At 65.3% G+C, this 66,696-nt stretch overlaps 3 protein-coding genes across 3 annotated transcripts; 1 reads left to right on the top strand and 2 right to left on the bottom strand.

The window, feature by feature from the left end:
* Positions 1-8,356: 8,356 nt before the first annotated feature.
* PLCH2 (phospholipase C eta 2) lies at positions 8,357-35,061 on the top strand. The gene is made up of 22 exons (XM_072975572.1): positions 8,357-8,495; positions 10,363-10,509; positions 12,653-12,896; positions 13,064-13,193; positions 16,121-16,291; positions 18,247-18,340; positions 18,511-18,714; positions 18,963-19,083; positions 20,501-20,672; positions 21,026-21,133; positions 22,158-22,316; positions 25,875-25,961; positions 26,360-26,442; positions 26,810-26,907; positions 26,995-27,177; positions 27,377-27,484; positions 28,063-28,187; positions 28,267-28,351; positions 28,711-28,857; positions 29,268-29,347; positions 31,452-31,749; positions 33,305-35,061. Exons 1-22 carry the CDS (start codon positions 8,372-8,374, stop codon positions 34,576-34,578), a joined length of 4,242 nt encoding a protein of 1,413 aa, XP_072831673.1. The 5' UTR covers positions 8,357-8,371; the 3' UTR covers positions 34,579-35,061.
* Positions 35,062-37,677: 2,616 nt separating this feature from the next.
* PANK4 (pantothenate kinase 4 (inactive)) lies at positions 37,678-53,189 on the bottom strand. The gene is made up of 19 exons (XM_006196592.4): positions 53,048-53,189; positions 49,666-49,748; positions 49,077-49,291; positions 48,305-48,488; positions 47,910-48,002; positions 47,385-47,538; positions 47,111-47,292; positions 46,524-46,605; positions 45,755-45,855; positions 43,218-43,373; positions 42,407-42,519; positions 42,024-42,111; positions 40,906-41,057; positions 40,285-40,340; positions 40,057-40,106; positions 39,515-39,619; positions 39,062-39,162; positions 38,891-38,959; positions 37,678-38,245 (listed from the first exon to the last, which is right to left on the bottom strand). Exons 1-19 carry the CDS (start codon positions 53,169-53,171, stop codon positions 38,032-38,034), a joined length of 2,322 nt encoding a protein of 773 aa, XP_006196654.1. The 5' UTR covers positions 53,172-53,189; the 3' UTR covers positions 37,678-38,031.
* Positions 53,190-55,224: 2,035 nt separating this feature from the next.
* HES5 (hes family bHLH transcription factor 5) lies at positions 55,225-56,681 on the bottom strand. Its single transcript, XM_031673409.2, has 3 exons — positions 56,469-56,681; positions 56,223-56,388; positions 55,225-56,127 (listed from the first exon to the last, which is right to left on the bottom strand). The coding sequence occupies exons 1-3, from the start codon at positions 56,520-56,522 to the stop codon at positions 55,856-55,858; spliced, it is 492 nt and encodes a 163-aa protein (XP_031529269.1). The 5' UTR covers positions 56,523-56,681; the 3' UTR covers positions 55,225-55,855.
* Between the last annotated feature and the right edge of the window lie 10,015 nt (positions 56,682-66,696).

The raw sequence follows: 66,696 nt of genomic DNA, 5'->3' as shown, positions 1-66,696 counted from the left end.
CAGGCCCCCCGCGGTGCTCAGAAGGCTCTGTAATGGCATGGGGGCTCACTGCACTGGAAGGGGCTTCTCCAGGGGGCCATGCAGGACACTGGACCCCCCTGCCTTAGAGAACCTCCTGTCCACCCATGCCCCCTGGGACAGCTGTGGACGGCTGCAACCAGCACAGGTGCTTGTGTCCCATCTCACTCTGCTGGGTGGTGGACAGGGAGGTCCGGCTGGCCCTGCCTCCAGCTGATCCTGCCAGGGGCTCCTGCCACCAGCTGGGGATGGGCCAGGCAGCTACCATCCCTGCCCAGAGCAGGAGCGGCCGGGGGCTCTTGAGAGCTGGTGGGCGGTGCCGGCCCAGCCAGCTGGCCTGTTGGTGGTGGATGGAGAGTTGGCTCCCACCTTTAGGACACTCAGTCCCTGACTCCCTGAGGTCTGGGGCACAGGCCAGGAGAAGGGGCGGCGCAGAACCTGGTCTGCTGGCCCCCAGGTCCCCCTCTGGCCCTCCTCACTGCAGAGCTGGGCAATACGGGGGGGCCAGGCCCCCTGCCCACCAAATGCTGATCTCTCCCGCTGCAGGACGAGCTGCCTGCTCCGTGGAGAGGGCTCGCGGGAGGAAAAGGGCGCATCCTGGCGAGGGGTGTCTCCCTCCCCGGCTGCTTCCTTGCCCCCACGTCGGCCTCAGCACCCCCCCAGGCTCGTCCAGGACCCGGCCACACCCCTCTCTGGCTCTGCTGCCCTGCCCTCGGCCACCCGCTCCCTGGCCCCGGGCACAGCTGCCCTGGGGTCTTGCCCAGGGGGTGGGCTTGAGGGTGCCGACTCAGACTCCCTGATGAAATAAAAATAGTTGGGGAGGAGGCGCCCAGACGTGCGGGGGGGACGAGCAGCTTCCCAGACGTTTAAATAATCTCCACCATATGTGAGTGGGCCTGCTCCTCCCTCCTGGAGGCGCCGCCAGGGCCGGGCTGAGGCCTAGGGGTGCTGGAGCTGGCGCAGGGGCTGGGGCAGGGCGTCTGTCCCCCCCCGCCCCGTTTGCCGGAGCACAGTCTGAGCGCCCACTGTGTGCCGAGCTGGTCCTGCAGCAGAGAGCCGAGATGCAGAGCAGGGAGGAGACTGAGGGGGGCTGAGGTCCCCATGAGGGGCTGTGGCCAGGACAGAGTTGGGGGACAGGGCCAGAGAGCCTCGGGCCCCAGGTGTCCCACTGTTGCTGACCCGTCTAAGTGAAGTGAACCCTGAAGGGCCCGTTTGAAGTTTCTTCGAGAAGGCAAAGAGGTATCAGAGGAGGGAGGGGCTGGAGGCAGACATGCAGGGAGAGGAGACTGCTGGCTTGGTCCATGAAGGGCGAGGGAACAAGGCGTGTGCACCTGCTGGGGAGGGGCCCGCAGCACCTAGAAAGTCCGCACACTTGTGTGTGTGCGTGCGCGCTCGCACTGGGAAGCCTGTGGGTGTAATTTGTGGGTTTTGTTGGAAGATTAAATTGATTTTCCAGCCTTCCCTGGGGGCGAGGCGGAGATGCTGACTGCCGCTGTCCCTTGCTGCCTGCTGTGTTAGGACAAGATCGATCTCTACCGTAAAAACAAAATTAAGCTGGTGCTGCCCGGCTTCCGACTGCAAGGGCTCTTCCTCCTCGGAGCAGCTGTCACCCGTGTCCTGTGGCTGCCTGTGTCCTGTGGCTACCATCCTCTGCAGAGCTTGGGGAAGGAAGGAGTGAGGGGGCTGGGGTCACCTGCCGACAGACAGGGGAACTGAGGCACGGGGCTAGAAGAGGCCAGGCTGTCCGGGTCAGTGCTTCTGCCATGGTGCGAGGGCCGATGCCATGAGGGTCCCAGGCGCCTCTTCTGTGGGTGTCCCTGTGGGGTCAGAGCACCATGGGCCTCCCTGTGCCCTCTCCCCACCTCGGGAGGTGGCCCTCCCTGTCTGCTGGGCACCTCTGTGCACCAGGCTCCCCGGGGCTGCAGCTGGAGGTGCTGGTGCTGCCTGGACGGCTGAGCCGTGGAGAACTGGCCTGCTGTGGCAGTGCTGGTGACAACCACACCAGACACTGACTTCGGGCCACCTCCAGGGGCTGGCTTGGTGACCTGGCCCTGTGCTCGCTCATAGTCAAGTGTCTGCTGTGGGGGCCGGTCCCAGCGGTGCAGGGGCAGAGCCGGATGGGACTGGGACATCCCTGCCCAGGAATGCCCCGGGGGTGACACAGCGTGCAGGCTTGCTTATGTGGTCCTGTCAAGCAGCAGTGAGCAGCCTTGAAAGAATAATTCAGGGTCACCAGACAGAGGACCAGGAAAGGGCAGTGCTGCAGAGACGCTTGCAGGTGGTGCCCCTGGTGTGTGCCGGGCGCGTGTGAGGAGGACGAGGCCTGGGGAGCTGCAGATGGGGGCCTGGGGACCCCCTACTCCTTCCTGACCAGGGCTGCTGGCCCCTGTCCTGCTCTGGGGGCCCGCGGTGGTTCCAGTGCAGGGCGAGCCTCCTGTCTGGGCCTGTCGGTCAGGGTGGGACTTGTGGGGGCCCAGAGGCCAGATGCGGCTGCTCTGTTTCCACCTGAACCCCCCTCACACCCAAGGGCCAGTGCAGTGCACCAGGTGTCTGGGCTCCAGCAGAGAGGCCCCCTACCCAAGGGTATAGACCACAGTTGGGGTCTGGGACCTTCTGAGACAGGGCAGCCTCCCCTGGGCAGTGTACTGGGACCCCAGCAGTAGGCAGCGCATTGGGTAGGGGTTGGGTGGGCTCTCCTGCCGTAGGGGTCGGGTGAGCCTGGCCCAGGTGTGAAAGGCGTCCCCAGGCCGCACCTGTGACCCCATTATGGGGCAGGGGCGGGGCTAAGCCCTTCTCCTTCCAGGCGTCAGAGGGTCTGCTTTCAGGCAGCCCCAGGGTGAGGGGTTTCTCAGGTCCTGGGACCTGGGCCCCCAGTGTGACTCTGAAGGGGTGGAGGGTGGGGCTGGCTCCTGCGACCACATGTAGCTGTGGGGGTGCCAGCTGGTATGGCTGGCCTGGTGCCTTTGGGGAGCTGGTGGGGGATGGGAGGCTGGGGTGCGCCCTGCCCCCCACCTCCCCGCGCTCCCCCCACCTCCCCACGCTCCCCTCACCTCCCCGCCCTGCCCCACCTCCCCGTGCTCCCCTCACCTCCCCGCGCTCCCTCCCACCTCCCCGCCCTGCCCCCCACCTCCCCGCCCTGCCCCCCACCTCCCCGCGCTCCCCTTACCTCCCCTTGCTCTCTCCCACCTCCCCGCGCTGCCCCCACCTCCCCCGCTCCCCTCACCTCCCCACGCTCCCCTCACCTCCCCGCCCTGCCCCCACCTCCCCGTGCTCCCCTCACCTCCCCACGCTCCCTCCCACCTCCCCGCGCTGCCGCCCACCTCCCCCGCTCCCCCCACCTCCCCCGCTCCCCTCACCTCCCCGTGCTCCCCTCACCTCCCCGCGCTCCCTCCCACCTCCCCGCGCTCCCCCCACCTCCCCTCGCTCCCCTCACCTCCCCGCGCTCCCTCCCACCTCCCCGCCCTGCCCCCACCTCCCCGCCCTGCCCCCCACCTCCCCGCGCTCCCCTTACCTCCCCTTGCTCCCTCCCACCTCCCCGCGCTGCCCCCACCTCCCCCGCTCCCCTCACCTCCCCACGCTCCCCTCACCTCCCCGCCCTGCCCCCACCTCCCCACGCTCCCCTCACCTCCCCACGCTCCCTCCCACCTCCCCGCGCTGCCGCCCACCTCCCCCGCTCCCCCCACCTCCCCCGCTCCCCTCACCTCCCTACGCTCCCCTCACCTCCCCGCCCTGCCCCACCTCCCCGTGCTCCCCTCACCTCCCCGCGCTCCCCCCACCTCCCCGCCCTGCCCCCCACCTCCCCGCCCTGCCCCACCTCCCCGTGCTCCCCTCACCTCCCCGCGCTCCCTCCCACCTCCCCGCGCTCCCTCCCACCTCCCTGCGCTCCCCCCACCTCCCCTCGCTCCCCCCACCTCCCCGCGCTCCCTCCCACCTCCCCGCCCTGCCCCCACCTCCCCGTGCTCCCCTCACCTCCCCGCGCTCCCTCCCACCTCCCCGCGCTCCCTCCCACCTCCCCGCGCTCCCCCCCACCTCCCCTCGCTCCCCCCACCTCCCCTCGCTCCCCTCACCTCCCCGCGCTCCCCCCACCTCCCCTCGCTCCCCCCACCTCCCCTCGCTCCCCTCACCTCCCCGCGCTCCCTCCCACCTCCCCGCCCTGCCCCCACCTCCCCGTGCTCCCCTCACCTCCCCTTGCTCCCTCCCACCTCCCCGCGCTGCCCCCACCTCCCCCGCTCCCCTCACCTCCCTACGCTCCCCTCACCTCCCCGCCCTGCCCCCACCTCCCCGTGCTCCCCTCACCTCCCCTTGCTCCCTCCCACCTCCCCGCCCTGCCCCCCACCTCCCCGCCCTGCCCCACCTCCCCGTGCTCCCCTCACCTCCCCTCGCTCCCTCCCACCTCCCCGCGCTCCCTCCCACCTCCCCGCGCTCCCCCCACCTCCCCGCCCTGCCCCACCTCCCCGTGCTCCCCTCACCTCCCCGCGCTCCCTCCCACCTCCCCGCGCTCCCCCCACCTCCCCGCCCTGCCCCACCTCCCCGTGCTCCCCTCACCTCCCCTCGCTCCCTCCCACCTCCCCGCGCTGCCGCCCACCTCCCCCGCTCCCCCCACCTCCCCTCGCTCCCCTCACCTCCCCGCGCTCCCCCCACCTCCCCTCGCTCCCCCCACCTCCCCTCGCTCCCCTCTCCTCCCCGCGCTCCCTCCCACCTCCCCGCCCTGCCCCCACCTCCCCGTGCTCCCCTCACCTCCCCTTGCTCCCTCCCACCTCCCCGCGCTGCCCCCACCTCCCCCGCTCCCCTCACCTCCCTACGCTCCCCTCACCTCCCCGCCCTGCCCCCCACCTCCCCGTGCTCCCCTCACCTCCCCGCGCTCCCCCCACCTCCCCGCCCTGCCCCCCACCTCCCCGCCCTGCCCCACCTCCCCGTGCTCCCCTCACCTCCCCGCGCTCCCTCCCACCTCCCCGCGCTCCCCCCACCTCCCCTCGCTCCCCCCACCTCCCCTCGCTCCCCTCACCTCCCCGCGCTCCCTCCCACCTCCCCGCCCTGCCCCCACCTCCCCGTGCTCCCCTCACCTCCCCTTGCTCCCTCCCACCTCCCCGCGCTGCCCCCACCTCCCCCGCTCCCCTCACCTCCCTACGCTCCCCTCACCTCCCCGCCCTGCCCCCACCTCCCCGTGCTCCCCTCACCTCCCCTTGCTCCCTCCCACCTCCCCGCCCTGCCCCCCACCTCCCCGCCCTGCCCCACCTCCCCGTGCTCCCCTCACCTCCCCTCGCTCCCTCCCACCTCCCCTCGCTCCCTCCCACCTCCCCGCGCTCCCTCCCACCTCCCCGCGCTCCCCCCACCTCCCCGCCCTGCCCCACCTCCCCGTGCTCCCCTCACCTCCCCGCGCTCCCTCCCACCTCCCCGCGCTCCCCCCACCTCCCCGCCCTGCCCCACCTCCCCGTGCTCCCCTCACCTCCCCTCGCTCCCTCCCACCTCCCCGCGCTGCCCCCCACCTCCCTCGCTCTGTGCTTCTGGTGCTGCTGCCCCTGCACCTGCTCCAGGCCCGGGACTGTCAGCAGCTGTCCTGGAAGAGGGGGTGGGAGCTCGGGAGGGCAGGTAGGCAGGGTGCAGTTGCCTCCTGGTCTGAGGGCTGAGCCCTGCAGGCTTGCCGCCTGTCATGGGTTGAAGCCCAGCTTGGTGATTACCTGGGGTGTGGTCTCTGACCCAGTGTGCTAAGCTGCACCAGGGGGTGGCACAGATCACCCCCCCCCATGCCAAGTGCCCCCTCCCAGTGTCCCCAGGTCCTGGGGCTGGCTTTGTACAGTGGCTACAGTTCTCTGCCCACTTGTCTCATGGGGAGCCAGAGGGGGCTGTGGGTCACCTGGGTCCCCTGGGCAGTGGAGGGGCCCCACCAGCAGAGCCCTGGGTCAGGCCGGATTAGCTGGAGCCTCATCTGCCTGGTCAGCAGAGGATTACAGCCTGGGCATCTTTGGAGCACTCGGGGAGTCTGGGGTACAGGGGCCCGGCCCCTCAATCTGTGTCCCCTCCCAGAGCCCCTGCCCTGGCAGATGGGGGCACTCGAGGCTCCCTGTCTGATGGCTGAGAGCCCAAGGGTGTGACCTGAGGAGGGGGCTTTGGGTCTGGGAGGCAAGCACACCCCCAGACTGGAGCCAGCTGTGGGGGGCGGCTGCAGGGGAGAAGAACGGTGTGACCAGCTGGGAGCTGGTTTGGAGGAGCTGCAGGCTTTGGTGCCGGAGGGAATGGCCCAGGGCTGCCTAGAGGATGGGGGCAGTGACCACAGGAGGATCAGCCGCTCGGGAGGGGTGGAGTCACACCCGGCCCAGGGCACTGAGAGTGTGCGCCTCGGGCCTCAGCCAGGCCTGTCCCTGGACCCGCCTCCTGGCTCTGGGCTGGTCCTGTTGCTCCCCTGGGGTGTCTGGCTCTCCCTCCCTCCAGAACCCCCAAGGCAAGGGGTGCCGGCAGCCCCCATCTTCCTGAGGACACCTGGGACTCCTTCCCCTTTCCCGTTCCAGAGGCGAGAAGCTCCCCAGTAGGACCGCCTCTGCGAGGGGCTGACCAGTGCCTCTTGGGCGGAGGCTCTTAACTGGGTTCTGGCACTTGGCTTTGAGTCAATCACAGTGGGCCTGGCCGCTGGGGCCTGGTCCTCGTGGTCAGCCCAGACGGCATATCGCTGTCTCTTGAGAGCCTGCTGCTACCTCCCTCCCTGACCTCGGACTTCAGCCAGTGTCCCAGGCTGCCGGCCTCTGGTGCCTCCTGTCCCTGGCTCTGTGGCCTGGGCCCCTGCCCCTCCCCTCTGTGCTGGGGAGGGCAAGGTGACTGCCCCTGTCTCAGCACAGCCCAGGAGCGGTGGGGTTCATGGCATGAGGATGGGGGCTTGCAAACGCAGCACTGCTACAGGCTGCTGGGGACACAGGGACCTGTGCTGCACCTGTGGTGCTCGGGAGGGGGCTCCGGGGGGCTGGGGGCTCGTGGGCTCAGCGGCAGGAGGACCCTGAGGCTCTGGGGACAAGGTTCCCGTCCTTGCTGCTGTCAGCTGCTGTGACTGGGGTGGGGTCCTGCCCCTCAGGCCTTGGGTCACTGTATGCCAGGCAGGCCTTCCCTGGGAGTCTGGGATACCCAGCGGCCCCTGGCCCACGAGAGGAGGGTGTTATCACCCTCTCTGTCTCCCCTGCTTGCCCCAGAGCTGCCCACAGGGCAGACGGCTCCTTCTGGGCTCTGCTGCCCTCAGCTGCCCTTGTGTGGGCCTTAGCTGGTGTGGCCTTGACTGGCCCTTGTGTCTGGTTTGCTGGAAGCAGGCACGTCCACCCTGGGTCCGGTCCGCTTCCTCCAGGCCCGGTCGGTCATGAGGAGGGCAGCGGGCCCAGGCCAGCCCAGCCCCTGGGGGCAGCATTCTGTGATGAACAGCAGAGTCTGGGGGCTGCAGCTACCCGTCCGGGTTCTGGGGCTGGGTGAGGGAGGCAGGGACGGCTACCCCCAGGCTTGGGGGACCCGCACCCTTCAGCCAGTGCTGGGAGTCACAGCCGAAAGGGGCCCAGTGCGGCCTGGGTCCTCCCTGGGTCAGACAGGCCTGGCCAGACAGCCCCACCCCAACTCAGCTCCGGGTCTCCAGCCCGCGGGGAGCGGGGGCGAGGGGAGCAGGATACTGCTGCTCTGTCTCAACTCCTGGCCCACAGGGTCTTGGGGAGCCCACTCAGAGCTCCCCGTGAGTACCGCAGAGGTGGGGTGAGAGCAGAGGCTTCTCCTGGGGCTTGGGCGGCGATGGTGCAGGGCATCAGTGTGGAGAGGATGGTGGGGAGGCCGCCCCCAATGGGCTCCCATGAGGACCGTCTCCCCAAGCCTCACAGATGTGCTCTTTGGGTCCTCAGGGAGGCCACCCATCTGTCCGGCCTGTCGTTACTCAGCCGGGGTGTGGGGGCTGGTGGCCTGGGGCCTTGGACGACACTGCCACCTGCCCAGTCCCCTCCTGGTCCCCAGCTGGGAGTTCACTTGGCCTAAATCCTCTGGCCAGCTGGGCTGGATCCAGGCTTGGATTAATGCAGGGGATTGGGCAAAGGATGAGGCACTGTGGCTCCCCCGCCTCCAGACCCTGGGATGCTGCTTCTGCTGGGACCCCCCTGTGGCCCGGCTGCGTGGGCGGGTGGACTGTCCTGGGGGCCGTTTGGGACAGCAGGTGATAGTTGGGTCAATGCCAGAGGGGCCTGGGAGCAGCCCTTTGGGGGCCTCAGAGGGCAGTGAAGGGGAGGAAGAAGCAGAGGAGAGAAGGGGACTGCCCTCCACTGGCTGATCTGCTGCTGAGGTGGGGTGGGGGGTGCTGGCCCTCTCTGGCCTCCGGGAGCACACCCTTGGCCATCATCGAGGCATGTCCGTCCTCTGGCCGTTTATCCCTAGCCGGACCAAGGGAACAGTGGCCTGTCTGGCAGAGGCCTTCCTCTGGGTCAGCGGGAGCGTGGCTGTGTCCCCGCGGTGGCAGCTTGGCCCACTAGGTAAGGGGGCCGGCCTGCCCGGTCATCTGGGACAGGGACTGGCCTGATCCTCCCTGGCCAGAGCCCCACCCAGCCCCAGGGTCACGGGACCAGGTGAGTGGGGGCTGCTCCTGGGGTGTGCAGGTCCCAGGGGCTTTCACCCCACCCCCACTCAAACCTGTAACCTCCTGACCCCTCGGGTCTTCCTCTGGGGTCATGGGGTCCCGGCAGCATCTCCTGGCCTGCGTCTCTGACCCTGACTCGGGCCTGGAGGCAGAACCCCAGGCGGGCAGTGGGGAAGGAGGGGGTGAAGGAGTCGAGGGGAAGGGGGGTGCAGGTGGGGCCCCGGTGGATGTGCTGGGGGCCGCCAGCCAGCTCCAGAGCTTTCTCTGAGGGGGGGTTTCTGGTTCTTTGGGGGCAGTGGCACCTTCAGCGCAGGTGGGGTGAGGCCAGCACATGATGGCCCTTCGCAGCAGGCAGACTGCCCTTGGCTGCTGTGAGACTCCGGCAGGTGACGGGAGGGTGGCATGTCTGTCTCGGGGGGCGGGGGCGGCCCACAGAAGGCCCGTTCGGGTCTGCCCTCCTGCCCCGCTGGGCCTCTGTTCCAGCTGGCAGATGGGGCCTGGTCCAGGCACCACCTTCCGGAACCTTGTTCCAGGCCTCTGGGGCCTGGCTCTGCCCTGTCTCCTGCCTCACCCCTCCCTCCTGCTGCCTGCGTCCCATGGTGCTGGGTCCTTACCTCCCGAAGTCTCCCGTGGAGCCCAGCCTCCCTGGGTGCCACTCCCTGCTCTGTCCCCACCCTCCGCAGTGTCTGCGGTTCAAGGTCACGGATTGGCTTCCTCCGAGAAGTCCTCACTGACTGATCCCCTGAGGCTGGCGCTGCCCATGGGCGGCAAGCGCTGCCTGAGGGTCCCTCACTGGGGACCTCGTGGGTTTTATTACTCTGTTCATTACGTGGGTCCTGCGCTTTCTGCAGCAGTTGTGAAGGGCCTGATGGGGCCAGGATGGAAATGTCCCTGGGCCCAGTCCGCTGACCCTGGCCTGGACTTCCAGACCCCGCAGCCTCTCCAGCCCCGGGTGCTGCTGTCCTGGTGGGCTCCCCCCTCCACTGGGACCTGGGAGCAAGCTGCAGGGAGGCTGGATGCACAGAAGGGTTGGGGGGAAAGGCAGGTGGGCGCGTGAAGGGGAAGGGTTTGGGCTTGGAGCTCATTTGAGGTGCCGCACCTTCCCAGACCCACGCCTTTGCACGGGGCCATGGCCTCCGGGGTGGATGTGTGTGGGGTCCCCCTGTGGCACATGGGAGGAGGGCGGCCATCCTGAGGACGCCACAGGAAGCGGGTGCGGGCTCCCAGGAGCAGCCTATGGCTGCCGCCCGCCTGCTGCCCCCCTGGAGCCCACGCTGTACCTGGCACGGAGGCCTCGTTAGGCAGTGGCTCTGAGAGCCGGCTCTGCACCCCGTCCATGTGTCCTCCCGTGTGTCATAGCCTTTGGGCAGGTCATGCTGGTGGAGGGCGGGTGGGACGGCCTCTGGAAGCAGGCAGAGCCAGGGAGGAGCAGGGGCCCGGCTGGCACCTCTCCTGGCCCTCAGGCCCCAGACTGTCGGGAGGGCGGCTGGAGCCCAACTGGGCAGAGTCAGCCTGACCCTCTGTGTGGACTCGTCCTCAAGCAGGGTCCCAGATTGACGTGTGACCTGAGCCGGCACCTGGGGGTCCGAGTTTGGTTCCCTGGTAGGGGGTGGGTGGATGGGTGGTCTCTGCACCCCCCTGAGCATGCAGGGTGTGGGCATGAGGCTGCGGTGAGTCAGGGGAGCGGCTGCAGTGCTCACGGGTGCCCCGTCTGTCTGTCCCTGTGCCGGTCTGTCCCTGTGCTGGGGTCCTCGGGCCCGCAGTGGAGCGGTGCATGAGTGCCATGCAGGCGGGGACGCAGATGGTGAAGCTCCGGGGCGGCTCCAAGGGCCTGGTCCGCTTCTATTTCCTGGACGAGCATCGCTCCTGCATCCGCTGGCGGCCCTCCCGCAAGAACGAGAAGGCCAAGAGTGAGTGGGGAGCTCGGGGGGCGGGGTGAGGCGGGGGGGCCAGGCCAGCACCAGGGGGCAGGGGTCGCTCCCAGAGCAGCCACTGGGCAGCTGAAGGGGAGTCTCCAGCTGGCTCCGGGCCTGGCACTTGGGCTCAGCTGGCTTCGGAGCTCCAGGGTGACCCTGGACAAAGGGGTGGGGGAGGGGGAGGGCCCCGGCCCTGCTGCCCACCTAGCAGGGCCCTCTGGTGCTTGGTGGAGACTGAGCAGCTCCCGCGCCCTGTGATGGGCCGAGAGGCCGAAGGACCTTCATCATGCTGGGGAGGTGAGACCACTCTTGAACAGAGAGAGGGTCCCCGCTGGGCACACTGCAGGGGGGACCTCGGGGCCCAGTGCTGGCCCAGGCCGCCTGGGGTGCGAGCAGCTGGCAGGGCTGTGGAGGCAGCAGGGCTGCCTAGAGGGGCATGGCAGGGGTGTCCTGAGCTGTGAGGATTTGTGCAAGGACCAGGCGGTGGGGCCTGCGGGTCAAGAGGAGACACAGAACAGTCCTAATAGGTGGGAGAAGGGACCCTACCTCCCTTCCTCTGGCTTTGGCGACTGAAGAGACCCAGGCGTGCCGGGCAGGGCCTCAGCCCAGTGGTTGCTAGGGGTACCGCCGCCACAGGCCCAGGAGAGAGCCACACCCTGGAGCACCCTGGGAGGGCGTCTTGGAGGAGGGGCCTGGGGCTGCCCTGGGGCCCCAGGGAGGTGGAGCTGCCGTGTGCTGTGCAGGCAGGAAGGAGGAGCCCCTGTGCCCCGGCCAGTGCCCCTGCTCCGTGCCGGGCACTGCTCCTGGCTTGGACATCCTGAGGGAACTTGGCCGACGTGAAGCTGGTCTCTGAGTGTGAGGTGGGCGACACCACCTAACGTGGGATAACTTCACATCGTGTTGAGTGATGAGGAAAACAGGATGGCGCATAGAGGGGACTGGTGGGTGGAGGTCATGGAGGCTTCTCTGGGGGTGGGGTGATAGGGCAGAAACCAGCAGGAGGGACTAGGGGAAACAGAGCTGGGAATTTAGAGCTGATTGGCCCAGGGGTCCCTGAGAGGGCGGAACACGGTGTAGGGGCAGCTGTTTCCTGATTGTCAGCTCCCCCTAATCTGGAGCCCAGAACCCCTGCCTCCCTGCCATGAACACACGGTGCACCTAGGGAGCTGGAGAAGGCAGCTCCAGGACGGGGGCTTTGTATGGCTGGGGGAGCAGGGGAGCCGGGAGCTCCCGGAGAGGGGGCATTGGGGGCAGAGGACAGAGGGGGAGGCCACCCCTCACTGCACGAGTAGGGAAGCCCCACTGTCGTTGCACTGGACACGGTAATGCCCAGAATGGTACCACGCTTGCCCCGGTGAGGCGTGGGAGACGGGCAGGGGGTGTGGGTGGGTGTCCGGGCTGTGCTGAGCCCGGGCTGCCTGCTCCCAGGGAGGATGCTGGCCACGCGTGCCCACACATCTGCGAGGGGCCCTGCCACGCGCACGAGCACAGACCCTAGAAGCACCCTTTTGAGCTCATCTACTCGTGGAAATTCAGCTTCTGAACGGAGGCTCTGCGCGCCCCAGGCGCTTTGGCCGCTAATGAAAATCTTGATGGAGCCTGAGCTGGTGCACACAAAGCTGGACTCCGCTGCACCCTGGCCCCCCACCCACTGGTGCCAGAGTTCATTACTGAGGTGGCCACTGGATCTCGGCTGCACCGGCCCGCGATTGTCTGCTCGGAATGGATAGACACGCTGGCCGAGCTTGACGGATGGAATTAGCTTGTCTGGGCTGCCTCACTCCGCAGGCCTGGCTGGATGCAGAAGCGGGACCCAGGGGGCTATCGGGGGGAGGCAGCTCCTCTCCGTCTTACATTCCCAAAGGGCGGGAAAGCAGACCTGATGGTCAGGGTGGAGCGGGGAGAGGCGGCTCACCAGCAGGTTTGCATTTCTTCCTCCTCCTGCCTGGTGGGCCCCTTGAACCGCCCCTCCCCAGCACCCCAGCCTCCCACAGGAAGGGAGACCCCGGGGGCACCAGCCTTGCTGCCCATGGGGCAGAGGGCGTTTGTGCCGAGCTGCTGCTGTGACAGCGCGGGGCTGCGGCTGGGGGACACCTGGCCCCGGGGAGGCTGTGACTGTGCCCTGCCCCGCCCGCAGTCTCCATCGACTCCATCCAGGAGGTGAGCGAGGGGCGGCAGTCAGAGATCTTCCAGCGCCACCCCGACGGCAGCTTCGACCCCAACTGCTGCTTCAGCATCTACCATGGCAGCCACCGGGAGTCGCTGGACCTGGTCTCGCCCAGCAGGGACGAGGCGCGCACCTGGGTCACCGGCCTACGCTACCTCATGGCCGGCATCCGGGACGAGGACAGCCTAGCGCGCCGCCAGCGCACCAGGGACCAATATCCTTGGGCGCAGGGCAGGCCCCAGGACGGACACCCCCGTCCAGCGTGGGTGGGGCTCCCGGCCCTGGCTGGCCCACGGATCTGGGGGAGGGGCTCTTTCCTGCCCGGGGAGAGGGGGGTGGCGGCCCTGCTGGACCCACGTTGGCCCCTAACTTGGCCCCAAAGTGGCTGAAGCAGACGTTTGACGAGGCCGACAAGAACGGGGACGGCAGTCTGAGCATCGGCGAGGTCCTACAGCTGCTGCACAAGCTGAATGTGAACCTGCCCCGGCAGAGGGTGAAGCAGATGTTCAAGGTGAGGCTGGTGGGGCTGCCCGGGGCCGAGGCCCAGGGATACTGCGCAAGCGAGGGCACCTGGGGCGCAGCTGTGTGTGTCCAGGAGCAGCCGGCCCGGTCCCAGCTGCAGCAAGGGGCGGGGGAGGCAGCTCGGCCAACCATCCTGGGCCTCGGGGGGCGGGCGGTCGGATGCCCCAGGCTGCCACCTCTTGCAGCTGTGCAGGCACCACTGTAGCGGCTCCCAGGGCCTCCCCAGGCCAGTGGCCATCTGGGCAGGCACGGGGTCAGTGAGGGAAGCCACCCACAGGAGGCTGCACCCCTTTCCCGCCCCTCCTACAGCTGCCCGGCCTTCGTGGGCTGCACCGGCCCTGCCCTGTGGGCCGCAGCTCCAGTTTCCCATCCCTGGAGCCTCTGGCCCCCAGCTACCCTGGTGTGAGCACCTAGGAAGACACATCCGTTAGCTGAGCAGCAGCCCTTACTGTCTGTGATCAGCTTGTCTCGTTCTGGAACCCTTGCTGGAACGGGGGTGGGGGATGCGCGATGCTGTGTCAGCGGATCCCCGTTCATGGGACTCGGCCAGCAGACCCTGCTCTCCGTCCTCGCTTGTCTTGCTGCTGCCTGGAAAGAGTGTTCCGTGAGCATGACCCAGGCCCCACACCCCGACACACACACACGCACGCTCGCTTGCACACACAGCCAACTGCTCCACCGGGCGTGGCCCCTGGAGGCTCCCTCCTGTGCTCTCATGATGGGCAGAAGGTCATGCTCAGCTGCTCTGAGCCTCGGGTCTGTGTGCACACGGTGGACTGTGCGGAGGAGCAGGATGCTCTCAGACTGCTGCAGCAGGACTGGGCTGGGGGCTCGCAGGGCCCCTCCTGGAGGCCCCAGGGAGCAGAGCCTGTCTGGGCAGTGAGGAGCAGGCAGACGGCTCAGGCCCACAGAGCAGCCCACCAGTTCCCTGCCTCCCCTGCCTCCAAGGGCAGCTGTGGGGTCAGCAGCCCCTTCCAGGCCTGTGAAGCTGTGCTGGGCAATAGGCTGGCTTAGGACCCGGGGCTCAGATGAGCCTCGGAGGCAGGATGAGAGATGAGGGCCCCTCACAGAGAGGGTGTGAGTGCTTGCTGCCTCCTGGGGCCTGAAGGTCCACTGTGAAGTCCTGGCTTGAACATGCCCCCTTGGGGTGGGTGTAGCTCAGCGGTAGAGTGCGTACTTAGCACACACAAGGTCCTGGGCTTAATCCCCAGCACCGCCATCTAGAAAAGAGGGGAAAGTAAATAAACCTAGTTACCTCCCTCCTGCCCCCTCCCCAAAAGTGGTGGAAGTGTTAGTGACGGAGTCTCGACTGTGCTGATGGTTTCACCAGTGCAGACGTCTATTGAAACGCATCAAGTTGTACCTCTGAATTATGTGCAGCTTACTCTGCAGGACTCATGCCACAGTAAAGGTATTAGAAAATAAATAGCGTGAGAAAAAAGAAAGAAAGAAAATGCCCCCGGCCGGGAGCCCTGGGAAGCCCCTGCCCCTCCTGTGAGGAGGCTGGACTTCCTTCTCGTGCGCTGTCTAGGCACGGGGGGCTCCCTCAAAGCCCTCTGACCAGCTCCAGGCCTGGCTGTGTCTGGGCTGCATCCAGGCCACCTGGAGGAGGCCTCTGGGACCTGCAGGCGGGCCAGCTCAGAGCCGGCCCCCGAGAGGCGTGAGCAAGGGCCTGTTGGCCAGGAGCTCCTGACCCCAGACCCTAGGCAGGCGTTGTCCCCGGTGGCCCCAGGTGCCTAGGCCTCCCTGCCCGTGGGCATGGCTGCCCCTGCAGACACTCTGGAGCCCAGAGACGCAGGGCAGACCTCCAGCCGGCCAAGTGGCTCTGATAATTAGCATCAATTTTATTGTCGAGAAATCTCAGTATCGTTCCCCCTGTCTTGAGCTGCCTAATCAAAGGAGAGGTCACTGTGGTGGGCAAAAGGGCGTAATTTCGTTAAGTCTAAAACCCCAGTGCGGGGGAGGCGTGGCCTAGCCTGGCCCTGGCCCTCACCCTAGTGGGTGCCCTGGGCCGGCTCTGAGCCCAGCTCAGCAGAGCGGCTCCGGCCGGTGGGTGCTTTCAGCCGTGGCGGTCTCCTTTGTGGGGAGAAGAGCGCAGAGCCTGTGGAGGGTGTTTCTGGGGCTGAGGGGCCAGGTCCGTCCTCTCGGGCTCCTGGGGGCCTCTCATCACAGAGCATTTTGAGTCGCTGCCTCGGATGTGCCGCCTGCAGAGCCCAGTGGGAGGCCGGGGCGGCCTGCGGGCATCTCTGCCCAGCTCCAGCCACGGCCCCCGGGGAGGGCTACCAGCCCGGTTCTGTCCCAAAGAGCCCTTGACCCTCAGTGAGGGCCCTTCCCTGTCCATCCTGCCAGCTCTTGGACACAGGGCTGCCCTCAAACCTGGAATGGATACTGGGGTCCTTGTCTGGCCTCTGCTGGACCCTGGAGCAGGTGGCTGTGGGCCAGCCCCTCCTACCACCTGGCCCTGTCCCAGCCTCAGCACGGGCACCTGGAGAGGGCACTCTGGCCCTGGAGTGAGACGCTGGGGTCCTGCTGGGTGCCCACCTCAGTGCCAGGCCACAGTGCGGGGCAAAGATGGCAGCCAGGAGCGCCTTCCAGGGCTGGCCTTCCGGGGAGCCTCTCTGGGGTCGGGGACGTGGGGCTGGCTGTGGCCTTCCGGCTTCGGACGCAGGCTGCCCTCGGGAGGCTTGGAGGCAGGCAGGTGGGGTCTGTGTTAACAGGTCACTCAGTGGCTCCTTGGTGGGAGAGTCAGAGGGGAGCCCAGTGCAGTGCGGGGCTTGGCGAGCACCCATGAGCCCATGACGTGGGTAGTGACATTGGAAGGGGGCGGGGGCAACGTGACTCAGGGTGGACCGGAGGCCCCCTCGTGGTCGGGGCCCAAGGTGGGACACTTGGGGACCCAGAGGCCTCCCCTTACAGGAAGCGGACACGGACGACCAGCAGGGGGCGCTGGGCTTCGAGGAGTTCTGCGCCTTCTACAAGGCGATGTCCACCCGCCGGGACCTCTACCTGCTCATGCTGGCCCACAGCGGCCACAAGGACCACCTGGATGCCGCCGACCTGCAGCGCTTCCTGGAAGTGGAGCAGAAGGTGCGGGCTCCCCAGCAGGAGCGGTGGTCCTGGGGGACGTGGCCTCACCTCATTTGGGCATTTGCCTCCGTCCGTGGTGTGGCTGAGGGCTGGGGGAAGGGTGGGCACCAGCCTGGCACTCGAGGTCCCCTTACTGGACCTGCCTTGCTTCCCGTTGTGGCCCCGCCAGCCTGTTCCAGGGTGTGTCCCACAGGAGCCACGAGCAGGTGGGGAAGGTGGGCGGCCCAGCCTGACCGTGGCCCCCTGGAGCTCCCAGAGGGGAGCCCGCGGTCCTGTTTTAGTGTTGAGCATCTCCTGGGACCAGGGTTCCATGGCCCAGCCTTCCCACCAAGTCCTGCCATGGGGGCCCAGGTCACGCCCAGAGCCCTGGGCCCACTCCCCTCAAACGCTTGTCCAGCAGACACACAGAGGGCTCTGGGGCTGGCAGGGTGTCCTGTCTATTTCCCTTGACTCTGAGCTGCTTCCTGGGCTCTGCCTCTCTTGTCCTGGGCCTGGGCAGTGACCAGGTCCTGCCCACTCCGGTGGACGGAGGCTGGCAGTCTGTGGTGGGGGAGGGGAGGCATGCTCAGACCTCAGACAGCGTGCGGCCCTACCCCCAGGCTGAGAGGGAGTAACTCCTGGGACCCTCACCGACCCACTTTTGGGTGAGAGTGGAATTTAGGGGCAACCTTCAGGCCCCCCGCTGTCTCTGGGAGCAGACAGCCTCGGGGGACTGCTCAGGGCCCTCCACCGCTCCCTTCGCCTCCACGGCTGCCGCTGGGCCCCTGGGCAGGGCTGGGGGCTGGGCACTGGGAGCAGCGGCTGGACGCTGCGGGACCCAGGCTGGTCTGGGTGCTGTCTGTCCGGGACCTGCCCTCACCACGGCCCCACGAGGCCGCACCAAACCCAGGGCCTGACTCAGGGGCTGTCTCCCCAGAATGTGCTTTCAAGGTCCCTCAGTCTTCTGGGGCTCTGTTCCTGTGGCAGCCCACCTGCCTCCCCACCGTCGTGCTTACCCAGGTGGGAGATGCTCAGGGCAACTCGCTCCCAGCCTGGCCACTGGAGTGCGGCTGGGGGCCTCTGTCCCAACAGCTGGTGCACTTAGGGTGGGGAGAAGAAAAGCGGCTTGGTTTGGGATGGGCAGAACTGACCCACCCGTTGCTCCCCGACCTTCGCCCTAAGCTTTGCAGAACTACCCCCCCAGTCTGCGGCCAAAGCTGTCCACCAGCTGGGTGGCTGGAGCTCTGACCCCTGGACTCTGGACCTCTGGGGGCCACAGCTGCTCCGAGCTCTGGCCTCATTTGCCCTTCCGCCTCCACTGCCCATACCCACCCCCTCATTCCTGATGGCCAGGAGGCCCCGTTGGTGGGCCTGCCTCCGGGAGCTGGGGGCTCCCGGCCTGGGCTGCACTGCGGGGCACTGGGAGGTCGCTCAGCCTCTGATGTGCAGATGGGCACAGCCGCTGTGGGCTTGGCTGCCACGTGCAGCCTTCTCGCCAGGGACTTGGGCAGGCAGCAGGGGGCCAGGGGAGCCGCCCGGGTTCTTCCAAGGTGGGATGTGGGGCCGGGCTCTCCTGCGCCTTCTCCCACCAGGCCTGCTCCCTGCTGGCCCACCCTGGTCCACGGTTCTCAGGACCCCTCACACAGCGGGGTGGGGGGTGGTCCAGCTGAGGAGGCCAAAGACCCCTCCCCTGCCGAGGACCGCAGTGGCGCCAGCTCTTCCAAAGCCATGTGACCCACTGGTAGTCTGCTGGCTCCTGAATCTCTGGTGACGATGAGGGTGGCCAGTGAGCCCCCAGAGCGGGTAGCACGCTGCAGCGACCAGAGCCTCAGCCTCCTGTGGTCAGCCCCATGCGATACGGTGGTCAGAGAGCAGGCGGAAGGCAGTGGCTGTTCTGGAGCGGGGTGAGGGGCTACCTGGGGCTGGCCAGGGCCAGAGATGGGCCAGCCTGGGCTCAAGCCCCTTCTCTGGCCTAGATGACGGGTGTGACTCTTGAGAGCTGCCGCGACATCATTGAGCAGTTTGAGCCCTGCCCAGAGAACAAGAGGAAGGGGGCAATGGGCATTGATGGTGAGTGGGTGCGCGCTGGGCCAGCCTTCCTGCCGGGCCCGCTGGGTGCTGATGGGCGGCCTGTGTGCAAATCCACGTGGCGTGGGGGTGGGGGTCCTGGGATGAGCCCGGCGGTGGGACCGACATACAGGGGCTGAGCCCCTTCGCGTCCTGCTGTGTTCCCTCGGCAGGCTTCACCAACTACACACGGAGCCCCGCCGGCGACATCTTCAACCCAGAGCATCACCACGTGCACCAGGACATGACACGGCCACTGAGCCACTACTTCATCACCTCCTCTCACAACACCTACCTCGTGGGCGACCAGCTCATGTCCCAGTCGAGGGTAGACATGTATGCCTGGGTCCTGCAGGCCGGCTGCCGCTGCGTGGAGGGTGAGTGCTGCGGGCTCTGGGATCCCGCGCCCCCTGTCAGCCCAGGGGGCTGGGCCTGGGCCCTGGGCCGACATCTCCTGTGGGAGGTGGGGCGGCCCTGAAGAGCCCTCTGGAGTCTCTGGGCAGGGGCTGGGATAGGCTTCTCCTGCCGAAACAAGGGGCTGCCTCCCACTAGAGTCCACAGGCTGGGAGTCTCTGGGGGTTGACGGTCAGGCCCCTGGAGCTGACCGAGGTCTGCCTGCCGACAGTGGACTGCTGGGATGGGCCTGATGGGGAGCCCATTGTGCACCACGGCTACACCCTGACCTCCAAGATCCTATTCAAAGATGTCATTGAAACCATCAACAAATATGCCTTCGTCAAGAACGAGTGAGTGGTGGGCCTGGGGGGGCGGGCCCAGGGGGTTGGGGGGAGGGGCGCCAGGGGCTCTTCCCACCCCTCCCCCACGTCCTTTGGGGCAAGCAGTGGCTGTAGTGGCTGAGGGGCTGGTTACTGGGTTTCTTGTTGAGGATGAAGGGCAGGGAAAGGTAGGCGATGGGTGCTGGAGTAACAGCATGACAAGCTGGGGCCATACAGAGTGTGTGTCAGCAGCCCCCATCCACACCCACGTCGGGGCAACCCCTGGGGTCTGATGCCTGCAACATGGTGGCTCTGGCATGAGCTGCCCTTAAGAAGCTACATCCAGACTCAGTTTGCTGTGGCTATAGGCCCCGTGGGACAGAACCCAGTTTCATTTCTGGAAATAGAAGATGGGCTTCCCTCACTGTTAGTTACCTCCAAGTCTGCTCAGCGAGGCCAAGAATGAAGGAGGGAGGAGAAGCAAGGCTGAATTAAGAAACAGAAACAGAGAGGCCCCTCTAGGAGGATCCGGCCCAGGCTCTGGGAGTGGGAGAGAGCCTGGCCTCTGGAATTGCTGGTGAGGGGGGCATCTCAGGGCAGGGGGCTGGGACCCACAGGTCTCCTGTAGCTGCCGAGGAGCCAGGGGCCTGCTGGGGTCTCAGGGTGGGGCTTGTGCCTTACCTGCCAGCACAATCTTCTCAGGCACAGGGTTCCCCCGGACCTCAGTCCCTTGCCTGAGAAATGGGGAGATGAGCACCTTTGCCCCACGCCCTGCCTCTCTGTATCACGGGGCTCGCCCATCTCTTGCTCTAGTTTATGACTTGTAGGTTGAAGTCACTTACCTTTTCTAAAAGTATCACATTGCTTTTTGGCAAAACCCCAAGTAAATGTACACATGGCTGAAAAAATAACTGAAGAAGTTATCATGAAAATCCCCATGCTGCACTGCACTCCTCATCCTGTACCATGCAGGCAGTAGTGGTGTTCCCCCCAGATTGTGTGTGCCAGGCTATGGGGGGCCAATGTTGGGACCCCAGGGCCATGCACAGGACAGTGTCTCCAGTAACTAGGTGAATGGGATTATCTTTCTCACAGTTGATCCGTTGTTCCACGTTGCGCCTCATTTTAGTTCACATCATTTTTAAACCCTGACTTGCTTGAATGCTTCCTTTAGTTTTTCACGGAGTTTCTATTGCCTTTGTTTTTCTCATTGGGAGGAGTGCACGTCTTCTTCACCCACCCCTAAGATCTCCCAGCTTCCTTCCCACACACTCAGTTGCTTTTGAAAGCCATGACAGCCCCCTCCCAGAGTGGCTGGCAGCCCCTTCTATCTTGGGCTCCTGGTGAAGATCCCTCCTCATTCAGTGGTGCAGGTGGCCTGGGGTCCTACATCGGTGGGGCCTAGCCTTCCCCTGGCCTCACCCTGCTCCTTCCACCTTGGGGCCAGGTACCCAGTGATCTTGTCCATTGAGAACCACTGCAGTGTCATCCAGCAGAAGAAGATGGCCCAGTATCTGACCGACATCCTTGGGGACAAGCTGGACTTGTCATCAGTGACCAGTGAGGATGCCACCATGCTACCGTCTCCACAGATGCTCAAGGGCAAGATCCTGGTGAAGGTGAGCCCCTGCCTGCCCCTCCCGGGGCTGAGCCTCTGACCTCTGACTGGGGACCTGGGGTCAGGTCAGGTGCAGGACCTTGCTCCAGCCAGGCTAGGGTTCCACACGACCTGTGGTAGATTTGAGGGATCAGGGCAATCCCTGCCCCTGGCCTATCTTCAGTCTCCCACGGTGACCACTCAGTCTGGGGCCCTCCTCCGCACTCCTGGCGTTTCCCTTCCTGCCATAGGGAGGTGTGGGCTGGCCCTGCCCCGGCCTGAGATCCACAAGGAAGCTTGGCAAAGGCTCCTACCCTTTGCCGCTGCTCCCGCACTTCCTGTAGGGCCCCTCCCATGGCCCACCTCCTCCCCCAGGGCAAGAAGCTGCCCGCCAACATCAGCGAGGATGCTGAGGAGGGCGAGGTGTCTGACGAGGACAGCGCAGATGAGATCGACGATGACTGCAAGCTCCTCGATGGGGATGTGAGTGGGGGCGGGGCCTCCTTGAGGGCAGGGGAGCTGTGGCAAGGCTGGGCGAGGGCCACTGGGCAGATTCTGAGGGTGATTTGCAAGCTGGCAGACTGCTGGGCGTGCACTGGGCCTGGGCCTGGCGCCCCTGCCTGCGTCCCCCACTCTGTCAGGAGCTCCGAGCTGCTGGGCCGGGGCTGGGAACTGCGCTCCGGGCTGTGGAGTCAGCAGCAAAGAGCTGGAGGGGCCCTCTAGTTAGCATCTTCCCTCCTCTGGGCGCTGTAAAGGCATTATTTCTCCCTGAGGGGCCATCGGGTGGGAAAATCGCCGTGCAGGAGCGTTCCCGGCCAGACGGGCTGATTGTTTTAGAAACTGAGGCAGCAGACCCGTCCTGCTCTGGGCGTGCCTGCTCGGTCTCTGCCGGGCCGGAGGCGAGGTAAACCCCTCTCTGTGATGTGCACCTCGCACCCACTCCAGCCTGGGCGTACCCTGGGCCCTGCCTGGAGGAGTCCAGGTTTGTCAAGGCCACACTGGGGGCTGTCTCAGACAGTGAAGGTGCCTGGAGGCTCCCCAGGCCAGCCCCTGGCACCGGCCCACCAGGCGGGCTGCACCCACCCCCATCCATCTCCTCGAGGCACATAGTGGCTGGTGGGGGGGTTCCCAGATCCTGAGCTCCTAAGCAGCTCTCAGAGCCCAGAGTGGCCGCCGGGCGCCGATGAGCGGTCTGCTGGGCCCTATGGGCAGCACTGTGCAGCCCGGGGAGGCAGGTGTCAGGGTGGACAGGCCTGGGCCCAGGGCCTGCTCAGCACCATCTGTGGTCCTGGGGGCAAACCACATCCCGAGAGGCAGATGGCGTGAGGACCAGCAGCGGGACGCAGGTAGGAGTCGGTGGCCAGCGCGGGTGTCAGTCCAGGTGGGATGGCACTGGCCCCGCTCCCAGCAGGCCCCTGCGGCCCTGCCCGAGACCCCAGGGTCTGTCGCCACTGCTGCCCGCATGGCTGAGCACCGAGGCTGAGCCCTGGCTGGCTGGCTTCTGCAGGGCTCCACCAATCGGAAGCGCGTCGAAAACATTGCCAAGAGGAAACTGGATTCCCTACTGAAGGAGTCGAAGATTCGGGACTGTGAGGACCCGAGCGACTTCACCGTGTCCACACTGCCCCAGCCTGGGAAACTCGGGCACAGGGCAGAAGCCAAAAAGGTGAGACCTCTGAGGCCAGCGGGGTCAGCCCGTGGCTGGGCCGGGCCCTGGGGCACACGGCCTGTGCACAGCTACGCCCACACGCATACTGGAACCTGTATGGAACCCGCACACACACACCTGCCCACTGCTGCTCTTTCTGCCCAAGGACCCCCTGAACACCTGGCTGTTCCGACTCTCATCGTGAGGGACCCACAGCCGTCACCGTGTCACAAGGCAGGTGGCCAGGCAGGGGCTGGCCGTCTGTGTGGCTGATGATCTGACCTCTGGAGGCCTGCACCCTCCCCTAGCCGTGGGCAGGAGAGGCGGCCACAGGGTCCTGCCCCTCCTTGCAGAAGAGCCTAGAGCACGGCCTGGGGCCAGAGGCCAGGCCCCACCCACCCGGGAGCCGGGTCAGTCCTGGGCCGCTGTCCTGATGCTCCTGCACGGAGGCCCCCAGGGAAGCTCTGGGAAGGACCCCCATGGAGAGAGTGCTGTGGGACTGTCATGGCAGGTGTGAAGCATGGGGCGCCTCGGGCTGGGTCAGTGACACTGCGCAGTTGGGGTGCAGCTGGAGGGGGCCCAGCAAACACCGAAGGGCGGTCAGGTTAGCTGGTGGCCTCGGGTGGTGGTGGGTGCTGGTTGGCCCTGCAGACCCCATTTTGCAGGTGAGCAGGGCTGGGGAGTGTTGCCCTGTTCTTGGGGGGCCCGGTGGTACCTCTAGTGCGACCCCCCATTGTCCAGGTTCTGGGGGGCCTGGGAAGGTGGCTTCTCCCGGGCTGGGTGAGTAGGGTGCTGGGTGCCTCCAGGACAGTATTTTTGGATGTGGGTGTTTGTGTCCCACCCATGGGGGCACAAGGGGTAGCTGGCACCCCCGGAAACGTGCGGGTGGCTGTGTGGTGGGTCCCGCTGGCCCCGTGCCGACGGGCGGTTGGATATTTTCAGTCCCGCGCTGGCTAGGCAGGTGAACGCAGGGCGCCTGTGGCCCTGGCGGGCAGGCGGGCAGCGTGTGCGGCATGGCGCGGCCGGCCGTGGGGGCGACGTGAGGTCTCTGCTTACACCCGGCTCGGGGCGTGGGCGCCCAGGAGGGCAGTCTGGACCCAGGACCTCATGTCTGTGTGGCCTCCTGTGTGCGGGACAACGGGCGCTCAGGGAAGCTACCAGGTGTGGGAGCTGACTGGGCAGCAGGGAACCCCACCCCATCCCTGCCCCCACAGCATCACCAGCCACCCCTCCACCCTGCTCGGACAGGGGCAGAGGGGCAAGGGGGCTGGAGCCACGGGGTTCTCTGAGGGGAGCATCTGGGCAGCAGGTTTGTGGACACGACCCGAGGCCATGGCCCCCCTGTCCCTGGGCCCTAGTGAGGGTCCCTGTGGGAGGGGGCAGGAGGCCCGGGGTGCAGCTGGAGTGGCTATCTGGAGGCAAAGAAGCAATGGACGGGCAAGGGATGGACGCCCGTCCGCAGTGCCGGGCACAACTCCAGGGGACTTTGGTGCTGTCCCAGGAAAAGCCCGCTCCTCTTTGGGGGACCCAGCCCCCAGGTGAGGTCAGGACTAGACCGTCTCAGTCAGAACGCGCCTGCCGGGCCTGGCCCCGCAAGCTGCCCTCTGTCTGAGGTGCAGACACTTCTCGGTGAGCAGAGGTGCCCTGGGCTCTGTGTCCTGGGTGGGAGGGCCCTGCTGCCTCACCCCCTGAGGGGGGCGAGGTGGGGCCCGCCTCCCCTGCCGGCTCGCTATGTGTGGGGCTGACAGCAGATTCCAGCCATGGGCCCAACACTTCCTCAGGATGGTGGTGGTGCCCAGACTGATGGGTGCTCGTGTGCATTGTGACAGCGATGCTTCAGGCCATGGTTAAAGGGCTGAGAAGCATGTCCACCTCTTCCGGTGCCAAACTCACCGTGAACAGGGCCTCCAGCACCTCTGCCAGCAGCGGCGTTCCCCTCTAGGCATGAGGAGGGAAGCTGGGGGCCCCGGGAGAGAGACAGCTCTAAAAGCAGGTGGAAACACACGCATGTGGTCCTGGGTTCAATACCCAGTGCTTCCATTAAGAAAGAATAATCATAGGAGGAGAAAAATAAAAGGAGAGAAAAAGAAGCAGGTGGGACCGGACAGTCCTGAGCACGTCGGTTATGGCACCTGTGCCTCGGGCTCCGGACCAGCGCCTGTTCGTGCAGCACCAAGCCCGAGGGGCACGGCGGGGCAGCCCGGGTCCGAGGTAGGAGCCAGAGAGGCGCCCGTCCTGACCCCGCAGAGGGCAAAGGATGGGAGTGAGCAGCGTAGGCTGAGCTGCTCCTCAGAGCGGGAGTGGACAGGGGTCCGTGGAGTGGTGGGAGCTCAGGGTTGGCAGACGCTGCCAGGCATTGTCTCGAGCCAGGTCCTCCCTTTCCCAGCTTGTGAGCTGAGGAGATGTCCAGGTAATGGGCCCTGTGGCTGCCCCGCCCTCTGCCGTCGGGACAGATGCTGACGCCTCTGCTGGGCACAGGGCTGGGGGGAGGTGGGGCTGGCATCCCCAGCCCAAGCTCCAGGCTCTTCTGCCAGGCGACTTGAACCCGAACCTGAGGGGCTCTGCTCCTCTGCTGGGTGGGAGGCCGGCCGGGCGGGGCTGTGGTTAGGGGTGTGCAGGGGCGTCTACGGGGGCGAGTGCAGAAGCTCGCAGAGGTGCGGGTGGAGCGTGTATGCAGATGTGTGTGCCCCTGGCTAATGGAGAACTTTGGCCACAGGTGCCCGGCTCCCGGGAGCCTGAGGGAAGCCAGCTCCCGCCCTGGTGGGCACATCGTGAGCAAAGTTGGGAGAGTTTGGGGGGCATCTGGCGAAGGTGGGGGGGTGGCTAGTGGCAGTGGCAGTGGCCTCGGGGACCCTGGCACAGGCTCCCAGCTGCTCCAGGGGTGTGACGAGCTTCAGGATGGACGAGGGGTTTGTGCCTTGGCCCCAGAGGGGGATAGGCTGCGGTGTTGCCAGGCCCGGGGGCCCCTCGGGCAGGGGCAGGGGTGCCAGGAGGGGAGCCCCTGATGCGCGAGTTCTCTAAACGGCAGCGAGGAAGGCTCAGCCCTGAGACTTCAGGAGATCTGCCGCAGCCCTGAGTGTGAACAGTAAACGGCCACTACTCTGTGGGGAGCAGACCCAAGTTATTTGTCTAATTAGGTAAAGAAGCAGGCCAGGACTCCGGGGCTGCAGGGCCCTTGTGTGAGGGTTATATAAGCAGGCAAGCTGAGGAATGTTCCAGATGTACAGACAACATTCATTATGCAGTCACCATGCACGGGAAAAATAGTCAGAACTGGGAACTTAATGAGTTTAAAACAACACATCGCGGGGAGCTGATGTGGGCGCGTGAGCGAGCGTTTCCACTGGTCCTCGCCTTGGCTCTCAGGCCCCTGCTCCCGGCAGCTGCCTGTGCGCACCCAGGGTGGGCTGGAGACGGTGCCACCAGGGCCTGGGGCAGCAGCCAGCCCAGGGCCCGGCTCCCCCTTCCTCCCGCTCTTGGTTCTCCCTCCTCCAGGAAGGCTGCCTGGGGCTGCAGGGAGGAGCTGCCTGGTCTGAGGCTGGGCTCACCCCGTCCCTCTGTCTCCTCTCCTCCCAGGCCGAGGAGGACGTGGAGTCCGGGGACGATGCTGGAACCAGCAGGCGGAACAGTCGGCTTCTTATGGGCAGCTTCTCCAAGCGCAAGGTCTGGGGGCTCCTGGGCGGGGCCCTGCCAGAGCGCAGCATGCATCTTGCCCCCGAGTGCACCAGCTGCCCCTGTACCAGCCAGAGGTGGGGGGGTCTCCTCCAGCCTCGAGGGCCCCTGGGATTCCTGGCTGCATCTCCTGACTGCAGGTGCTAGGTTTGGAGTGCTGGTCAGGGCTGGATGGAGTAAGTGGCCTCACACTGGCCAGTGCCCAGAGCTCAGGTCACCCAGTGCCCAGGCTGCGCAGGGCATGGCAGAGGACGGGGCAGGCAGGCCTGCAAGGTGGGCGCCCGGACCCACGGACGGCAGGCCGACCTCCAGCACCCTCCCGGGCTCTGCTGATGGCCCGGCCAAGCCTGGAGCTCCGCAAATCCTGACTCTGCCCTCGTTCTGCACAGAAAAAGAGCAGCAAGCTAAAGAAGGCAGCCAGCGTGGAGGAGGGGGACGAGGACTTGGACCCCCAAGGCAGCCAGAGCCGAGGGTCAGTGCCCTGCCCCCACCCCGGCCCCTGGACGAAACAGCAGTGGGGGAGGTGCTGTCCTGGCAACAGCAGGAGTCAGCCGCGCAGGCTCGGGGACTGCACAGTGGGGAGGGGGCGTGGGGGCCCGGGGCATGGACCCCGGAGCGCAGGGGCTGGACTGGCCGGTGGGTCCTGTGCTCGTTTCGTAGCCCGTCACGGTCAGTGCCCTTTGGTGGGCTCAGCACCTGCCCCTCCCCACCGTGTCAGCTCTCAGCGTGACCACTGCGTGTCCCGACACCTGGAACACAGGGGCGCAGTGGACGCCTGATGGACATTCAGCATGAATCAGAGCCCGGCCTGCCTGACCCCGTGCCCGCCCTCCCCGCAGGGCTGCCCGGCAGAAGAAGACCATGAAGCTGTCCCGGGCCCTCTCGGACCTGGTGAAGTACACCAAGTCCGTGGGCACCCATGACGTGGAGACGGAGGGTGAGGGGCCAGCAGGGCACGGGGCCGGCGGGGGTGGGGGGCGGGGCCCGACGCGCTGCCCCTGACGCCGCCCGTCGGCGCCCGCAGTGGCGTCCAGCTGGCAGGTGTCGTCCTTCAGCGAGACCAGGGCCCAGCAGATCCTGCAGCAGAAACCGGCGCAGTACCTGCGCTTCAACCAGCACCAGCTGTCCCGCATCTACCCCTCCTCCTACCGCGTGGACTCCAGCAACTACAACCCCCAGCCCTTCTGGAACGCCGGCTGCCAGATGGGTGCGTGCCGGCGCGGAGCCAAGGCTGCTGGGTGTGGTTGCCCCGCCTGGGCACCCAGCCCTTAGGACCCCGGGGCGAGGGAGCGGTGACGCCGGACCTGGGGGCAGGGTCCTGCCAGGATGCCCCGGCGCACGTAGGCGGATGAGGGCTCGTGGGCAGCGCGCAGGCTGACCTGGCCGCCCCACCGCCCTCCCCACAGTCGCCCTGAACTACCAGTCGGAGGGGCGGATGCTGCAGCTGAACCGGGCCAAGTTCAGTGCCAACGGCAGCTGTGGCTACGTGCTCAAGCCCCAGTGCATGTGCCAGGGTGAGGACACAGGCCGGGATGCGGGGCGGCCGCATGAAGACCGCAGGGGGCACAGGGCGGGCCCCCCACCCTGCTGGGACTCTGGAGTCCCCGGCCACCCCTGCCCTGCCCGCTTCAGCGTTCCCTCTGACGTGCTGAAGACCACTTGTGGATTTCTTCCCATTCTACCCCTGGCCCGCCCACACCCTTCTGTCTGCACTCACCTCTTCCAGCTGTGAACGTAAACAGCCCCTGCCCCCCACCCCCACCCCCCGCCCTGCCCTTGGGCACCAGCTTCCCACCCACCGGGCTCCAGAGTACTCGGCTCCCCGCCCACAGGCAGCGTGGCCTCACACACGTGCTGAGACCCGTGCCTCACTGTGGGAGGGGACGACCTGGGCCCACGTCATAGGGTGGTTGCAGAGGTGACCGGTGCACAGCCACCTGGCACCCGCCGCACTGCACCGCTGCCTCCCTCCTCCTCCTGGGCCCGGGCCCCCGTCCAGTGGATGGGGTAGAGGCAGGGGAGGGATCTCCACCCTGGAGAGTCAGTGGGGGGCTCACCCCTTCCCACTCAGCCTCACACCCTGGCCCTCTAGGTGTCTTCAACCCCAACTCTGAGGACCCCCTGCCGGGGCAGCTCAAAAAGCAGCTGGTGCTTCGCATCATCAGTGGGCAGCAGCTCCCCAAGCCACGGGACTCCATGCTGGGGGACCGAGGGGAGGTAGCGGGGCCTGGGCACACACAGGGAGGGGGCTGGGGAAACTGCCGGGCTCTGGTGCCACCCTCGCTCTCTGTGGCAGATCATCGACCCCTTCGTGGAGGTGGAGGTCATTGGGCTCCCCGTGGACTGCAGCAAGGAGCAGACCCGCGTGGTGGACGACAATGGTGAGGGTCCTGGCCCAGGCAGGCTGCAGGGGGCTATGGGCACCCAGGTGCCAGCCTGTGCCCCCAGCGCCATCACAGCTCCTGTGCTGGTGCTGCTAGTCAGCTGGGAAGGGAAGGGCGAGGGCCCCCTCCTGTGACCCAGGTAACCGGCCAGCCTGCCCCTCGTCCCGACTGGAAGCCCAGTGATGGCCGCCCGGCCTTTAGGTGTTGCTTCTCTCTGCCGGGTGGCCAGCCCAGGAGGAGGCTCTGGGAGAGGGCATGGGCCCAGCTGGCCTCCCGGCTGGAGCTGTGGTGGGGACAGGCCCATCTGTGAGGTGGCACTGGGGCAAGAGGTGACACTTCCTCCTGGTGATCTCCAGGATTCAACCCCATGTGGGAAGAGACCCTGGTGTTCACGGTGCACATGCCCGAGATAGCGCTGGTGCGCTTTCTCGTCTGGGACCATGACCCCATTGGGCGTGACTTCATCGGCCAAAGGACGCTGGCCTTCAGCAGCATGATGCCAGGTGGGCAGGGGGCCACCGTGGGAGCGGTTGGGGAGGGCAGAGCCCTGGGTCAGCATCCCCTGCAGGCCAGCAGAAGGCTCCAGCACAGGGCAGGGCTCAGCCTCCTCCAGCGAGTTGACTCCTACCACGGGTGGACATGGGGACATGGAGGGAGCAGAGGAGGAGGGTGCAAGACCACAGCACTCCATAGACAGGGTGGGGGAGGGGAGACCCAGCTGCGGAGTCCCCCGGTCTCCAGGAAGAGGAAGAGATCCCTGCAGGCCACAGCAGTACCGGCAGGCTTCCTGGAGGAGGCAGAGGCCCCAGGACTGGACTCACAGGTTGTATTCAGGGCCTTAGGAACTTTAAGTAGAGTGTGGGGGACATGGGCAGGTAGGAGCTGGGGTGAGCTGTGACCCAGACTGTTTCAGGCTATCGGCATGTGTATCTGGAGGGGATGGAAGAGGCCTCCATCTTTGTTCACGTGGCCGTCAGTGACATCAGTGGTAAGGTGAGTGCCACCTGCAGGGCCACTTGCTGCCCAGAAGGGGCGCACCAGCGCCAGCCCCAGCCCCACCCGATCCATGCCCCCAGGGCCATGAGGTCTAGCGGTCCCCTCGCTGGGACTGTGTCTCCACCTGCGAAATGAGTGGCTGGGCCCCTGGCACACCTCTGCCAGCCCTGACCACGTCCTGGGGCCACTGTGGCCATCGGGAGATGGACACCACAGCCCTTCCTGGGCACCCCCTGCCCACCTTCCATCTCTCCTGGGCCTTCCCTTCTACTTCTCAGGGTCCCCAGGTTCTCCATCCCTCCTCGAAGGCGTCTGGCTTTGCCCCAGATCCCCACCGGTCCCCAGCAGTTTACCCAGGATGGGGGTCTCGCTCCAGCTTCCCCAGTCTGCAGAGCCCATGGGTCCTGGGTTCTGTGCTCAGGGCCCAGCAGGGCCATAATACATGGTGGTCTGTCAGGCACACGTTGGGGTCCTCGCAGGCCTAGCACTAACCGTCTCTCTCCTGCCTTGCTCCTTGGCCCCGAGGCTGGCTGGACGTGGGCCCCCAGGCCTCCCAACTCTGCCGTGCATCTGTCGTCCGTCCTGTCTGTCCTGTCTCCGTCTCTGCGGCTCCGTGCCCGCTGTCGGTGTCTCACGGCCTCACTCTGTCTCTTTGGTCTTGCAGTGGGCTTCTCTATGTCCAAAGTCTACTTTTAGAAGCACAGCCCTGTTAGGAGCTTGAAGGTACCCCAGCACCGGGGTGCGCGGCCTGCCGTCCCCACTGCATGCTCAGGCCGCCCCCTTAGCATCTGTGACTCCTGGTAGCACCTTGGAGACTGTCAGCTCATGTGACATGGGTTGGAACGTGATTCTGGGTCCCCTGGGCCATCCTCAGGCACAGAGCAGCATTTATGAGGCAGGTCCAGGACTTCAGCCAGGCCTCCTGCGTGTCCTGCCCAAGGTCTGGCCCGTCTCCTCCGGCCCCTTGGTCTTTCCAACTCCCGTACCTCCTCCCTGCCCTGTCCTTCCCTATGTCCGGGCCCCTAGCTGCCGGCACCCTATTCCCTCTCCCCTCCCTTCTCTCTGTGCACCCCCACCTGTGTGCCCCTCTGACTCTGTCTGTGCCAAGGGGTGAGGGGGAGGTCCCAGGGACCAGGAGCTCCGAGCTTGAATTCTGGACCTTCTTCTAAATGACTTTCCAGCCGACTTTGACCAAATTGCTCTGGATTTGGGATCTTGAATCGGGCAGCTGATTCAAGTGCTGGCCACTACCGCCTCTGCGTAGAGGTGCCTCTGTGTCCCTGGGGAGCCATGGCTGTTTTTAGGGTCTCTGCATGTGAGGACCCTGCTGGCCTCTCTGGGGTTGACCCAGGCCGGTCATGGGGGCCCCTGGCTACCCTCTTTGGGCAGGGAGGCCGCAGGGAGAGGCCTTGCGCGGACCTCCTGGGCCTGGCTGTCCGGGAAGGCCCTGGGCGAGCAGTGGTTTGGGGGCACCAAGCCAGCAGGGGCCCTGCTCTTGAGGCCCCCTGACCAGAGTGCAGGGTGAGGCTGGGAAAAACTGCCTGGCAGGAATCCAGAAGGGCTTCCTGGAAGAGGCAGCCTCTCCAGGGGAATGGGCCAGGCAGGAGCATGGGCGAGCCGACCGCGGTCTGCACCTGGCTGTGCTTGCTTCCTCGGCCGCGGTGCCTGAGGCCGGGGGAACCTGACCGGTGCTTGCTCTGTCCGGTCCTCGGCCGTCCTCCCCTCCACACCAGTGCCTGGGCCAGCCTGCTCTGCCAGAGCTGGCCGCTGAGGGCTAGGGTCGAGGTCCTTGCTTGGGCCTGCCCCATCCAGCCCTCCCTGGCACACCTGCTCCGAGACCTGCAGCCCTCCCGCCAGCGCCCGCTGGCTCCCTGCCGCAGCAGCCGCTGTCCCTGGTAGAGCTGCCATGGGGACCCTCTCCCTTCTGCACAGCCCTGAGTGGCCCCAGCCTGATGCAGCCGCCGGTGCCCTCAGCAAGCTGGCCCCTCGGGCTGCAGCAGGCCCAACCCAGGCCGCTCCCTGCTGGAGCGTGGCTGGACTGGGCTGGGCGGTCCCCGGCCCCGCTGCCCGGCCGTCCGCTATGTGTCTCCTTCTCTTGCAGGTCAAGCAGGCTCTGGGCCTAAAAGGCCTGTTCCTCCGAGGCCCAAAGCCCGGCTCCCTGGACAGTCATGCTGCTGGGCGGCCCCCGCCCCGGCCCTCCGTTAGCCAGCGGCTCCTGCGGCGCACAGCCAGCGCCCCAACCAAGAGTCAGAAGCCAGGCCGCAAGGCCTTCCCAGAGCTGGTCCTGGGCATGCGGGACGTGGGCTCCGAGGGGGAGGCCGGCGACAGGGCACCCTCCAGCCCCGGCCCTGCTCCCGAGGCCCCGGCCCCGGAGGAGCCCGGCCGCCGCAGCCCCCGAGGTAAGGCGCCAGCGGAGAGGAGCCCGGTGCAGGAGCAGCCCCCGCGTGCGCCCGAGGGCCCTGGGCCTGCGGGGATGGCCGCCACCTGCATGAAGTGTGTGGTGGGCTCCTGCGCTGGTGAGGACGCCGAGGGCCTGCGGAGGGGGCGGCTGCCCAGCCCGGGGCCCGAGGGCGGGCAGGTGGCTATCAGCCAGCAGCCCCGTGCCGCCTGGGCGGACTTGCTGGGGGCCCCCCGAGCCGCCCCTGGAAGAAGCAAAGGGGCCCCCAAAGGCCCCAGGGCCCAGCAGCAGGGCCTGGGCAGCAGCGACTCCGTGTCCTCGGACTCCAGCAGCCCGGGCAGCCCTGAGGGGGCCCCCTGCAGGCCTGAGGACGCCCACAGGCAGGCGGGGGCCCTGCAGAGGGAGATGAATGCCCTGTTCGTTCAAAGGCTGGAGGAGATTAGGAGTAAATCCCCCGTGTTCCCCACCGGTAAGCCCAGACGCTCCTCTGCAGCGCCCCGTGCTGGCCCCACCGCCTTCGCATGGCCTGGGCCAGGAGTCCCCGCTGCGCTTTGTGTCTGGACCATCGCCTCCATGTGCTCTCTGTGCCTTCGTTCCCTTTGCTCCACTGGCTGGTCCCGTGGGCCCCTCATCTGACCCCCAGAGGGGCTGGGGAAGTGAGAGCAGGTCTGGCCACAGGCGTACTCACCCTGGAGCTTCCCGTCCGGCTTGGGGACTGCGCAGTCTGAGGGCCAGGCTGTGCTTGCTGAGGCCCACAGCCCAGAGCTGGGCTTCTGGACATGGGCCCCAGTACCTGGGCCGAGTCTCCTTCCCCGGCCTGACCGCTAGGACCCGGGGGCAGCTTCCAGGCCCTCCTCCCGCCTCCTTCAGGGCCAAGCCGCAGGCGTCCCAGCTCCCGGCCAGCACCACGGTCCCCTGGGAAGTCTGGTGTGGGTTCTTGGACAGGGCTCAGAGCCTCAGTGGGGCCTCAGCTCGCAAAGTGCCGAGGGGAGCAGATCGCATGTGCACTTGGCCCTACGGACTCAGGCCTGCAGGCCCGGAGCAGCTCTGTTCTGGAAGCCCCACCCCTTCCCAGCTGGGCGTGACAGAGAACTTGGGGGCCCCCAGAACAGGGAGCGGACCCAGCCTGGGGAGGGCGGGCTGGAAGCTGAGCCCTCTCCCGCTCTCTCCCTGCACCCGCCCAGCCTTGCCTCTGTCTGTCCCCTGGCCAGCCCCACCCCCACGCTGGCCAGCCCCACCCCCACGCTGACCACGCTGTTCTCCTTTCTGTCCCCACGCTGCCTCCCTAGTTAGGAACTGAGCGCAGCCGAGTGCCAGGTAACGGGGCCCGGCCCCACCGTGTGTCCTGAGCTGCCCCAGCCCCCTTGTTGGCCGGCCCGGTAGACCCTGCCTGTGGGCACAGGGCCCGTCTCCCTCCTGCATCCCCAGCAGCTGTGGAGCCGGAGGGCAGGGCGGGGGACAGCTGTGTGGACATGGAAGGGCCTGATGGCTGGGGGGTCCTGTGGGCATAGGAGCCACAGGGACGCCCCCGACACACTCCTCTCTCTCCCCTACAGACACCTGCCCCTTCTCTGTGCAGAGGTCGGTCTCCTCCCTGTGCAGCCTGGAAACCATTGCCGAGGAGCCAGCCCTGAGTCCTGGCCCACCACCGCTGGTGGCTGCCGCCCCTAGCCACTCCCCTGGAGGGCCTCAGTGCTCCGCAGGTCCCAGCACCAACTCGGCGAGCCCTCCAGGGCTGGCTCTGGAAACTTCTGGGCCCCTCCAGCTCAGGACCTGGGGCCACAGGAACCCCGAGCCAGCCCCTGAAAGCAGGCAGTGGGCATGCAGCGGCGGGGGCGCTGGTAGGGCAGGCCAGGGGGCCCCCAGCAGCCAGACAGACAGCAGGGGCCACCCCCGGACCCATCTGCCCAGAAGGGCCAAGAGTGAGGCGCAGGTGCCCTCAGAGTCCCCGGGTGGGCGGTGGCCCCTGGCTGGGCCCTGTCCCACCGTGTACTCAGATGCCACAGGCAATGACCGGCTGTGGCAGCGGCTGGAGCCAGGCAGCCACCGTGGCAGCGTGTCTTCATCCTCTAGCGTGTCATCCAGTGACACGGTCATTGATCTCTCCCTGCCGGGCCTGGGCCCAGGCCGTGAAAGCCTCACAGGGGCCCCAGCAGGACGTCTCCCCCTGCGGACCTGCTCAGCCTCAGCCGCCCACTTGGACCTGCCCACTGTGACCAAAAGCAAATCCAACCCCAACCTGCGGGCTGCGGGCCAGCTGCCTGTGGCGCCCGGAGAGCTACAGCCCCGCCCCCTAGCTCCTAGGCTGCCCTGGGGCCGCCTCCCCTTGGTGGGCCTCTGGGACTGCACTGTGGCTGCCAAGTCCAAGAGCCTCGGGGACCTGACCGCCGATGACTTTGTCCCCCGTGTGGAGAGCCTGGGCTGCAGCCTGGGCCTGGCCAGGGAGAGGCCAGCAGGGCCGAGTGCACGGCCGGACACCCTGACGGAGCAGCTACGCTGGCTCACAGGGTTCCAGCAGGCCGGTGACATCACGTCGCCCACCAGCCTGGGCCCAGCTGGGGAGGGGGTGGCAGGAGGCCAAGGCTTCCTGCGACGCTCCTCTTCCCGCAGCCAGAGCCGCGTCCGTGCCATTGCCAGCCGGGCCCGCCAGGCCCAGGAGCGGCAGCAGCGGCTGCAGGGCCCGAGGGGACCCCCGGAGGAGGAGCGGGGCAGCCCTGAGGGTGCCTGCTCCGTGGGCCAAGAGGGCTGCGGGGATGTGCTGGCCCCCACCAAGGGTGCCGCTGACCGGCCATCAGGTGCTGCCGTCCCCAGCCTCCTGCTCAGACTCTGAGCAGACCCGGGGAACTTGTGTGCCCTCCCTGCAGCCCGGCGCCTGGGCAGGCCGGTGTTTGCGCAGGACACAGCTGCTCGCTCCCAAAGCCACCGCCTGTCCTGGTGCGGCTGTGCCCCTGGGCCCCCAGCCCCACCTCCCGAGGAGGAAGGGAGCCCGCCCTGGGCTTTAAGATCTGTGTATACAGAGAGAGATACTTAACTTTTAGAGACAAAACTTCTACAACACAAAAACGGTGCCGTGTCCTTCTCCACTTCCACCTGGTTTTAGCTGCGAGGGTGTGTGCCGGCGCGCGTCTGCTGGCCCTGCCACGCGAGGCCCCTGGGGATGCTTGTCGTGTGCCCAGGGTGATCCAGAACGTTGCCTGTGCCCCCACCCGGACTGCAGCTTGTTCTGCACAAACCCTGCTCTGTACGGGATGTTTTAGACTCTTCGTAAACTCCAATAAACACGCTGACGCTTGCTCCGCGGGCGCTGCTGGCCCACTCCCTCCGTGGCCGTGTACCCAGTGTTCCCGGGCCAGAGTCTGTGCCGCACCCAGAGGACCACTGACCTCTGCCCACGGAGGGCTTAGCTGGACTGGCACCCCGGAGCTGGAGCCATGAGCCCCAGCATACACCCTTGTTCCTTCCCTCCCTCCCAGTCCCGCTTTTTGGGGACAGACCATGGCCCTGGGCAGGGACTCCAGGCCAGAGGACCACCAGCTGTGGGGGCTGACCTCCCCTGAAGTCTCACTGCACACAGTTCCTGGACTGTCCCTCCCTAGAGAAACTAGGGGCTTGGCTGGGCCATAAGGGGGGGTCTGTCTGCTACCCCTGGGATCTGGCCTCTACAGGAGCCACCTGACGTGTCAGAACACCCCAAGTACCTCTGTAAGGGACTGCGCTCTGGGTGCAACTGGCAGGGAGCTTGGGGCAGTCCCCCCCATGGCTCAGCTCGGGGAGGCCTCGGGCCTCTGCACCAGGATAAGCCCTGTCTTCGGGTCAGAGGCCCTGGGCACCACGTCTGAAAGGCTGGATTGGTGGGTATGGGTGCTGAGTTGGGGGGCTCTCCCTGCTGTGTCCCTCACAGGCCCCAGGGACCTTTGCTGACCGCCTGCCCAAATTCACAAAGGGGCCTGGGGGGGGCTCTGCCGGGGACCCACCCCACCCCTCGGAACCTAGGAAGCCCCCCTCCTTCCTCCACTGTGGGGCGCTCAGTCTGGGGGAGCTATGGCCCCATCCTGACAGGGAGTACCGAGGCGGGGTGTTTGGGCTCCTGCAACCTCGGGTGCACTGAAGGGGTGGACTGCCTGCCAGTGGCGGGGCCGGGGCAGGGAGGGACTCAGCCTGAGAGGTCTGAGCCCAGGAGGAGGGTGAGGGCTGACTGCCATGGCTCAGAAGAAATGCGGGGACGGGAAACCTCGCCCAACCCTGGGTGGGCGCCATCTCCTGGTGCCCAGTTACTGTCCGGCGGCTGCCCTCAGCTCCCAAGAGGCCCAGAGCCTTCCTGCTGCAGCTGGGAAAGGGGTGGGGGGACACAGGAGGGGGACCAGGGGGCCGGGGAGGTTTCAGGAGCCTATGCTCAGAGCCCTGGTGCCCTGTTCACAGTGTGGCCGCCGCAGGCTCCCAGCCTCTGCCCAGGACCCCCAGGGAGGGGTGCTGAAGCCCCCTCCTGAGGGCCGGGGCCCGACAGGTGAGAGCACCCACCGAACGTCACAACACAGGCTGAGCTGGACTCTGGCCGGGACTCTGGAGCTCCCCTGGGTGTCAGGGCCAGGCGGCCTGTGCACCGAGAGCCCCAGACCAGCCAGGCCAGCGCTGATCCACCACCAGGGACAGAAGACACAGAAGAGCCTTGGCTGAGGGGGGGCCAGGCCAGGCCTCACGAAGGTGGCCGCAGGGAGCTGAGCCGTGTTGCGGTGCGGGCTGATGGCAGCACAGGGCCACACCGTGCTGGGGTCAGAGTCAGGGCATGCTCACAGAGAAGGGACCACAGGGACTACCTGCTAGGCAAGCCCGGCCCGGCCTGGCACACGGCCGTGCCCCCTGCTCCCCCTGGCGGCCGCCCACAGGAGGACCAGGCCTCTACCAACGAGCAAGTGCTTTGGGGTTGGTCTGGGAGCCACTTGCAGGCAGGACTTGGGGTGCAGCACAGGGGTCCCCCGGGGGCTGGCGGGGTGCAGGACCTGTCACACACTCTCCGAGGTTCAGTGCAGGCCCCACACTGCTGAGCACAGGCTCCTAGAAGGGGCCCAGCAGGACAGCGGGTGCAGGGCGGGTCTGGGTGAAAAGGATGGTAGAAAGACCAGTGGGGAAAGGGCCAGATCAGGTCCCCACAGGCCACAGGCCTGCTAGCCTCCCCTTACCCAGCCTGCCCCCGCGTTCCTGGGCTCTCCAGAGGTGAGGAGGGCCTAGGCACTGGGCTGTGGGGTCTCCTCAGTGCTCAGGGTTGGTCCCCAAGGCCTGGGGGCCACAACAGCAGGTCCCCTGCGTAGCTTTGTTCCTGAGACGGATGGCGCACAGCTCACCCCGAGGCCAGCTCTCCTGTAGTGATGGGCATCTGGGGCTCAGGCCCACACCCTGAGGGGCACGCCCAGCTTGGGGGGAGCCCCGCCCTCTCCCAGCACCCCCAGGCCGGGCCCGGTGAGCTCCCCCACCCGCTTGTCATGGCCGTGGTGACCAAACCCATGCAGCCCGACACACTCTGAGCAGGAGAGGGTACCAGCCACCAAGCCCGAGAGCCCTCAAGGGCCCTCCGAGCGAGCCGAGTCAGGAGTGCTGCTCAGAGCCTTGTTCTGTCCTCCTGTGTGCTGCGGGGCCCGGGAGGGTGGGGGACGCAGCAGGAGCCTCCCCAGACAGACGCGTTGGGGCGGGAGCCTGAGGGAGCAGGGGCAAGGGGGTGGGACAGATGACGGAGGCCACGCGATGGGGCAGCAGTCACGGCCCACAGGCAAGGTGGGCCTAAGAGTTCCAGAGGCAACTAAAGGGAGGGAACCCCCTCTCGGGTTCCCGGACAGGGGTGGGCAGGGCCTGCCTGCAAGCGCCCAGACCGAGCAAGGCTTCCCGGGCGCGCTGCCTGCTCTCACACCGAACAGCGAAGGCAGAGACGGCTCTGTTCTCACTCTGGAAACTATTTGGTGCGTGCCCGAGCCTCCCGTGTCCTCCGTCAGAGGCATGTACGTATATATTTATATTTATATATATATATATATATATATAAGACTATTTAACAGTTAAATATATTCCAATACGAACGTCTCACGGGACAGGAGTCGTGCCTCCCCACCACGAACACGGCAGCGTTAAAGAAACACCGAGCCCGAGCCACGAGCGCCCAGCCCACGCCCGGGCGCGCCCGGCTCTGAGTCACGGAAGCACGACATAAATACTCCGATCCGAACGCGGACGCCCTGTCTAGTCGCGATCCGTCCCTGACAAGTGACGAGCAGAGCGGTCCGGCGTGGCAGGCGCCTCACTCGGCCGGGACCTCGTACTTGAAGATGACGCTGAAGAGCCGGCCGCCCAGCCGCTCGGCCAGCCACGAGTTCTTGAGGACCGCCAGCTTGAGGCTCTCGCAGCGCAGGGCCGCGTGGTAGTTGGTGTGGACGGCGCGGCCCATGCCCTCGATGACCACCAGGTCGGCGCCGCGCTCCCGCACCAGCACGGCCAGCCCCTTGTCCAGGCGGCTTTAGGGAGAAGGGGGCAGTGAGGCCGGGGTGGGCAGTGCCCAGCAAGGGGACCCCGACCTTCGGCCCCTGCACCCCACGTGCCCTAAGCCCAGCCTGCACGGGGGCCGTCCCCCCGCGGCCCGGCTCCCGTCACTACAAGGTGCCTGTTCTGGAAACTGGGCCTTGACGCTCCCCTATTCTGAGTTTCAAGACACCTCACTCCTTTTCAGAGGTCTTTATCATCCTTCTCCATTTGTTACATTAATAAGGGCGCTGGAGGGGGGGATTAAGTCAGCACTGGAGAACCTCCCACAAAACAGACTCAAAGGCTAGGGTCCCAGAGTCCAGACATGCCGTCCTGCACTGGGCCGGCTCCCAGGGCTTCACTTCCCAGAACCTCCAGGGCAGAAAACACTAAAGCGACGAACTAATCACCTAAGGCCACATTCAAGGGGAAGAGCCCCCACCACCTACATACAGGGACAGGGGTGACTGCTCCCTCCTGGCTCCCTGAGCCCGCCTGCCCAGGTCCCTGAGGAAGGGCTGCTGCTGGCACCGCTGACTTCTGCCCCCCCATGGTGCACAGGGGACCGGGGAGACCTGGGGGGACTGGGTAGGACTGGGGGGTACTGGGGAGGACCAGGGTGGAGGGGCCACGGGTACCTGAGGTCCAGGCATGGGGAGCTGGATCCTGTCTGCACCAGCAACAGCCTCTCTTCTCTGAGCGCCGAGCTGCCAAGCACAAGGGGCCAGGCAGAGTGAGCCGGCGCCCCCGGGAACCACCCCTAAACACCCGCCTCCCCGTGCCAGGGCCACTGACCCTGGCCAGCTTACCACACGACGGCGTCCATGGCCGCGACGCGCTCCGCCACAAGGAGGGCCTCGCTGTGGGTCACATCGTTCAGGGCGGGCCCTGAGTTGCACGCCAGGATGACCTGTGGCAGGACGCCCAGGCGCTTTAGGGACCTCTGCCGCCAGCACCCAGCCGGCCTGGGCTCGCCCACCCACCTGCCCACCCGGGGCTGCCAGCAGAGGGGTGCGGCCATGCGCAGCCCGGGGGCTCCGAGAGGGCCAGCTCTCGGGGCAGGACGAAGACGGCCTCCAACACTGGGGGCAGGCTGACCTGAGCCCCGAGGTGTGACCAGCTGGGCCTCTCCTCCTCCCGCCGCCTCCCCGGCACCTACCTGCGCGCACGGAGGAGCCCGGGCCGCCGCCCAGGGCCCACGGCGACGCCAACCCCACTGAGTGCAGGAGCAAGGGTCCTGCCACGCAGCCCTCCACACTCACCTCCGTCCCTCTAGAGAGAAGCTCCCTGACAAAGGGGAAGACTCCCAAAATGACGTCTACTCCACTGTTATCTGCGAAAATTAAGGCACATTTGTGAGGGGGCCCCTGTAAGACAAAACCAGGACGTTCAGTTGGGAACAGGCGTGTCCAAGCGTTCCAGACACCTCCACACTCCACCCTCCCCGCGGCCCGCCGGGTCCCGCGGGCGCTGGGCGCACTGGGCGTGGGGCCAGCCCTGCCTCTTCCAGAACTGCTGGCCCAAAGGACCTCTGAACTGGGGCCAGCTGACCTCAGCACCGGCCCCACGGGACTCAAGACTCAGGGCAGGGAGCGGTCAACTTGCACTCGCAGCTCGGGGCTGCGCGGGTGAGACGCGGGGGCCCTCGGTGCCCTGCGTGGGCCTGGACGGACGCCCTGGTCCCCATCCCTGACAGCCCCATGCCGGCCCCCGCACTGTCTCCTGTGAACCCTGCCTGGGGCCCTGCCTCCCAGCCTCGAGGCAGGCCTGGCCCCGGGACAGAGGCAGGGACAACTCCGTGTACCTTCAGTCTCTGAAGCCACTTGCTGTAGGAGTCCACAAGCCAGGGCCGCTCTGCGGGACACAGGGCCGCAGTCAGGCCTGCCTTCCCAGCAGCCGTCACCCTCACCCCACCACTGGCTTTTCCAGGGAGCCGGTCCTCACCTCCCCCAACTCGCTGGGGACATGCGGCTCCCCCGCTACTTCCTCCCCGCCAGCCGAGTCCCAGCCTGAGAGGGCACCCGCGGCCTACCTTGCAGCTTCTTCTTCGCCTCCTCGAACCCGAACTGGGGGTCCGATTCCAGAACTCTGCACAGAAGAGGAGAGAACCAAGTCACCAGAAGCCCAGGCCTCAGCCCCCGCGTGCCGGCACGCCACCCTAGGGCAGCAGTGACGGGGGGGGGCGGCCAGGGGCTCCTCTAGGTATTCGTGCCCGAGGGCATCATGGGGGGACGCAGCAAGACCCCCACACAGGAGCACTGCTTCAGTGAGACTAAGGTGGACTCCAGGACAGGACACGCAGGGAGCCCAGAAGGCGCGTGCCCCGTGGGCAGGGGACCCGCTGAACTCTGGAGATACTTGTTCATTCCAAATACCACGTACTGTTTAACCACAACTCTGTGTGGTAACCGTGAATGTGGGTTCTACCAACGAAAACACCGACACCTGCAGCCTTCCACACACCTGCTCTCCTGCCAGGGAAGGGAGGCTGGGTCCCAGGGCCTGTCCCGAGTAACAGGTGCCCAGCAAGCCCTGAGCTGCATTGAGTTCCCCAAGACCCCTGGTGCCCCCACTGCTACCTCCTCTCGGGCCAAGCTGGAACAAAGCAGGGTGGGGATGAGGCCCAGGGGCTGTGAGGACAGTGGGCACCTACTCAGAGACAGCTTTGGCTCCCCAGTCAAAGACGTTGCCTGCCAGCAGTCCCTTCACCAGGGCTAGCTGCCTCTCCTCCCAGCCCAGCGCATCCAGGGAGTGGACCACCCTCTGGAAACACTTCAGCGCCACGCCATTGTCTTTCTGCTTCACCTGCGGGGAGATATGGGTGAAGTCGTGGTCTGGGCAGCCCGGCCCTCAGCACAGAGAGGGGAGGAGAGGCACCTGGCTGGGGACACTGCAGAGAACACCCCCAACCGTGAGCCTGCTTTAAGGGCACAGAACACTTGATGTGACATCACTGTGAGGGTTTAAAGAAACCAAGGCTGCATCAGGTGAAAACCGCCCGACTCGGAACAGCACGGGCTGAGAGCGAGAGTCGGGCGATGCTGATGGCCGCGCAGAGGTAAACCGTGTGCAAGAGGGCTGAGGCTCAGGAGGGCACCGGCCAGGGTGTGACGGAGCTGTGGCCAAGGGCAGGGTAGAGGAGGGCCAGGGCAGAGGACCCAGACCCCCACGGCTGCCTGCTGCCCTGACTGTGAAACCCTCAGCACCCAGACCGCCGTCCTCACTCCTGCACGAGGGGACCGGGGGAGGGGAGGCAGGGATGGGTGTGCCGTGCCGCTCCTGGATCCCGCCCGCTGCTCTGGAGCACGTGGCCTCCTGGTCAGAGCCCAAGGAGACACCTCCATGCCACCTGCCAGGCCACCCCTCAGGCCCTGAGTGGCCTGTCACACCCTCGAGACCAGGATTAACTTCCTCAGGTACCAACTGAGTTTCCAAGCTGACCTCAGGAGGCCAGGAAGAGGGGAGGGGGCCTTAGTGCTGAACGCCCATCACCCTAACTGGCTGCTGACCAGAGCCCCCGTGACACTTCTCTGCTGAGGGAGTCACCGCGGTGCCTGTGCCCACAGCTGCTCAGCCGACGCCGCCGGCAGAGGGGCCGCGCAGCACTCTTGGGAGATGGCCCCTCTGCAGGGGAGACCCGGATGCGGCCTGCCACTAGCACTGGGGGTCAGGGCTGCCACCAAAGCTGCTTGCTGGTCAGGACACGGCCAACGCCCCCGCTCCCCGCATCCCCCGCAAGCACACAGCCACCCACGAGAAGAGGGCACTCACTTTGGAGTAGGGATCCGGGAAGTTAAACTCATTCAAACAATGCTCCCTGGTGTCCAGGAGGCTGCGCACGGTCAGGGTCCCGTAAGCGCTGGGGACAGAGTCAGGTGAGGGAGGCCGAGCGGGCTGGATGGCCGAATATGCTGACCATCACACCCCCTGTCCCCAGAGGCACCCTTGCGGGGTCCAGGCACTGACAGGAGCAGCCAGGCAGCCAGCAGAGCAATGATGCCGAGTGGGCGCACTCGAGCCTCCCCACAGATGCAGGCAAAGGGGATGGGCGCAGAGCCCCCAGGGAACTGGAGAAGCAGCCCCAAGGGCGCCGCAGCCCTGGGGGTGAGCGTCCGGCCCCTGGGGGGGCCGGCACTGCCGCAGCGGACACTCACAAGGGCTGGTGCCGCAGCGTCTGCAGCTTGTTCCAGTACTTCTGGCGGAACTTCTCGGCCCTCTCAGCTGCGTCCACGGAGCCAGGCTGGCTCGCCACGGCGCGCTTCACAACCTGCCGAGGACGAGATGGTCAGTGGGGCTCAGAGCAGCCCCCGCCTGCGGACAGCGGGCATCACTGACAGCTACCCACTGGGGGCCTCCCCGGCCTGGCGGGAACGAGGTCACCGCTGGCCCCAATCTGAAGCTCAGATCCACACCCTCCGATCCCAGCCCCACGGCCCCCTTGCCACCGGCTCCTGCCCTGCAGAGGGGCAGGCGGTTCTGGAGCGCCCTCAGAGTTCGCAGAGATCGGGCAGGGCAACCCCCCTCACCCTGGGGACAGACCCCATGGGCCTCTCCGAGGGGCTTCACGGAGGGGTAGGTGTTCCCACAGGGCTCCAATGGCCTCGAGGCATGGCCCACTGGAGCCTGGAGTGGCTACCGCCATCGCCACCCCCAGGCAAGTCGCTTGCTTTCTGAAGAAACACGGCAGCCTGCAAAGCTGCCTGGCGAGCTCACGAGGACGCGCTCACTGACACCACCTCCCAACAGGCCGCTCTAGGGTCGCAGTTTCACCTGCGAACTACGACTCAACCTCCAACACACAGGTGGAAGGGCTCCAGGAAAAGCCCCCTCCTCCTTCCTCGTGCCTCTCACTGCCCCTGGGGAACCTGAGACGGTGAGACGGGGCCAGGACCTCAAATGCCCACAGCCAGTCTCCCCAGACGTCAGGGCCTCCTCGGGGGCGTCCGGCCCCGCCCGAGCTCTCACCCCGTCCAGGGCCTCCTCAAAGCAGGTGAGCCAGTACTTGCGGGCCAGGGCGTCATCCGTGAGGTCGACCGTGTCGGGCACGTAGGAAGGCGGGTCCAGGAGGAGCGGCAGGCTGACCAGCGGCCTCTCCAGCCGGTCCATCTCCAGCAAGTCAAACTGGGGGAACGAGAAGCAGGCAGGCACATCAGCTACGTTCTTCCTGAAAGACCAAAACATCCTCCTACAAGTTTTAGCAGCAGCTTCTCTGCACGAAGGGCAGAGATCGAGTACAAGCTGCCTGCCGGTAAACGGACTGCCCCGTTCTTCCCCATATCTGGATCCCATCGCCCTGTCGCGTCCTCTCTCAGCAGCAGAGCCCCCTCCACTCTTCTGCTCATACCTGCCTCTTCCCTGCTACCCCGGGGTGCAGAGCCCTGGGCTCTCGGAGCTCCCAGGTGGCCTCTCCAGCCACCGCCACGCCCTTGTGCCCCTCCCTCTGCACTCATGACCCCACTCACGCCGGACGCCTTCCTGGTCCTCGCTTCTGCTCAGAGTCCCGCGGCTGCCGTCCTCACTCCCTGCCTGGCAGGCCCTCATCCTGTGGCTCTGGCCCAGGGCTGTTTCCTGGGCAAGGCCATGGAGACCTGACTGGACACACAGCCCCTTCCCCTGCAGCACGTGTGCTGCTCACACACCCACAACCAGAACCACCGCCCAGCCGTGCTCTGCGACGGCCGAGACACTCAGCAGGCACGAGCATCCCTTGAACAAATGGTCCTGTGGGCCTGGCCCTGAGCTCGGACGAGAACTGTTCAGGCAGCCGTTCTGAGGCCACGACAAGCGAGTGAGCTCGGGGCTGGCCTGCCAGGCCTCGCCCCTGCCCTCCAGGGAGCCGCACGCCTGGGGGCTGGCCCTGCTCTGCCAGGAGGGCTTCTGATGGGCCAACTCGCGGGGGTGGAGAGGCAGGCGTGCTCTGAGCCAGGCGTGGTCTGGACAAACTGATCCACCACGAGGGGGAACCCGGCTTTTAGGACACAGGGAAAGAGCTGGTGTGTCTCCACAGGTGTCAAAGAAAGGCAGCGTGGCTGCCTCCCGCCTCGCTGGTCTGCAAGGGCTCCCTGCCTCCCCAACAAACAGAGTTCAGATCTGAGCTCAGCCTCGCTTGGCTGTGGGCAACACAGAAACAGGCCTGGTCCGCTGCCCCGGGTCTCCCCACCACAGTAACACGGGGATCCCACACCCACTGGAGGGCCATGCGAGAGCCCAGCCTGACAGGCGCACAAAGCCCCCAAGCTGTCGTGGAGGGCGACCATGTGGCACTTCAGTGCTGATTAAAGGGTTTCTTGCCCACTCATCCGATTAAGTTCAGTCTGTGGGGCAGGGATCCGAGCTGCCCTTCGATGGATCAGAAACGGGGCTGGGAAGATGTCAGACCTTTCTCTGCACACCAGCCATGGCTCTGACCAGGCCTGGCCTTGCCCCACCGCCGCCCACGGCACCTGCCCTCAAGAGGGCCCAGCTACAGCCGCACGGCTGGGCGCGAAGGACGCGGTGCAGTGCAGGGGCCTCGCTATGCGAGTGAGGGATGCCACGGAGGGGGGCTCTCCTGGGAGTGAGATCAGATGGGGCATGTTCCTGCCACATTTACCCTGACTTACGAGAGAACCTGTGTCTACAGCTGAAAAGCAACTTTTCCTCAACACAGCCGCTCGGCGAGGGGAGGTGTAGCTCAAGTGGTAGAGCGCATGCTTAGCAAGCACGAGGTTCTGGGTTCATCCTCAGTACCTCTTCTAATAAACAAGTAAATAAACAAACAAACCTAGTTACCTCCTTCTCCCCCATCAAAAATAATGAAATAAATTAAAAAACAACAAAACAAAAAAAACAGCCCCCGGCTACTCCTGAAGGTGGCATCTGACCTGTGTGCCCAGACCAGCACCTGAGCGCACACCCCTCGCCCTCCAGCACAGCGCACGGGTTCTGAGAACGTTTGGGATACACGGTTAACGAGCTGGCAGCAGCCCACACAACAGCGCCCCGCGCCTGCGTGGGCCATGGCAGCACCACCCTGTCTGGCTGACACTGGCCCCAGCTGAGAGACCCTCTAGGCACTGGCTCAGCAGGCCTGGGAGGCCCCACAACAGGCCTCACTCAAGCAGCGGGGACCGAGGAACAGGCGGGACCTTCCATGGAGAGCAGACTTTGCATGCTCACTGCCACCATGAAACCACCACGCAGAGGACACAGTCTAAAAGATGGGGCCTGGACTAGTTCCTATGACCCAGGGTTTTAACCTGACTGCTAAGACCGGCCCCAGAGCCCTGAATAAAGACCCTTGTCCCCCTCAGTTTAACTCTATATTCTCTCTGCAGACACCTGGGGTGGCCCGCATGGCCCCCAGGGCTCCGGCTGAACACAATGTCTTACTGCTGCCCCAGAGCCTCTGGTTCAAGACTGGTCTGCAATGGAAAGCGCGGGGACACTCCTGGTGACCACTGAGGAGACGTGTGCAGCGGGCAGCCCCCGAGGGGCTCAGCACCGCCCTGTCCCACACTCACCGTGCCGCTCCTGGCCCGCTGCGTCGGGCAGAGCTCGGGCGACGAGCTCATGAGCCCGGAGCTGCCAGCGTAGTTCTCTCCCCAGCTGTACTGGTTCGGGTCTGTGGGACAAGAGACCGGATCAACCTAGGGTCGAGCGGCTGGGCAAACCTCAGGATGGCCTGACCACATCTGGGAGAGGACCAGCCACCAACGGTCTCCCCGACGCTGGGTGAGCCAGGGTTTTGTTCTGTTGTATTATTTCCCAATGGCAATGAGGCCTTGTAAAATGATCACTTAGACCTTTCAAAGCTTCTTAAAGATCTCCCTGAGTTACCTCCATGAGAAATCGCATTTAAGGACATGAAAGTCAGCCTGAGCTGTTTTGATCGGTGCCGACCCGCAAGCAGCCAGCCCGACTCCTGCTGGGGTAGAATCGGGCCTGCAATTCCTACACGTGTTCTCCAAAGAGGACAGACTGGAAGTGCGTCTGCAGAGACAGCCAAGCTGATGGTGACGAGGACCTGGGCACGGGAAGGCCGAGGCCGCCCCTGCATGGAGCCCTGTCACTCTCAAGGACCCTGTGGTTGATTACATGGCAAGTTTCCACAGGCACTTCAGCAGAATCACAGCAGAGCTCCTGCCGCTGCCAGGGCGGGGCCCTCCCTTGAGGGTAGCACGTGCACCCACTCCAGCAGCTCCCTCACCCTCCCCACCTCCCCTAGCCGCATGCCCAATGCAGCCCAGACCCCAAGCACGGGCCACGCCCCCACGGCCACGCTCTACTCACTGTCTTGTTCAGCTCCTTTCAGAAATGCTCCGATGGCTCCCAGGTAGCCTTCGTGCCTCAAGAACAGCGCCTGGACCTCACCCTGCCGTGGAAAAACCCCACCTAAAGGGCCTCACCTTGCACACGGCTAAGGCCCTGGCTGCAAATCCACCTTCGTGGGCAGGCCTCCCCGGACACAGCGAGGCTGCCCACAACGTGCTTGTGCCTGCAACTACATGCAAATGCAGATGTAAAAGTCTGTCGTTTGGAGAGTGAACAATACCTTCCAGGAAGTTAACGCCCACCCAATTCACCCCGCCTGTTAGGTGCTGCGCACCCTCCTGCAGCGCACCCCCCGCAGCGCTCCTTCCTGCAGCGCTCCTGAGGCCTGAAAGCTCACCTGGAGCTCTTGGGCAGTGACACGGTCCCCAGACCTCACCCGGTGACATGCCCAAACTCAGCACAGCCACGACACCCAGAGCTAGCGGGCAGGGATGGGCAGGACAGGGCGGCCGGGCAGGGGCGCTGGCTTCTCGGCACCTGCCTCCCTCCCCTCCGGCGGTGGGTGGGCGGCGCCAGGCAGAGCAGGAGGAAGCAGCATCCGTTACCTTGGAGAAGAAGTTAATGCTGTAGGTGATGGTGCGCATGGTGACGGGGTGGCCCCGGATGAAGAAGCCGCCGAAGTACACCCTGTCCAGGCAGTGCAGCCGCGCGTACAGGCAGGCCAGCTGCCCGATGTCGTTGCTGATCATGTGCAGCAGGCTCTTGGCCATGTCCTCCTTGGAGAACTCTGGGAGGGGATGGAAGCAGAGCGGCTGGGCAGCGGCCCAGGCAGTCACATGGGCACCCAGGCGAGCGCAGCGGGCAACAGAGGGCGGGTACCTTTGTCGGCGGTGGCTGACTTCCCAAAGCTGCTCGCGATGAGGTTGCCACTCAGCCCCAGGGTCTGGTGGGCACCCCCGTAGATGTCCTGCACCAGCATGTCCACGTTTGTGTGCTGGCCTTTGGAGGCCAGGTGCAGCAGCTCATCGAACTTCTGTGGGGACAGGGCCGACGGAAGCACATGGGGCACTGGGAGCTGGTGGAATCCCCACGGCCCCGGAGACCTAGCCCCTGAAAAGAAGCAAGCGGTGGGCTGGGTGTGGAAGCCCTGCTGGTTGTGGGACCAAAGGTGGGGAGAGACAGGCAGGCCCTGGAGACCACCCAACCCAGGTGATGCTCTGGCCTCCTGGATGTCCGTCCTCCAAAGACTCAGGAAACAGGATGAGGTCCAGGAAGGAGCCACTTTCACAACACACCCAGCCCACCACAAGCCTCAAACCCAACAGCCCCCAATCCTCTCCTGCGGGACCAAGAACCAGAACACTCTGTGGAGCAAGGAACATCCTCCCACAGCTGCCAAAATACCTTAGTTTTGGTGAGCAGAGCCCCGAGCCCCCAGAAGGTGCCGCCTCCAATGGAGCTGCCACCAATCCACTCGAACCTGTCCTCGGTCTCTACCTGGGAGCAGACTGGGCAGGTGTATTAGCGGGTGGGGACCCCCCCCCACCACCCAGCAGGTCCCGGGATGCGGTGGCTCAGCGCATCCCTAGACATGGGTGATGACGCTCTTGATGGTCAAATCTGGGTGGGCTTGGCAGGCGCTAATGCTGGACGTAGGGCCTGTCCCACGGATGGCTCGTGAACGCGGGAGCCAGGCCTGAGTCTGCCCACGTCCCTGGATCTGGCACGACTCTGACACACAGCCAGCGCCCGACAAACTACTGCCGAAGCGCCGCCCTTGTCCAGGAGCCAGGCCTCACCTTCACGATGGAGACTCCGGAACCGATGTTGACAAGTAGGTATGGGAAGATGTTGGGGTGGTTGGTCTGAAACCGGAACTCGGGGTCAGCGTCCTTCTGGTACACGAAGGCCTCGTGCGGGATGTTCTTCAGCACGAAGTTGCAGCCCTTTATCAGGCAGGTCATCACGTCCTCCTTGTCAACCCTGCGAGGGAGGAGCCCGGCCACTGAGCCCGGCGCAGGCCACGGCACGACCTTTTGCTGCAGCGCAGCACCGGGTGGAGCTGTCCAGGGACCCACCCGGAGACGGTACTGCCGGCCTGGCTGGACTCAGTTTCTGACCCTGACAGGCACACACAGGGCAGCTCACGAATCAGCACCCCTCACGTGGAGACTCTCTGGGCTGGGCCAGCTGAACGCACCCGAGGAACCGGCACTTGGCCGTGGCACCAAGGGCCCCTGCTGCCGCACCCACGGCAGGGCCACGGAGCCGAGGACCTCTGCCAGGTGCCCGGGGAGCGTCGCCATGGGAAGGGGACAGGCCGTGTCCGGGCTCCACCTCCTTCCTTTCAGCACTCGCCTCTCCCCAGGGCCCGTCCACTGTCCGCAGCCCCCAGAACCTCGCTGCAGCCGGTCCAGAGCCTGGCCTCAGCCGCCCACCAGTCGCCCATGGCCTCACTGTGGTCGTGGGGCCTTAGAACTCCGCAGAGCAGGCTGAAGGGGGCGGTGTAGGAGCAGGGTCACTGTGGCCATGACTTCAGAGGCCAGCCCTGCAACCTGTGTCTCCACTTACTTCAGCTGCAGCTTCTCTTCGATGAGGTCTTTGAACTTGTACGCCCCGCCCCCTGTTGCCTGGATGACCTTGGTCTCGGTGTTGACGAGGTGGTCTTTGATGAAGTCGAGGCAGGCTTCTATGTAGGTGTTCTCGAACTTGACAAAGTGCAGCCGGGCGGTAACCTCCTCCTGGACAGAGATCTCGTAGGGCGGCTCATGGTCCTGCTCTGCGTCCTGGGGAGGAAGTTGGGGGACCCATGTGTGCTGCCTGGGGAGGGGACGGCACTGAGACGCAGCCCCCAAGCACCTGCCCAGCAGCACCAGGGATTTCTGTCTGCCCCTAAGTATGGGGACTCTTTATGCCAATGCAGGTGGGAGACGGGGGGGGGGGGGGAGACGGGGAGGGTGGCAGACGGAGAGGGTGGGGCCCCAGGGCTGAGGCAGGAACACGAGCAGGTGGGGGTGCTCCTGCCGGGTCTGGTATGGAAGGAGAACTGAGCCAGGAGGCAGGGAGGAGTATCAGCACTAGAAACTTCCAGGACCTGCACCAGGCCCGGGACCACAGGGCTCACCCCAGAGCCCCCGCCCTGGCCCCCCAGGAGGCTCACTTTGCCTGAGTGGTCGAAGGACCTGACTTTGGCGACTTTGTGCTGCACGGTGGAGTAGTAGGCCAGCTTGGTCAGTGACCCGCCTACGGGGAGACACAAATGAATGGATTCAGAAGCGGGCCGGAGGGGACCTGCAAGTGCTCGCCTCACCTCCGCTGGACCTGGGTCCCGCCCACAGGGCCGTGGTGCTACTTGTACTTGAAGCCCCGCGGGGGGCCAGACAGACGAAGCGACTGAACTGTGAGACCCACACTCTGCTTTCTCTGAGAGTCTGTTTCTCCTCAGGTCCCAGGTGGAAAAGGAGGCTGTCCGATTCTCCACTCCCCGGCTTGGGGAGGCAGCCCGAGGCCCAGAGTCACCAGGGAGGCCCCACAGACGGAAGGCCAGATGCCCCTGGAGTGTCACCAGAGACAAAATACCAGAAGGCAGAGGAGGACTTTATTTGCCTGAAACACATTTCAGGACAAGTTAAAAAGACCCCAGAGCAGTCCTCTCCAAGGAAGAGCTCTGGTGAGCCCCTCTTTCGGGTCAGGACGCGCTTGTGTGGCTCCAGGTAACCCACAGCTGGGAAGGCCCTCGAGTGGCAGGGCAGGGAGAAGCAGAAGGCTTAGCGCTGCAGTGGCCTTCGAACAAACGGCCCTTCCCAGGAAGCTCGACAAATCACGGCGGAAAACCCTGGCTGTGAGGAGGCGGCTCAGGTTACTAGCAACCGCTGCTCTGTGACAAGATACTAGGGGAACATACGAGAAACGCTCAAGTCAGAGAACATTTGGAAACACCGAGGTGTCCGAGGGCCAGAGCTCTTCCAGGTAACAGGAATCAAACCTCCGTCCCCGAGATCAGTCACACCTGTCCTGTCGGAGCTGCCCGCCTGGCAGCGGACAGGCCTCTGGGGATGTTCTGCAGCCCACCCCGTTGGGCCGCAGAGGGGCCCATGACGTCACGGGCTTGTGCTCAGCCCCGGACCACGAGCTCAAGATGCAGGACCTGGTCTTAAGCCTCCTTCTCCCCCCTCCCCGCCCCCGGTCCTGGCCTGGCCCAGAGCGCCTTTCGCTGAAGCGCTCGTTGCCCGACTCACCTCTGTGAATGAACAGTTTCCTAAACAGACAGGCAACACAAAGGGATGAAGATACATCTTAAGAAGCTCATCAAAAGTTCCCATCAACAAAGTCCTGGGTCACAGAGATCCAATTCCAGAGGATGTGTTCTGTAAGTCAGCTATAAATCACAAGTGAAGCACAAAGCACTGGGGTGTGTGGGGGGCCGTGGGCGGTGAGCTGGTTTCTCTGCACCGCAAATCACACACCCCAAGTGGGGCAATGCCCAGCACTGCCCAGACGCCTCTCCCTATGCCCACCAGGAAGTAACAGACGGAGGTCTGGGGTGCAGGTGGAGCAGGGTGGTCAGCTGGGACCGGAATGAACTCAGAGAGCAGACAGCGGGAGTCTGCAGCGGCAGAAGAGCTCTTCTGTTCTCAGGATCCCTTGGAATTAGAGCAAATGCCAACCGGGCCCCGGCCCCTGCGCGTCACACCAGACCAGGGCAGTGACCAGGCGAACAGGCACAGCCCCATCCTCTCTGGTGGACACCACAGGCTCTCCTGTCCTGCCCACGCTCCACCCCAGGACCAACAGCATCCCTGACTGACAGGAGGAACCTGGGCCAAGACCCTCCAGGTCATCCAGACCCACGGGGGCCTGGCACGGGGCTGTCTTTCCAAGCCGGACACCAGTGGGGAAACGACCCCTCAGCGCACATCACCGCCCTGTGGCCCCTTCGGCTTCACCTGAGGGATCCTCCCCTCCACCCAGGAGAAACCTGGAGTCAAGTCAGCTTCAAGTCTCTTGAGACACAAAACATCCCCGAGGCTTCAGAGGAGGGAACTCCCCTAGCGGACATCCGAGAGGGAGAGCAGCTCAGCTGAGCTCTCCTGGCTGGAGAGGCTTGGGGAGGGAAGAGGAAGCTGGGAAGCCTGCTTTTAAACCACTCTGCTGACAAGCTTTGCGGATTCCTGGGTTGAGGACTCCTGCCCTAAGCTGTGACTTCCCAGCAGCTGCACTAACAAAAGTGTAACGAACACGTCCTTTGAAGAACAGGAGACAAGAGGACCCAGACCCAGGGTGAAGTTTCAGAGGAGGTAAATACTGAGGCTGAAAATATCCCTTTGGGTGCCCTTCTGCCAAGGAACCCGGACAAGGCTTGGCCCGGAGGACAGGCAGGCCCTCCTTCCTGCACAGCTACAAGCTGGCCTCTGGGGACCACGCAGAACACGGGGCTGAGTAAGCCCTGTGGCCGCAGGTTTTCTGCACACTTCAGACTGGTTGGAGCAGCACCCCCAAGGGTTAGGGAAGCAGAGCACACACCTGTCGACTGCGTCACATAGGGGTGTCGGCAGAGCTGGGGGTGGGGGGCAGGGGCTGACCTGAGCCCCCAAGCTGGGCCTCCACGCTCACCATCTCCGGCCCAACGCCCAGCCAGGGGCCACTCCAGCAGGCTCCCTCACGGAGCGACGAGCTGGACGCTTCCAGCGCAGCCCATGCCCACCCTCTGCCTGGCTCTGCCGGGCCTCCAGGCCAGTCCCCTCGGAGCACCCGCCCTCTGAGCCGTTTGCACGTGTTCCCTCTCCACCCCCCACTTCCCTGGAGGCCACCCTCTCCCAAGCCCTTGACTCGAGTGACCCCAAGAACAGGGGAGCAGGGCGGCCCAGCCCCTCTGGGGATTCCTGCGTGTGCTGAGCGGCCACGACGGGCCACGCGAGCTGGGGCCGCGACTAGGAGGTGCGAGGCCGTCTCGCCGGTGAGCTGCCCTCGGGAAGCCCGCCGCCCCGGCCCGCGGGCAAAGCGGCAGCGACCGACGGCTGACCGCTGACCAGCCGGGTCCCCGCGCCTCAGCGTCCTCATCTGAGAAAGGGAGGGAGGCGTCAGCGCGTCGGGGTGGGACACTGGGGGCTTTCGACCTGAGGTCCGCGCCCAGGTCGTCCAAACTCCCTGCCCCAGACATCGGGCCCCGGATCTCCCGCGGGCGGGACGAGGCCCCGCGCAGCGGCCGACCCTCCTGAGGCAGGATGCCTGAGCGGCCGCCGGGCCGCCTCTCCCGCGGGACTACGAGGCCCGGCATACCACGCTCTGGCCGCTCGGCGCCTGCCGGGAGCTGTAGTCCGGCCGCCGCAGCGAGCCTGCACGTCGGCGGCCCGAGGACTACAGAGCCCGATAGGCTGTGCGCGCCGGCGGCCGCGGACTACAAGGCCCGATAGGCTGTGCGGGTCGGCGGCCCGCGCCCCGCCCTTCGTCCTTGCCGCCGCCCCGGCCTGCCGGCCCCGCTGCCCTCGTCCCCGCCCTCTCCCTCTCCCGCCGCCCCGCTCTCCGCGCCCGCCCGCGGCGACCTATGTCTATGGCGAAGCGCTTGGCGTTCTCCAGGTTGCGGAAGATCTCGTCGGGGGGCAGCGTGATGCTCTTGTCCAGGCTGTCTCCGCTGCTCCCGCTGCCGCTCGCTCCACACTCCGCCATTTTGAATGTGCCCGGCTAGCCTCATCAACCATGGAGATATATGCGCATATATTTGACTGCTAAACGCCTCCCGTGCATATATTATGCTAATAAGCTCTCGGGCGGCCCCGCCCCTCAGTGGCGGGAGGGCCGACTCGGTAGGGCCCGGGCACGGGTCTCAGAGGCCCTACAGCTCAACACAAAATATCTGGGCTGTCGTCGTCTCTGTTCTTTCACTGAGCTGGCCCAATGATGCTGACCTTAGATGATCTGAGCTAGTGCAGAGCGGACACCTGGGGCTTTGCAGACCACCAGAGAACTGCTCCTCCAGTGAATGCGGCTGTAAGCCTGGCACCTGCACGGGACGGTCCAGCCTGGTTCTCCAGGAGCGCAGGACTGTCGGTGCTAAAAGTCCCATGCAAACAGGGGCAGTCGGGGACTCCGCCCTCTAGGAGTCCAACCCCCGCCAGAGGTAGGAGATGCCCCTGCAGCTGGGGAGGATGTGTACTTTGATGGTGAGATCCTCAGAAAGTGCAGTGGAAAGCAGGGGAGCCTGCCTGGAGGAGGCCGCTTTCTGGCAAAACAAGGAGTCTATGGGAATTTGCAGGGAATGAGCTGAGAAAGCTCCTGAGTGGTGTTGGGGAGTGATTTCCAGGACAAGTCGCTAGAAAACCCTGGAAGGTGTGGAGGCTCTTAAGGGATGTGTACCCATCAGAGGCACTTGGCACTCTGAGAAGGAGCTCAGTGCTGGAGGCTGACAGAGGGCCCCTAGGGTGGCCTTGACACCTGCCTCCTAGGTCACCCTGGGCCAGTTACTTTGAGTCTCTGGACCTCAGCCTCCATCTGAGCATGCCACTAGCTGCCTGGCAGGGCCCCTGGGGGCGCAGGACTGTGAGCAGCACAAATTCAGAGCTCTAGGGGTGATTCAGGGGAGGAGAAGGTGCTTCAGCACACCAGGCAAGGCTCGGGATGGGGGAGGCAGCCTTGCAGGTCAGCCTGGCCAGAGGGACACCCGTGAGGGCAGGACCTGCCTGCCACACAAGCAGTAAATGTGTGGGATGGGGGAGGGGCTTCCCTGTCCCTCGCTCACCATTCTCAGGGCTCAGCAGGGACCCCAAAGGCCCCTAGCAGCACCATGCTGGCCTGGAAGGGGTGCTGTGGACAGAGGGATGGGAGGCCGAGGGAAGTGAGGTGCCGAGCAGGAAGGGGGGAGGGCCAGCCGGCGTGCATCCAGTTTCCTGCAGACTCAGCCAACACCCAGTGGCCTGTCTAAAAATAGATACCCTTTCTGAGGCATGGGCCTGGCCTTGACAGGTTCATCACCAGCACTGCCTGTTCAGCCGTGGTGAGTGGTCAACCTGCAGGGCAGGGCAGCCACTTGTGGGCCAGCCAAGGTGCCCCAGGAGCTTGTCCAGGGACAGAGGCTCTGGCTGTGCGGGGAGGGCACTGGTGGGGCAAACATCTGTGTTTGACCCAGTTAAAACTATTTTGCTGCAGCAAGAGTTCCACTGCAGGCTATGGCTTTCAGGTCTCTCTCAGTTGGACAGTGCTGGAAGGTCCTGTAGCATCATTTACCCCCCTCCCCACTGCAGGAGCTAGCCAGAGGTTTAGGGCGGCAACCCAGGTCTCTCATCCCCTCCTACTGCACCAGGGAAGCTAATGTGTCCACAAGGCCCTCTCTGCTTCCAGCCTGCTTCTCCCCTGCTTCTCTGCCTCTCACTCCAATCTCCTCCCTTCGTCCTTCCCCTCCCCCCCCCCCCCCGCCTCCTGACTTGTCCCCTCACTTCTCATTTCTAGCTTCTCTCTTTCTTCCCTCCCTCTGTCCCTGAGCCGGTGCCTGGCTATTCTTCCTGTGTCTAGAGGGTCCCTGGTAAGGACACCTGTGTCCTTGATACCACGATAGTGCCCACTCCCCTTCATCCCTGCAGCCCCGCCTGCCTGATGCCAAGGACATGAGTGAGGTACAAGAGACGGACTATGGAGGGGCTGAATAGTCAGATTTTATTAGAAGCCTGCAGAGCAGTCCCGTGGCTCCCACGTGAAGGAGAGTTCACATTCTGAGTACCAACTCGTGCCCATGTGCACCCACCCACACAGAAATCCTTTTTGTGGGAAGTGGAGACCCCCACCCTTCCCACACAGCCCACTGAGACCCCACCAGACAACCAGGCACGTGCAAGGGCTCTCTGCCTCAGCTCTGCCTGGCCCGTCCTCACCCATCCAGGCTGACACTTTCTTTCCTATGAGGATACACCTTGAGTTTCGCCTTCACAAAAGGCAAATGTGCCCACGGCACGGCCTGCGCCAGGCCCACTGGCCGGGCAGCACCGGACCTGAAGAAAGCCCTCTACGCGTGGGGTGCCGGCTGGCTGAGCCCCGCCGCCTACAAATATCATAGAACCCGGCAGTGGGGACTTCCTAGAAGTCACTTGCTGAAATGCAAACACAGAGCAACCCCATGGGGTCAGACATTTGGCAGAAGATGGGCCTTGATTGTTCTAAACAAGGACGCTGCGCGCACATTCTCTGAGAATGTTCCTCCTGCTGGCCCGCCAGCTTGGAGAGAGAGCCTTCCGGAGAAGGGGCCCGTCCAAGCCGGGGAGGGGGCGGGCGGGACAGACTACGGGAAGGCCCTTCCCCAGGCCAGGGGATCGCGCTGGCCCTCTGGGCCTTCCGGCAGGCAGCCTGTCCGCAGCTCCCGCGGGTCACCAAGGCCGCCAGAGGCCGCAGGCGGGCTGGCGCACAGCAGCGGCGGCCGCCTTGGCGGGGGTGGGCGCGGGCGCGGGGCCCGGCGCCTTGGGCTCCTTGGCCGGCGCGGCCGGCGCGGCCGCGGGTCGCTGGAAGTGGTAGAGGAGTTTCATCTGCGTGTCGCTGGCCGCGTGCAGCGTCAGGAACTGCACGGCCTCCTGCAGGCACCACGAGTAGCCCTCGCTGTAGTCCTGGTGCAGGCTCTTCGGGCCGGCGGCGGCGGCGAAGGCTGCGGGGAGCGGAGGGGAGGCGGTGAGTGGGGCCGGGGCGCGGGGCGCGCGGCGGGGCCGGGGCCGGGGCCGGGGCCGCCCGAGCCGGGCTCACCTTTGCTGTGTTTCAGGTAGCTGACAGCCATCTCCAGGATGTCGGCCTTCTCCAGCTTGGAGTTGGGCTGGTGGCGCGCGAACTCCTGCTCCAGCAGCAACTTCAGCTGCTCGATGCTGCTGTTGATGCGGTCACGGCGCATCTTCTCCACCACCGGCTTCCGCAGCTGTGGGAGGAGGGGCGTCAGCGCGGCCGCGGCGGCGCGGGGTCGCGGGGGTCGCGGGGGCAGGCTGCGCGCGCACTTACTCGGTTTTTCTCTTTGGGGCTCAGCAGCTCCACGGCCACGGTGCTGGGGGCCATACCTGGCGCGGGCGAGGCGAGTCAGCGCGGAAGGAGGGAGCGGAGCGGGCGCGTCCCGGGCTGGCGCCGACCCCGGCCCCTATATAGGCGCGGGCGGCGGGCTGGCGCCTGGGGTCCGGGCGCCGCGGCCGTTCCCACACTCGGCGGCCAATGACGGCGCGGGCCGCACAAAGGCGCCGGCCCATTAGCGCACGCTAAATTGCCTGTGAATTGGCGCGGGCACAATGGGCGCTCCCCGAGGAGCAGGTGGGCCGCGCGGCACAATGTCCGGGCTGTGGGAACGCGCTCGCCCTCATTAGCATCCCGGGGCCTGATGCTGGGAGCCCCGCGCCTCAATATGCTGCCTTTTCCCAGGCCGCGGGGACGCGGGTGGGGGCAGGAAGGAGCGGCGCCCCTCCCCTCCCCTTTTCTCTCCCTTCTCCCCCTCCCCAGCGACTCCCCGCTGCTGGCTGGCAGAGGCCACGAGCGAGCAGATAAGGGAAAAGCTTTAGAATGCACAAGAGCAGCAACTTCCAGGGGGCCACGCACCCTCCCTGTTGGACCTGCGGCTCCCCTCCTCTCTGGGGCGGAGAGGGAGGGGACAGGGGAGGCCACACTTCACCCGAGCAGGCATAGCCAGCTCCCTCTACACAAGTGGAAGAGGGGCCCAGGCTCTTAGGCTCAGACCTGCTGGCATATGTATTAAGTCCCCAAGCTGTCACCTGGGACACGTGGCTTCAGAGCTAGAAAATGGACTGCCTGCTGTGCCTCCCTGGCTGGGCTTTGGGCAGTTTTAGGGAGCCAGGGTGCCTGAAATGCCCAGCATGGAGCCTGGCACCTAGGCAGTCCCCCCAGGAGCCACTGCACCCCATCCTCCAGGAGCAGTTTATCAGACTGTAGCATCTGGGGAGCTCTGAACCTTCCAGGGCCCCACCCCACCCCAATCTGGGTGGGAGTCCAACCATGGCCGTCTGTGGAGCATGCAAGAGCGTGTGGCTTCGGACATGCTGGATACAGGTGTGTGGTCACTGCTCCTGCATGACTGGGGGGAAGCCTCGGCTGCATGCTGCCCTCCGCACAGCCCTGTGGGCACTTACAGGGTTTCCTGTCCTTAGGCAGTTTGCTGGTGGTGGAGAAGGGAGTACCATGGGGGCAGACGTGAGGCTCCTGCCAGGAGCCCATACAAATACTGTACCAGCTCAGACAACCCCCTAGGGACCCACTGGAAGAACTGATGGTCCTGGTACCTAGACAGCCCAGCTGAGGCCAGTGGATGCTTGGGGGCCATGAGCGCCACCCTGGGTCCCTAGGGGAGGGCCTGCTGGGAGCCCCCCACCGCCACCCGGAACACTTTCCTCTGATTCTCTGCAGCCAGGAATCTAGTTCTGCCAGGATAGAGGTAGGGGGATGGAGATGGGACAACTTCTAGGAGCAGGGCGGAACACAGCCAGGTTCAAGGGGCAGGCAGGGCTTCAGCCAGGGGACCCAGCAGCTGGCATCAGGGTTCTTTAATCAGAGGTAAAATCCAGGAGTGCAGTTCCCTGGCCGACAGCCACATCTGAGCATGGCTGGGAATTGAAGGGCCTTAACAAGAGGCTTGGCAGTGACTCATGGTGATGAGCGGCCTGTTTGGTGGGCCTGCTCAAGAAGTCTGAAGCACAGGGAACCTTGGGTCACCCAGAGAGGGGTCCGTAGGGAAGCAGGAGGAAGGTGCCAGGGCAGGCGTGGCTTGGAGCCAGTGCAAGGCAGCCCCCGAGCCAGCCGGCCACCTGCTGGGGTGGGCGAGGCCTGGGGGGCTCCTGAGGTGGAACTTTCAGGTGACTCTGGAAGGGGATGGAAGGCAGCCCCTGTTCACCCTTTGGTACCTGCTCCCCCCCCCCCCAAGCATCTCTCTTGAAGGGAACACAGGCCCCAGGCTGGCTGTGGGAGGCAAGTGACACTGAGGTCTTGAGTAGGCTCCCCCTGAGCCTGGGGTTCTCTCTGAGCAGATGCGACCCCACGACAGATATCTAGCCCTCATTTGGAGCAAAAGAGCAGAGGGCACCTGGGCAAACTGGGGAGGGGCCTGCCCCGCCTTCTGCTCTACAGCCCCAGGTGTTGACAGTGGCTGGCAGGTCCCACAGGTAGCAAGGGGGACCCAGTGATGCTCAGTGGAGCCATTTTTGCAGCCAGAGTGGGGCTGGTGCTGGGCAGCTGGCACATTTTGGTGGGTCCCTCACCTGCGTGTGGGTGGGCTCTGGAGGGGAGGGCAGGATGACTTAGGTGCCAGTTTCCCTGTCGCCCACACCCTGCCAGCCCCACACCTGCACTCAGGAGGTGCTCTGGCCGAGGCGGAGGGAAGGCAGGACAAGGGGCAGGCCCCACTGGCAGGAAACGAACCTGAGCACGCGTGTGCCTGCCCGTCCGGCTGCTGGCAGTGGCGGTGGGGGGGCAGGTGTCTGCCCAGAACCAAGGGAAGCAGGCAGACCAGGCCTGTCCCCCTGCCCCCAGCTGCGGAGGGGGCAGTTGGCTGGGGCGTGTGTCCTGCCCTGGCCGCTTCCCCCAAGCCAGCTCTCAGCCCAAGTAAGACACGTGCCAGGAGACGTGGTCCAGCCCCCACCCCACCCCCAGCTGCCCGCGTGCCCACCCGCAGCGGGCTGGCGTGGAGGTGAGGGTTGGGGAGAGGGGGCCAGGGGGCTGCTCCTCCCCACCTCTTCGCCGTCCCCTTTGGCGGGGAGCAGCTTTGATCCAATTTTGAGTTGTGGGAAATATGAAATGAATGCTGTTAAGTCCCAGCCTGGCCGGATGAAAGGCGCGTTCCCTCCCCGAGTGCGGGCCAGATGGCAGCGCGGCCTCCAAGGCACACGCCTGGCCTTTGTGGGCCGTTTAACACTGTGAATGGGGCCAAAGTGTGGGAAAGTCGCTGGGCTCCCGGCTCACACGTCCGAGGTGAGTGGCCCAGCAGCCTGGGGGGGCTGCGGAGGAGGGAGGGGAGGGGAGAGCTGCAGGCTGCTCCTGGCTGGCAAGCTTTGCGCAGAAGGATCCTAGAATGTAGAGGGGGGTCAGATCCTCCGCCTTGTCTGTCCCCAGAAGCTGGGGAGGGCGTCTTTCCTCCAGCTAAGGCTTTAAGGAGGAGGGAGCATCTGTCCTACCCCCGTCCTGAAGAGCTTGGTAAGTCTGAGAGGCAGAAGGTTCCGGTGGGGTGTCTGGAGGTGGTGATGCCCCCCGCCAGAAACACCCTTTGAGGCGAGGTGCCTTCCTGTGGACATGGGAGCAAAACCACTCATGGGTACAGTGATGCTAGAATTCAGGAACCTGGGATCATAACCCACACCCCTGACTCCACCCTTCCCAGACTGGCTGCAAAGCAAAGGGCAACTTGGTCAGGATGGGAGTGTCCAGGGACATTTGCTCCCAGTGTCAAATGAAGACTTCTGGTTGGGAATGATGCTGTGGAAGCGTGTGGTGGTTCCTCAGCATCAGAGTTACTGTGTGATCCAGCAACTCCACCTGTGCTAAGAACCCAACGGAACTGAAAGCAGGGTCAGAAGACACCCTTGTCCACTCACGTTCACAGCAGCATGGCTGGCAATCACCCAGAGGGGGAAACAGCCCAAGGGTCCATCAACAGATGAGTGGATGAGCAAAGCGTGTTATAACCATATGATGGAATATCATTCAGCCTTGAAAAGGGAGGAGGTTCTGACATCTGCCACATGAGTGGCCCTCGGGAACCACCCACTGAGCACAGTCAGCCAGTCGCAGAAGGACCAGTCCTTCCCGTCCCACCTCTGTGAGGTCCCTGGAGGAGTCAGAGTCACTGAGACAGGAAGCAGGAGGGTGGGGGCCGGGGGCTGGGGAGGGGCGGGGAGTGAGTGTTTCGTGGGGACAGAGTTGGAGTTTGGGAAGGTGAGAAGGTTCTGGAGGTGACGGTGGGGCTGGTTGCACAAAACAGGTGAATGTGCTTAATGCCCCTGAGCTGTGCCCTTGAAAACGGTTGAGGTGGTAACTTTTATGTTATGTGTTTTTACCATGATTTTAAAAAATAAAAAAAAAGAGGACTCCTTGGAGAACAGCCACACACTTCCTCCCACCAGCACTCCCCCATCCAGCCCCAGGCCACCCTGCTCCAGACCTCCCAGTGCCCTGCAGGCAGGACTGGGCTGGAGGGACACTGCCTTACCCACCCTGCCTCCACCCCCGCCCAGACAAGAGAGTCCCCAGAGCAGGCGGTGCCATCCCCGGGGTCTCATGGAGCACCAGGCTGTCCCCTGCCTGGGCGTTTCTGGTCCCAAGAGGGTTTCTTTCTTGGAGTGTGGGGAGTGGGCAGGCTGGGGAGGGTCAGGTGCGAGGCTGGCCTTCTAGTGGCCAGGTGGGACCCCTGGAGGCACCAGAGGGGTGGCGTCTAGGCTGCCGAGTCTGGCTGGGGGTTGGGAGGGGGTTAGGGTCTCTCCTTGGGGGTCCAGGCACGAGTTGGGTGGAGGGGAGGTAAGAGTCTCAGTTTTCGAGCACCCACTACGCACCAGGCAGGGAACACGGAGTCCTCCTCGGAACTGTCCTGCAGGGAGTGCCCCTTCCCCACTTCACAGGCAGTAGTCAGAGGGTCGCAGAGGTCCTAGGTCCTCAGGGACAGCTGGCACGGGGATGACGATAAGCTGACATTTCTGAGGGTGAGGATGACACACTGGGCAGGGCACAGGGCTCTGGTCTGTTTACCAGTGTAGGCAGGGTAGACCTGAGGACAGTAGCCTTTCCCCAAGAGCCCACTGGCACAGAGAGGTTGCTGAGGCCACACGCTGAGGGGGAGGGCGGGAGCTGGGACTTCAACCTGCGGGGGCGGGGGGGAGTGGGGGGGGAAGGAGTGTGCAGGGCCCAGGCTGGGGGCCCTGGGCGCTGATCGGAGTGGAGCCTGCCCGGAGACTGGACCCAGGAGGGGTGATGCGAACTCCGGTGTTGGGGGCCGGCCGCATCGATCCCCTGGCCGGAGCCAAGCTCCAGATGGCGGGTGGCCAGGACAGTGGACAAAGGGCGGCCGCAGCTCTCAGGCAGCCTGCGAGGCATGCGGGCTGCCTTTGTCCCTGCGAAGGCAGAGAGCCCAGGGTGTGGGAACCTCCGCCCCCGGAGGAAGAGGGGAGCACCGTGGTGGGGGCCCTGGAGGAAGGGTGCTCTAGGGGGCAGCGGGGAGGAAACCCCGGCCCTCGCCCTCCGCTCCCAGGCCCCTCCACCTTAGCTCCCGAACCCAGACCAAAGAACGGGATGCAGAGGGGTTCTTTCCTCCCCCACCCCCCACTGTAGGACACTTCCCTTCCCTGGGGCAGCAGACGCCTGGGGACATCTGGGCTGAGAGGGGACTGAAGTCTGGCCCCTGCCCTGGGGGGCTGAGGCGACCGGAGGAGGGCTGAAATTGGGGCTGGGGAGACCCTTACACGGAGGAGGTAGCTTTGGGGACACAGTTTGGCCCACAGTGGCGGTACACTGAGAACAGGCCAACTCATGGCCAGAACGCCCACCCGACATGGCAGGGAGGTGGAGGGACATCTCCCCATGCCAACGGTTTTGGGGCAAAAAGTCGATTCATTTTTCTTGTGTCTGTATTCTCCAGATTTTCTTGAAGGAGCACCTCCTACTTGTATAATTTCTAAGAGGGAATCTATACGTTTCGGCTCCTGCAGGGGCCCTGGGGAGCACGTGGGCATTTTGGGGAAGGCTGAGACACTGCTGCTTCTCAGAAGAACTGGACTTAGGGGGATGAAGGCAAAGGCAGGGGTGCCAAGGGAGGGCTTCTTGGAGAAGGTGATGCTTGAGGAGGTCCTTGAAGGGAGACTGGGGGTGTCTCAGGTGAGGAATTCTGGGAAGCTTTATCCAGGCAAAGAGAATGGTGGGATATGGACTTGGGGGTGAGCTGAAGCAGGAACCGGAAGTCTCCAAGTCTGGTTGGAAGAGGCTCCCCTGCGTATGTGCCAGTATGTGTGCCCAGGTGTGAGATCTGGGCTCTGGAGATGAAGGGCCTGGCATTGTGCCCCAGACCCTCAGCCTGGCCCTCTTTTCTTGGCGGGTCAGTGTGTGGACACATCTTAGGCACCCTTTCCAGCCCTGCCCCACTGCCCTGCCCTGCTGCCCAGCCGTTAGTGATCCCGACTGGAGGAGCCCCTGAGCTGGGGCCATGCCACCCCTCCTGGAACAAGTGGGCCCCAGGCCCCAGGGGGAGTGTGGGGACTCCCTCTGCTGACCTCCTGCACCATCTGGGGTCAGCGCCCTGCCCAGTGCAACACCATGGCTCTTCTGGGCCTCCAGCCATGTTCAGAGGCAGGAGAGATTATCCCCATTTCACAGGGAAAACCCAAGAAAGCTGAGGTGACAAGAGTGCAGCAACTTGCTAATGGGACGGTGCCACTGCCGGCCACCTCCCTCCCTGGGAGGGGGCCTTGGCCTGGGGCCACCTGGCTGGTCAGTCAACAGCAGAGCCAAGAAGGGGATTGGGGGCTCAGGATGGCTGGGGAGGGGCCTTTCCCCCAGCATGGCCCTCAGTGCTCAGCCCCAGTCCCTCCTCCCCAGGGTCATGCTAGACCCAGGAGACGGACTTGGGGTGCCTGGAATCTGGTGACTGAGGGGGGGGTTACACAGAGCAGGGAGCCCAGGGCCCTGAGGAAAGGCGGGCAGGGGCTGGTGGCAATAGTGGGGTCGGATGACTTCTCCTGCCCCCTCAGCCTGGGGCCCCCATAACGGGGCCGCCTCTGCCCAGGGCAGCTGGGGTTCCACAGTTGGGCTCCTCAGCTGAGTCTGGGTGCTGCTGGCGGGGGTTCCTGGGCGCAGACTCCCTTTCGCCCCAGGACAGAACGCTGGCTGCAGCAGGTGACTTGGGGAGGAAGCCTGCGCTCCTGTCTCCACACCCCCGACACTGAGTGATCGCCTCTGTTGGGGGCTGGGCATCTTGTCACCCCAGGCAGATGCCAGTCAACCCCAGAGGCCAGGCTGCCCGTCGCGCACACTGCCTAGAGGAAAGCTGGCCTTCCGCGAGCACCTAGCGCCACCGAGCCCCAAAGGAGGGGCCTCGGCACCCTGGGGCTTAAGGGCAATTGTTACCAGGTCCATCGCACAAACATGGAAACTGAAGCTTCCAAAGGGGAAGGGACTGGGCCCGAGGCTGCACAGTGAGCCAGCAGGCAGGGGCCTGCAGCTCCTCCTGCCCACAGGGCAGAGGAGGTGCAGGCTGGAGGGACAGGGCGGGGGGTGGGCAGCCTTGTCTTCTGCGCTCACCTCCTTTCCACCTACCCATGAGCCCCTGCCTCTGTTTCTCCTCCTGTGCCCTGAGGCCCAGATCCCCCCGCCCAGGTCCGGCCCTGGGGTCAGACTCCCAGCTGCTGTCTTGCAGAGGCTCCCCAAGGTCCGAGTTCTCTAGGCTGGGCACCCTCCCTGGAGACCTCACTTCCCCATCCAAAAGGGGTGATTCCTGAGGGCGTCGCTGGGGGCACAAGCAGCTCTGCTGATGGCACTTGGCCCTGTGCTGAGCAGGCCGAAGTGGCCTCCAGCGACGAGCCTCTCTGCAGCCGCTGCTGGTTTCCGGGGTCTGCACCGCGCCCACCCGTGCAGGTGCGGACCGTCCTCCCGGAAGGAGGTCTCCCTCGGGCCTTTCGGCAGTGCGCCGGGAACTGGGTCCTGGGGGAGCAGGGACTGCAGGGATGGGTGCAGGGTGTGGAGTCCAGGCTGAGTCTGTGCTCTGCCCTTGGCTTTCTGGGCCTCAGTTTACCTGGATAAGATTGGGCTTTCCCTGCCAAGACCACCTGACGGAGGGACTGGTTCCAGGTTGCTGGAGGTGACTGAGGGTGGCCAAGGAGGGGCTGGGGTGTGGTCACTAGGCCGCACCACCTAGAAGGAGCCCCCATTGCTGGGGGTCACTGCCAGGGGCCGTCTGTGATTCTCACCTGAAATTCGACCAGTGCACTGAGTCAGGGCCACCGAGTCAGGGGACAGGGCCCTCCATGCCACCCTCCACTGGCCATGCACCAACCTCACCCTCTGCAGTGGGGAGCCAGCGGGAGCTCTGAGCAGAGAAGAGAGGCTCAGGAAGGGTCGTGTGCAGGTGCCCAGGAGGCAGACCTGGGTTGGGCTGGGGCAGCAGATGTCTGTTTCCTGGGCCTGCCGGGCTGGGGCCTGGCCACTGGGGGTCAGGTCACAAACATGGAACTCAGTCAGACTCTGTGATTCTAGGATACTTGGACCCTTTCCCTGAAGCTGTTCTCGGATGGCCCTCAGCTTCCCCCAGCCTCCCTTCCCTCGTCTGGTCAAGGCCAGACTCTACCCTGGGACCTGACTGGGGTTGGGGCAGGGTGTGGGTAGATATGAGGGACTCCTGTCCTCCACGGAGCGACGGGGAGTCAGCCAGAAACTGCAGGCCTGCCGATCCCCCCTCGGACTTGGGGAGCCCAGCTTTTGTGGAACAGGCCAGGCCCGACGTTCCAAAAAGGGCCTAGCGGCGGACTCCGAGCTGCCTGGGCACAGGCCCCAGGCCCCGCCGGCCCCAGGTGCGAAGCGAGGCCAGGGCGGCGGCGTCAGGGATGCGCGGAGGTGGGCGGTGGGAAAGCGCGGGGTCCGCGCGTCTCACGGGCGCCTCCGGATTAGGGGCCGCACGCCCACGTGGCCGCGCCCCGCCCCCGCCCCTCGAGGCCGGGGCAGGGCCGGGTCGCTGTCCCCAGCTGGTTAAAAACCCCGCGGTGTCAGAGAGCAGCTCGTTCCCAACCTCTGAAAGGCAGACGAGCCCTTTATTGCTCTATTATAACGCGGAGCCAGATGGTCTTTTGGGAGTTGCCCCCCCCGCCCCCCGCGGCCGCCCTCATTCATTCGGAGGCAGACCCCGGCACTAATGCCGCGGGGCGCAGGCACGCTTCCGTGGCCGCCGCCGCAGTGTGGGAACCGCCGGGCCGCGCGGACCCGCAGCCCGCGCCCGCCGGGGAGGGGCGCGCCGGGGCTGCGGGGACGCGCGGGGGCCGGGGCTGGGGCGGGGGCCTCCGGCAGACCCTCCCGGGGGTCTCTGCGGTGACCCAGGGCAAGGCACTAACCCTATCCGCGCCTCGGTCTCCTTATCTGTAAAGCGGGCAGATGCCGGCCCGCCTCCTACGCTTTGGAGAATCAGCGTGTAAATGTAAAGCGCTTAGAACCAGGGTAGGCGCCGCGCCCTCGGCCGTTTCTGCGCCTTCCGAGAAGGACGTTGTTCCATTTTTAAATCCTTGAAAACACATCTGAAGAAGAAAAATATTTTGAGACACGTGAAGAGGAGATGAAATTCAAATTTCAGCATCCATAAATAAAGTTGTTTTGGAACGCAGCCAGGCCATTCCCTCACTCTAAGGAAGGCTGCTTTCCTGACACAAGGCGGGGTGGAGTAGGTGGGACACAGTCCCCTCAAGCCCTACCACACTTACTAAGGGGGCACCTTTCGGAGGACGTTCGCCCCACTTGCCGTGTAGAGCAGCACCTCCAACCACGGAAGCTCTACACCGTCCCTGTGTTACCTGCTGTCCTTCCCACCCCCAGGGCGGCCCCGCCCATCCTTCTAGCTTCCAGGGGGCTGGTGTGGGAGCTCCGCTCAGGAGTGGCCTCCTTGCCGGGGCTGGGCACCTTCGTGCCCAGTGTCCAGGTAAGCAAACTGAGGCTCAGTTGGTACCTCAGGCCAAGCAACTAGTTGGTGGCTTAGGCCAGCTGGACGCTGGGTCAGGGCAGATGGGGCACCAGGGCGTGTTCCTGGATCTGTTCCTACTTTGTTACTCAGCTCCCAGGCCCCAAGCTGTGCTTCCTCCTGGCCTGGTGGGGCCCTTCCCCCTGAGTCACCCCCATCAGGTGGGCCCGTGCCCCGGAGCAAGTGTGCAGCTGTGCAGGTGGGCAAGATCGATTCTGTCCTCGCTGCTCCCTCTGGCTCAGTTCACCGTCCTGCCACCTGCCCCTCCTTGTTCACTGGGAGCCTGAGACTGGCTCACTGGGAGCCCCTTCCTCCGCAGTGCTCCAGCTCCCGGCCTGCTGGAGAAGCGGCAGCCCGCCCTGGGCCTCATTTTCGCCATCTGATTGTCAGGGGGTTGGCCTGGCTGATCTTTAAGGAGCTCCCCTGCCACCTGGTCAGGTCACTGGGGCTTGTGAAACAAGCATGGGGGTGGGGGCACCCTGCAGTCTTAAGGGGTAGGAAATATAGGAGGGCAGCAGCTCAGAGGAAGAGGGCTTTGGGGGG

Source organism: Vicugna pacos, chromosome 13, assembly GCF_048564905.1.
Source record: "Vicugna pacos chromosome 13, VicPac4, whole genome shotgun sequence".
Lineage (NCBI taxonomy): Eukaryota > Metazoa > Chordata > Mammalia > Artiodactyla > Camelidae > Vicugna > Vicugna pacos.
This window is presented reverse-complemented; position numbering and strand designations above follow the sequence as displayed.

Excerpts from the sequence above, each read along its gene's own strand:
- PLCH2 (XM_072975572.1), top strand. The coding sequence starts at position 8,372 with ATGTCCGTCCTCTGGCCGTTTATCCCTAGCCGGACCAAGGGAACAGTG. Across the intron at positions 8,496-10,362 it reads GTGGCAGCTTGGCCCACTAG|TGGAGCGGTGCATGAGTGCC; the intron begins GTAAGGGGGCCG and ends TCGGGCCCGCAG. Across the intron at positions 13,194-16,120 it reads GGGTGAAGCAGATGTTCAAG|GAAGCGGACACGGACGACCA; the intron begins GTGAGGCTGGTG and ends CTCCCCTTACAG.
- PANK4 (XM_006196592.4), bottom strand. The coding sequence starts at position 53,171 with ATGGCGGAGTGTGGAGCGAGCGGCAGCGGGAGCAGCGGAGACAGCCTG. Across the intron at positions 48,489-49,076 it reads GAAGAGAAGCTGCAGCTGAA|GGTTGACAAGGAGGACGTGA; the intron begins GTAAGTGGAGAC and ends CCTCCCTCGCAG. Across the intron at positions 47,293-47,384 it reads GTCAGCCACCGCCGACAAAG|AGTTCTCCAAGGAGGACATG; the intron begins GTACCCGCCCTC and ends ATCCCCTCCCAG.
- HES5 (XM_031673409.2), bottom strand. The coding sequence starts at position 56,522 with ATGGCCCCCAGCACCGTGGCCGTGGAGCTGCTGAGCCCCAAAGAGAAA. Across the intron at positions 56,389-56,468 it reads GCCCCAAAGAGAAAAACCGA|CTGCGGAAGCCGGTGGTGGA; the intron begins GTAAGTGCGCGC and ends CTCCTCCCACAG. Across the intron at positions 56,128-56,222 it reads CTACCTGAAACACAGCAAAG|CCTTCGCCGCCGCCGCCGGC; the intron begins GTGAGCCCGGCT and ends CGCTCCCCGCAG.